General features: G+C 37.8%; 5 protein-coding genes across 9 annotated transcripts; 2 read left to right on the top strand and 3 right to left on the bottom strand.

The window, feature by feature from the left end:
* Positions 1-657: 657 nt before the first annotated feature.
* Positions 658-5,405, top strand: LOC140880605 (peptidyl-prolyl cis-trans isomerase FKBP43-like). 2 transcript variants are annotated; one of them, XM_073285187.1, is made up of 13 exons: positions 658-833; positions 1,113-1,186; positions 1,422-1,660; positions 1,939-2,078; positions 2,405-2,705; positions 2,864-3,079; positions 3,185-3,313; positions 3,466-3,705; positions 4,202-4,424; positions 4,548-4,635; positions 4,740-4,781; positions 4,904-4,952; positions 5,086-5,405. In XM_073285187.1, the coding sequence occupies exons 1-13, from the start codon at positions 821-823 to the stop codon at positions 5,165-5,167; spliced, it is 1,836 nt and encodes a 611-aa protein (XP_073141288.1). In that variant the 5' UTR covers positions 658-820; the 3' UTR covers positions 5,168-5,405. The 2 variants fall into 2 exon arrangements, with proteins under 2 accessions (XP_073141288.1, XP_073141289.1); XM_073285188.1 differs by lacking the exon at positions 2,864-3,079 and having other exon boundaries at positions 659-833; positions 5,086-5,403.
* Positions 5,406-5,436: 31 nt separating this feature from the next.
* Positions 5,437-10,849, bottom strand: LOC140880604 (ATP-dependent DNA helicase 2 subunit KU80). The gene is made up of 12 exons (XM_073285186.1): positions 10,674-10,849; positions 9,944-10,036; positions 9,813-9,864; positions 9,384-9,515; positions 8,725-9,128; positions 7,559-7,845; positions 7,248-7,443; positions 6,889-7,095; positions 6,460-6,627; positions 6,058-6,381; positions 5,799-5,929; positions 5,437-5,678 (listed from the first exon to the last, which is right to left on the bottom strand). The coding sequence occupies exons 1-12, from the start codon at positions 10,686-10,688 to the stop codon at positions 5,609-5,611; spliced, it is 2,079 nt and encodes a 692-aa protein (XP_073141287.1). The 5' UTR covers positions 10,689-10,849; the 3' UTR covers positions 5,437-5,608.
* A 912-nt stretch (positions 10,850-11,761) lies between these two features.
* LOC140884335 (uncharacterized) lies at positions 11,762-14,379 on the top strand. Of its 3 annotated transcripts, none has more exons than XM_073291063.1 (7): positions 11,762-11,927; positions 12,018-12,074; positions 12,496-12,621; positions 13,346-13,424; positions 13,547-13,639; positions 13,827-13,940; positions 14,039-14,379. In XM_073291063.1, the coding sequence occupies exons 1-7, from the start codon at positions 11,779-11,781 to the stop codon at positions 14,090-14,092; spliced, it is 672 nt and encodes a 223-aa protein (XP_073147164.1). In that variant the 5' UTR covers positions 11,762-11,778; the 3' UTR covers positions 14,093-14,379. The 3 variants fall into 3 exon arrangements, with proteins under 3 accessions (XP_073147164.1, XP_073147162.1, XP_073147165.1); XM_073291061.1 differs by having other exon boundaries at positions 14,032-14,379; XM_073291064.1 differs by lacking the exon at positions 12,496-12,621 and having other exon boundaries at positions 14,032-14,379.
* A 268-nt stretch (positions 14,380-14,647) lies between these two features.
* LOC140883110 (65-kDa microtubule-associated protein 3-like) lies at positions 14,648-19,169 on the bottom strand. 2 transcript variants are annotated; one of them, XM_073289442.1, is made up of 13 exons: positions 19,018-19,169; positions 18,420-18,499; positions 18,110-18,316; positions 17,752-17,994; positions 17,233-17,442; positions 16,999-17,154; positions 16,719-16,878; positions 16,485-16,636; positions 16,308-16,395; positions 15,975-16,048; positions 15,770-15,844; positions 15,397-15,667; positions 14,648-15,269 (listed from the first exon to the last, which is right to left on the bottom strand). In XM_073289442.1, exons 2-13 carry the CDS (start codon positions 18,456-18,458, stop codon positions 14,854-14,856), a joined length of 2,091 nt encoding a protein of 696 aa, XP_073145543.1. In that variant the 5' UTR covers positions 18,459-18,499; positions 19,018-19,169; the 3' UTR covers positions 14,648-14,853. The 2 variants fall into 2 exon arrangements, with proteins under 2 accessions (XP_073145543.1, XP_073145544.1); XM_073289443.1 differs by having other exon boundaries at positions 18,906-19,039.
* A 2,725-nt stretch (positions 19,170-21,894) lies between these two features.
* On the bottom strand, positions 21,895-24,374 carry LOC140882545 (uncharacterized). Its single transcript, XM_073288607.1, has one exon. It carries the CDS (start codon positions 24,240-24,242, stop codon positions 22,275-22,277), a length of 1,968 nt encoding a protein of 655 aa, XP_073144708.1. The 5' UTR covers positions 24,243-24,374; the 3' UTR covers positions 21,895-22,274.
* Between the last annotated feature and the right edge of the window lie 36,574 nt (positions 24,375-60,948).

Raw genomic sequence — 60,948 nt, 5'->3', positions numbered from 1 at the left:
TAGAAAACGAATTAAGGCTGTGCTGGGTGTCGTTGAAGGAGCTTGTGCAGAAACCATCTGTTGCGACTGCGTGGTTGGAGTGTGAGGAGCACTTCATAAAACTCGGCAGGTATGACCCGACGACATTTTGGTCAAAGATGTATTTAAATTTATTTCATCTTACGGAAGCATGTTGGACTCTAATTCGGAGTATATCGGCTGAAAACCTTGCGTAACTGATAGTCTTGCATGATCGGGACTAGTTCGATAGGTTAACAATGTCACGTACAAAGAATTAGTTGCTAAATAATATTTAATTCAAAAATGGAGACCACTAGGGAATTGAAATAAAGAAAATTATGGTTAGACAATTAAGATAAAGTTTGAAGGGTTGGTAGGGATTTTTAAATCATTTACCCTTATTTTAAATCTTAAATATTTCAATTTTGTATAATCAATTAATTTTTCGTCATAACTTGTAATGTGACGTTATACATGTTAGCACAAAACTAATATCCCGGATATGTAAAACCAACCTCGAAAAATTCTTTTTTTTAAAAAAAAAAAAATAATCATGATCATGACTTAATGGTGATTTTCCCCCCCCCAAATTTTCTGGTAGAATAAATAAAATGTGAAAAATTATTTATAAATGAAGACCCGCCATGGCCCAAGTATAAATTTTGGCGAGGTTTAAAGATTTTAAACAAAATTATAATACTTTCACTCACTGGGTCTCACACTAGGGTTCAATGGGTGGATGCTGAAGATTGAAGGACTGGCAATCAAGATTACTGTTCCAAACAATCGGAAGTCGGATACCTTCTATTAGATTACCCGAATGGCTTTCTGGGGTGAGCTCTTTTTCTTATGCCAACTTTTTACCGATAGTGTTTATTGTGTAAAATTTCAGCATTTTTATTAAAGTTTTTTGTTACTTACTTGAGGCTGTCAATTGTTTCAAGTTTGATGTTATTTGTTTTTGAGTTAGTAGGAGATGGGCGATGAATAGTTGTTGTTGTTGTTTTTTTTTTTTTTGGATTTTTGTATGTGCTTTTATGGGTTTGGTTGATGTCATTTTTCTGGAAAGGCAAAAAAAAAAAAAACATTTTTAATTTGTTGTTGTGTTTTAGGCATTGAGGTAAAGCCCGGAAAGCCGTTTACTCATTGTTGTGAAAAGTCTAAGGGAAGGCTCCGGATTTCCCAGGTACTAACTCCTATCGAACCAAAAAGAGAAAACAGCAATTCGTTTTGCTTTAGTTTATGCCTGAGCGAGGATAATTTTATGTTTTTTGTTCCATCAGTTTTTTAATCATAAGTCTATCATAGAAGTTATGCATGGTGCACTGTGTATGCATTTATCCTTTATTTTTTTCGTTTGATTTATTTGGTAAAATTTAACGGAACTCATTGTATTGGCTATGCTGTGATTTATTGTTCAGGCAACACTGGCTATTGGCAATTCTACACGGAAAGGTGTTGTACAAGTACAATGTAATGTGGGTAACCGGAGGCCAGTCTTACTCTGTGCTTTGCTGCCCAATAAAACAGAGTCATGCCACTTGGATTTGGAGTTTGAGGAAGCAGACGATGTGTTTTTTTCTGTTAATGGACCACAAAGTGTTTACCTCACTGGCTATTATCTCCAGAAAAATCACAAGTTAAATCATGAAAGTGATACGTATCTTTTTTTAGTTCTCTATTTTTCTTTAATTCTGAGGAGCACTTTCATCAGATGGCGTTTATGTTTACAATTTAGCTATCATTTATTGTCATTTTACAGGTCAATTTGCGATGATTTCAAAGTTCCCTTGAGGCCAAATAGAAATTTTCAAACTTTGGATCATGGTTATGAAGATTTTTCTTGGATAGGAATTCATTGCTCTGTTAGTGTCGAGCTTTAGTTTAGTTAACTTATGTATTCTCACTTCTCAGATTTCCTTTACTTCGACTGAATAGAGAATCAAATGGAGTGGATATAGAACACACTCATACAGAGGGGTCTAGTTTCTGCAGTGATGATGATAAATATGATGATAGTTTTATTGACGACGTTGCATTACAAGTTTCCCATTCGGCCCCTGTTTTAAGCCTTAAAGGTATTTTTTTTTCTTTTATATCTTTAATGCTAGTGGTGGATATATTAACTGCAACAGTTTATATTTTGATATGAATGGGTTTCATTTATCAAGGGACGAGCAATAAATATCCTATCTAGAGAATTTAAATACAATACTTTCACAAATGGGTCCAATATAATAGGTTTATTTTATATTAGATTTTTGCTATACATCTGGGAACACAATATACAAAGCCTTGCTTTGTGTGTGATGGCTATTGTGATGGTTCATCATCAAGTAAGGCTTTAAACATATTTATTATGATGTTTCAACTTACATTTAGAACCGTGTTTTTGTTCAAGCAGTGGATGATTCTGCGCAAAAAAAAAATGCACCAAATGACACAAAGCAGCGCTGTAAACAACTTGGAAAGGGAAACCAAGAAATTCAGACAGATGGTGATGAAACACATAAAACAGAAGATGAGCATGGCTATCTTCTATCTGTGGTAAAGAGTAGAAGATGTTTGGAGACAACTATGTCAGATGATGCTGAAAATATTGCTCAGGTACTTGTAAAACTAGGCGAAAAAGCTGATGACAGTGTTAACTGTGGCAGCAAAGCAACTGAAAAGGTTGATCCTGAAATAAGCGGCAAATCTGGAAGGTAATAAGGCCATAAGTTATGTCAGAAACCAAACATATTACTTTATTCAGTATTCTATGCCTGAAATTGAGAGGAGTGTTAGCACAACACACAAACTAGATCCTTTAAGGACATGCTGATTATGTAAGTTTAGGTCCTTAATTCAAATACTTATGCAGAGAAGCAATGATGGGATTAGATGATAAAGGATGGGTCAATATTGAAAAGAGTGAAGGACCCGAGAAAGTAAATATTCTTGAGAAAATTGTTGATAACTACGAGAAGTGCTTAGCTGATGATAAGGTCGATGGAAGTAAAGGAGAAGCCACAATCATCAACCGATGTCTTCCTATGAGCAATGAGAATGACTATAGTGAATTGCTTGATTTTCACAAGTGTGCTATTTACCTACTCTATGTATTTCTTGTTTTCCGAACTTATACATTCAGCTGACTGGCTATCTGTCTTATTATTGCTGCCTCTCTGGGTCTCGAGATCAGTACAAAACCAAAAAGGAAGAGAAGAAAGCATTCCTTGCAGGAGGAGAAAAATCTTGGATTTGAAATTGGCAATGATCAGTGTGTTCTTGGGGTCAAAAAAGTTCAAGAAGTTGAGTCCTCCATTAATCTGTAAGAACATTGTTTCTTTAATCTGTTTATCATTGGTGCATCTTTATTTTCTTGTGCTGGTGAAAAGCACAAGTTTCTTGTTCACTGGTAATTCTTAATTTCTTATCGTTGGCCCTAATCAGTTTCGTCTCTTCTTATATTGCATACTCAAGCTGTGATATTGATTGTAATTTTCGGGTGCCGTCTCTTGAATTTGGCACTGAAAATGGTCGAGAATCAAAGGATAGAACAGAAGAACTTCTGTTGAAAAAGGCGAGTGCTGAAGAAATTGGTGGGAAATGTGATAATACTCCTAAAGATAATGAATTCGACCATGGCTTGTTATGTGATGGAAATACAGCAAAGATTCTGCTGACCACAAATGGAGAACATCAGGAACAACCGATGGATAAGTTATTATCTCATCTTGAATGCTTTTATTTGTTTAGGATTTCGTTTTACCAAGTAGTCATTCCTCCAGCTGACACATCAAATGCAATATGCGGGTGAGGTAAAAAGTTTATTGTTCTTTTCGAAACTTCAAACAAGGGCATCTTGAGTTTCTGTTTTTTCCCCCATAAATGGATACTGATTCGTTGATAAAGGTAATTGGTTTGAATAACAGATATGTTCAATTTTATTTATTTATTTAAGTAAAATGCAAGGATAAAATTGAGACTGCTTTGAACCAGGAACAAAAATAAATCTTGTCATTCAGGTAGTGCTTTTTTTTTTCTTGGCATTGAATGTCCGCCAGCACATATTCGTGATGAGTGGATCGTTGATTGATGACTGAGTGCCTCAGACAATTCCTGCATTTTCAACATAAATCTTCCATTGCTTAATTACATGAAAATTTTTTCTTCATTTACAAGTATCAGCATATAATGTGTTACTTGTTGCTTACAGTCCACCTAAGAAGAAAATTAAGAAAAAGGGGAAGAAGAAAGCTAAAGGCGAGGGGGACATGGATATGGATATGAAAAGTAATCAGGAAAAATTGGTCATGAAACATGAGGATCAGATGGAAAATGTCATGCAAGTTAAAAAGACGTCCTTATCAAATGGGTTGATCATTGAAGAATTGGCTCAGGGGCCACCAGATGGAAAAACTGCTGCAGTTGGGAAAAAGGTATTGTTGGTATACTTGTTGAAAGGGAGACCTTTAATTACCATGTTTTCATGTATGCCTTCTAGGTTGGATTGATTTTTTTTGTCGTATCACTGACTACGGCTGCAATGAATCTTGGATCAGATAAAAGTTTTCTACACTGCCATGTTAAAAGAGAGTGGGAAAGTGTTCAACTCAAATATGGGAGGCACTGCTTGTAGCTGTCGTCTAGGTAATCTTTTACTGCTTCTACCCGGATTGTTTTCTTCTGATATCCGAAAAAAATGAAATGATGTTTGTTGACGTGCTTAACGTCATTGTTTGATCATGATTTAGGTGATGAAGAATTTATTGATGGATGGAACTTCGGTATTGATGGTAGTTGCTTTGAGAACTAAGTAGTCTACTTCTTACATTACTCTTGAGTTATGAATCTCTTCTTCGCCTTCAACCTCCATGTTCATCTGTTTATCATAACATGTAAATTGTAATGTGCTCAGGTATGCGCATTGGTGATAAGAGGAAACTCATAATCCCACCATCTATGGGGTATGTTTAATGTTCTTTGCCATAGATGATATTCTGCCTTTTTCTCATATATCCCATTTTGTTTCATCTTTTTATTTCAAATGTATGGTGTGCATTTCATATTGTTAAAAAGGTTCTTATACGTGTGATGCAGTTTCGGAAGTCAGGGAGTGGGAGAAATTGTGCCACCTAACTCATGGCTCGTGTATTATATCGAGTTGGTTAATGTACGTTGATGAACTCGTGTTTTTTATCTGCTTTACTTCTCGATTCCTTGTCGTTAGAAAGTGATGGAAGAAATGAGGAAGCAGGGAAGAAGCAGGAAACGGGGTCTGAAGCTGAAGGTCCAATTTAAAATCTCTGCAGGCATTGCCACCTATCAGTTTCTTTTATTGTGTACAAATAAATTTAAGGGCGATAGAAAGACTTGTAGAATACTTCTTCATGATATTGTTCTTCGTGAAAAGTTTTAACGAATTTCAAATGAAATTTTCTTAAATTTTAGATTGTGAAGTAATAAGTGGACATATTCTATATCAAAGACACAAAAGGCAAAATGGCTCGTCACTATCTCTTTTTTTTTTTTTTAATTACAGAGCTTAATCGTTATCTCTCAAAATTCAAAATATGGCTAAACAAAATAACCATTCCCCAGTTCATCCATTACGATTTTTGCCTCAGATTCTTTCCTCAGCTTTTGGCTCCTTCTTCACCATCAAGCTTCTGGCTTCGCTCTCTGAAACATCACTGATTGACAAACAAAAATAACCAGATTAGCAGCTGACATTTTGGTTGTCTTTGACCCAAAAAGGATGACAGCAAGAGGTTATAATAAAGAACAAACAGAAGACAATGATAAGTTCAGACCTCTCAGCTGCTTCAGTGTTGCTTATTAGAACTACTTCATGGACTGCCAAAAATTCAATGAAGCTTTTGAGGTCCCTCTCTTGGCATAATTTGTGGAGATGGCGCAATAAGTCATTGAACTGTTTTGGTTCCTAAAGTTTCAAACATTCTTGACATTGTATCACATTCAACGAATTTTCTCAGTTCTCACAAACCATTTAAGAATTATGTAAAACTAAGAAACATATCCAACACAGAGATGGGGAATCGTAATTCGTACCTGCTCAAGAATGCAACCTCTTCGCAGGGAAACCAAGCACTCGAGTGCTGTCTGATAAGCATCTCCTTCAAAAGAATTCTCGACTAAGTCAATAATCTTATGTTTCATATTCTGAATTGCATGGTTAACCCATTGTGGACCATCTCTGCGAGATATAATGGCCTCAAAATCTTGAACAGGATTGGAACTGCCTATTTTCTCAACCTTGACATCAGATGTATATTCAATGGCGTCCATGGCTTGGCCATCAGTGGTAGCACCTTCTACTTCATGGTTTGATCCAGATGTTTTCTCAGTTAATAATTTTCGAGATGATTTCTTCAACTGCAGCATAGACCAGGTTGAGATTTCTGAGACTTGTCAAGAAACTGGTACGAAAACAAAAATAATTATAAAAATAACCTTTGGATGCTCTTTGAGTTCAAAGGACCTTTGAAATCCATCAGTTACAGCTCTGTTTCGAGAGAGAAGTTCAGGATCAGGTTCTGTTATCTTTCTAAGGGTTTCATCAAGGGGAGGAACGCTTGCATTTTGGTCTTTAGATTTCAATTCAAGACAACGATAATAGCGCTGTAACATTCGTGGAACACTATTATGAGGGATAATATTCCAAAAACAAAAACCCCGAGAAAAAGCATTACGATATCATGCAAAAGACATTTCTCTCTTCATTAAATATATTCTTATCTTCCGCAAGCAGTAGAAACTCAATGTCCAAATGTTGGTCCAAGAAACAAAAAAGAAGTAAGAATATTGACATGGAATCAATTGAAACATTTTCACATTCTTTGATGTACTTATCAAGACAAAACAGATATTATTGTTAACTACCTCTAGAACAGGATTTGGAGTGAAGTTGGGTAGCAAGACTTCCTCACTTCCAGTTGGAGCAAGATCGAGCAGCTGGACAAACTTATCTGCCGCCTCTTGCTGTTGGTCATTTGGCTGCATCGATGGAGGCATCTTGTCAAAAGATGGAAATTGGAACTCCCTGACATCCTCAGCAAACGGAAGAACATTGAAGTAAAACGAATCAGGCTGCAAAAAAATAAGAAAATATGAGGTAGATTGATAAGATAAATTTAAATTCAAAGCAAAAAACCAAAGGCTTGGTAGCTGGTGGTAACCAGACAAGACTTGGTCAAAGTCAAGGTAGCAAGTATAATCCCCCTTTATTCCTGATGACTTACGATATTATTTTTCTCAGACAAATTTGGTGTTAGCACCCCAACAACAACATTGGCCTGCCCTTGTCTCCAAACACAGCGGATAATGGCAACTTTGTTCATTTCCCGCATTGATCTAGCTAGTGCAGAAACTGCAAGAATGGCCCTTGTATTTCCAGGTTCGGCAATGAAGATGTTGACATCTCTCATATAATAGTGTCTTTCAATGTGTATTGATGGAGAAAATTGCCAAAAAAGAAAAAAATAATTTCTGAACATCAATATAGCAACTAACTTAAATCATTTGGGTATAACAAGGAGCCACTTGAATTTACCGCATGATATTTGCTTTGTCGGTAAAACCGAGAAGCTTCACACCTTTCTCCGGTTTGAACTTTACGGCCTCCCACTCAGCAGATGAGATTGGAACAACTTGCGGACCATAGCGGTAACCTTTGATCCTTTGTTCAGGTGGCACAACTCTATCAGGGTCTGCAACACTTTTGTATTCATAATCAACCTTAATTTCATGTGTGGCAAATTTATCTGTCAGAGGTGCTTTATCAGAATACTTTTTTAACGAGGGAAATTTCTCTTCGGAAGTTTTCTTGTAGACCCATACCTAACATCAACCCAAAGCAGAAGGATTATTGTTTTGATAGATAATAATGTCAACGTTAACGTAGCTAAAACAGGTTTGAAGCGGAGAACAATTAAAAATCATATACAAATGCATAAAACAGCATAATTGAAATCGAACGAAATTATGCAACCATGGATCACTGATTAACATGTCCTAGAAATACTGTGTTAAAGAAATTAAAACATTACTTGTTAGCTGCTGCCTCTACTCACTTATAACTTAAACCTGTAGTAGGTCAACAGATATGACAAAAGAAACATGAGGGAAGCCACAAGCATGGGATTCAAAGAATAGTCCTCTAAAAAGGAATGTGTTCTGAAGACTGAGGACCTTATATTTCCACCTTAGCATCTTAAAGTTATCAGTGGTTATCAAAAGCTATGATATCTCACATGATCACATTCAAGTACTGCAAACCATGTAATCATTTGTAAACCGATAACATCTAGATCAAAAAAATCTCTAACATCATAAAGCATTAGATGGAATGGTCATCAAAAGCTATGAGAAATCACAGATCATCAGATACAATTTCTACAACCCATATCTTATCATTTGTAAATGATACACCCACAACATCAAATCTCGAAACAAGATTCGGAAACATTCTCTTTGGAACAGTGAAGTACTTACCAATTGCACGATATGAAATATGATTAAGCAAAACTAGCAAGAAATCATAAAAGATATTTACCTGGTCATTAAAAAATTAATGGCAACGTACATTTTTTCCAGGATGCCATCTTATCCCAAGTGAATAAGCAGGGAAAATTGGAAATCACAATGTACGTTCTCACAAGGAAAGTAAACTGGAGTAGAACAACAGATGAAATTTTTAGCACCATCCGCTGGTCTCACCTTTATTTTCGTTTTAGAGCTCAGCTCAAAATCACCTCGATATGTAGTAACAGGAGAAATATTACGAGTTCTGAGAGCACCTAATAATGAAGTTGGACTCTCAACATACACTTTCCTTGAGCAAGAATTATTTGTAAATATATTTAATAGAGAATCATTCTCTTCCACAATCTTCTCATCTACATTCCACTCTCGTTTTGTCCTAACGACTATGCAGTCCATCTTCATGCCATGTGCCACCATCTGGGAAACAACTGTGTTGACTTGATCCTTCTTTGTTCCCTCATATGAATCTTTGATAGGAGAACCTGCGTCTGTTATGAGACATATGCGTTTCTTTCCCTTGTTAGTTGGTCCATACTTCTTGATTAGCATGTCCATTCCAACAACAAATGCATCAAGAACTATCAATAATGTTAAAGAATGAATTGTTCAGAAATGAAATACAAATGAAAATTAATTCTGACAACCACTGAATTATGTTTTCAAGCACTCGTTAAGAAAGAATTTTAACATCTGAATGAAGAATAACCAATTTTCAGGAAAACTCGCGTAAAACCAACAAAAGAATGGAAAAGAAAACCTATTGATAACTATAACTCTGAAACCGAGTAAGAACATAGATTGCTACACCATAACAAAAACCACAAATTGGATACAATCACCATGTACAGTTCCTCGAGGGAGCTGTTGTAAAGTTGCTACAAAATCTCCGTCAACAACCTTCATGCCTTGCAAAACCATCACATTTTCATATCCACCCACTTCTTCTGTCAAGTCATTTATAGAATCTGAAATTTTCAACCATGAAATAAATAATTTCACTAAACGCATCAAAACAGAAAAATTATCAAAAAAGCACATCATTTTGAGATAAAAGAACAATGATGAAGTGATAGAAATGTTCTAATGTCTTCTGGACTTCATGGCGTAGGCAGAATTTTTAATATCCCCATCATAAAATAACTCATGAAGTTTATGAGCACTTAACACAAGCATAACCACTACAATTTCTGAAGAAAAAATAACTGTGGTTCCAAAAAAATAGAGCCTTCACATATACTGCACTAGCTCAAATACTTAAAAACCTGCTGTTCCAAACACGACAGCTCCCACTTCATCATACTTGTTGAAAATAAGCTGCGTGAATTAAAAGAAGATTAATTAGAACAGTTGGTAAATGCGAAATTAATCCTTCAGTCCATAAAAATTTGTATACCTTCTTTTGTATTAGCATGGAGCAAACTTTTTCTATCTCCGGCAGTATAGAGTGCATTGAGGGACCAACATCAAGCACCAAAACTAGACCTTCCTGTCAAATGAAAAAAATCGGATTTTTGACTATGTTCTTTCAGCATTATCAGCCAGGGTGACCCCAACAATACAATATTATGTGTTTTAGGGCCTGAAACTTGTGTTTTAGAGAAACTAAAAATAAAATTTAAAATCTTTTTTTCTTAAGAGGGGAACATCTTTCCCTGTTCATTGCTTACTACCCTCTTGGTTCACCCCGAGTACTAGGCGTGTTCGAGCAAGTACATGATGTATGCTGATATTCACACTAGCAAGTAAATGATGTATGCTGATATTCACACTCTAAAGTATTATGACACATTCATTTCAAAAGGCGGTGGAACCCAAAATCAATACTTGAAGCGCAAAGATAAGAACTGCACATTTATTTCAAATTTCAGAACATACTAATTTTCTTATTCAAGAAACGCTAAAGAAATGCATCCCCGTAACTGCACGACATAACCTTAACCACAGAAGCCTAACACCGAGCTGATACACCAAACATCACATGAGACGTAAATATGAACAGTAACAAATACAAAATGAAGTCAACACGTTCTGATTTAGGATACAGTTGGAATCAACAGCTCGAACGAAAATCAGTTACATGCCCAGTTACAAATTTTTTTTTTTTTTAAAAAAGATAAGAATACCTTGTTTCGAGCCATTTGCAGGGAGTATCTTGAAGTAGATACCTCGAGCCCCTTTTTCCCCTGAAAAATTGTTACAGAGAATGGGAAGAGTGGTGACGAAGATGATTGCTCTTAGGCGCGGCGATCGATATGAATTGCTTCATATTAAAATTTGACCCAAAACTTGATTAGCTTGCTCGAGAATTTTCCCCATTTGACCCCAAAACTTCTGTTAAGTGTTAAATACTTGTGGGGAAATTACTCAATTAGTCATGTGATGGTCTTAGGTACCATTTGGTACAAGTACAATTAGTACTTGTACAACTTATACTATTTAATTTTGCGTTTTTCTCGTCATATTATTTATTTATTTATTAATTATTTATTTTACATCAATAAAATCATTAATCATTTATCTTACATCAATCAAATCATTGAATTTAAATTATTATATTACCTTTATAAATAATATTATTTATATTTTATTTATTCTCAAAAAAGACAAAATGATAATTTATATTTTTAATATAAAATTCAATAAATCAAATCCAATAAACTATAATCTATCAATCAAATCAATTACTAAATTAACTATCATTTTCTATTTATTTTTTATTATATTATATTACTTATCCAAATATTATTTATCATATTCTCGAACCAAACGATGCCTATTTTTTTCCTATACACTTGTGTTACAAATTTGAAAATACGGAAAGTTAATAGCTGTGAACATTTTTTTTTATGGCAGCGGTGAACATTTTTGAAACTATAAAATTAGTTTATGTAATTTTGAATATATTGATAGTAAAAAGTTATGAGCATTTTCAGCAATCTCTAGACTACCACAATAATGTATATAATTACCCCAAAAAAATTGTTGCCTTTGGTATGTGTATACAATAAATTGTTTCCATTTTTTTCAAAACAAATAAACAAACACTAATTTGGGGACTTTTAAAAATTTGGTTTTTTTTTTTTTTTTTAAAAAAGGTGACTATTTGATTTTCTTTTATTTTTTGACAAGTGAATAAATATTTTACACTTGGTAAAAAGGAGAATATAAAACATGGAAAACATGTTTACAACACACACACACACACAAACGGAAGCCAAGCTCTTTCAAATGGCTTCCATGGCTTCCCCTAACGCCCATTTTTACCCCGAAAGGACCGCGCGTAAACCTTCATTATCGCGTCAAATCAACCTCCGCATTCTATCTCATAAGAATCCGCCGCAGAATCCAAGCACTAGCCAAAGGGGTAGCAGTCGTAGGTATACTGATTGTTGAATTATTTTATTGTTAATACAAACAGTAAATTTTTACCATTCTGATTATTAATTTGGTTACTATTGTGTTTTCAGGGAATTAATATTACGGAGTAGTGAAATTGCTGTTCTCGGAGCCATCTTCCATTTCAGGTTGTTCCTCGAGAAAAAATGAATTCTTAAGCATAATCCACAGTTTCATTATTTTTTAAGAAATTTAATAGTGTTATGCCTAGATATTATTGGATATGCTTATCTTTCTATTTTAGCAGTTTACTTATCCACTTCCTTGTATTTTTTTTATATATTTATATTTATATTTATATTTGGGAAACGAAGGAAGAATTTTGATCAAAATTCCGGGTCATTAGTCATCACAAGTGTTTATGCTGGTAATTTTGATTTCATTGGATACTTAAAAATCTATTTGTTGGGTTTGGAGTTTGAACCTCAGTAAGCTTTGAAATTTGGTGTCAAATTGATTTTTTTTTATTTTTTATTGGATGAAACAAGTTGACTGAATTTGGTTACATGATTGAAGAGAAAATTATTTAATTTATGAAAAACGATGCAGTGGGACAAAGCCAAATTACTTGGGTGTACAGAAAAACCCTCCGTCACTGGCTTTATGCCCTGCCACCAATAATTGTGTTTCAACTTCTGAGAATGTTAGCGATCGTTCGCACTATGCTCCCCCTTGGTTAGTTGCAATATTTTACAAGTTTTATTTATTTTACATTACTCTCTAGTGAATTTGCCCTTTGGACTTGACTCTAAATTGACTTGTTTTTAAATTTTTAATAGCTCATATCTGAATATGTTTATTCTTTTTTATGATAAAAACGGTGGTTGTAAGTGACTGTGATCCATGAATTTGGATTATGATGAGAACCGACCTGGATTACAGTCTTGAAATTCATGCGAGACGCATTACAATCTTGAAGCCAAAATATGAACTTTTTGGAAACATGCAAAGTCGTAAATGAATCAGACAAATGCTAGGAAAGATGATGCCAAATTTAACTCAAGACAGAGGTAGTATGTGCTTTGTACGAATTTCAAGTCAAATTTCTGGTATGAAAGTGATGTACTCAATGAATATGGCTAGGTAGGTGGGATAGAGGGGTTCAAGGTTTACCTTTGATTAATTTTCCACAAAAATTCAGAGCCATGTTTTTCTTTCATACAGTGGGGTGTTGTCCGCTGTTAGATGCATCTGAAAAAGATTAATGTTTGAACGGTTAAGGTCCTGCTGGTGTGCTAATTATATTTGGATATTTCAAGTTCTCATGTGCATTTCTATACAACTTGAAAATTGTAATAAATTTGAACATTTTGTGTGTTTAATTGTGTATATATATATGTATGTATGTGTTAGGAACTTATGAATGGTAAAAACGTGTGTTTTGGTGCAACATTTGTAGGAATTATAACCCGGAGGAGGGACGAGGCAGTAAAAATCCAGCAAGTAAAGAACAAGCGATGAAAGAGCTACTTGACGTGGTAAAAACATAATACTCACCTGTCATATATGATACACAAACACACATATATACGAACCCATATAGATTCTTCAGTCACCAAAATAGATGGAAGTGAAGCTTGTTCTTACTTTCATTCCACAGATAAAATCTACGAAACCGGAAAATTTTTCTCCAAAAATAACAGAGAAAACAGATGATTATGTACGTGTGGAGTATGAAAGCCCAATCATGGGGGTAAGTGTGAAACAGTTCCTCTCCTTTTATATTTTCATAAAGATATTTTAGTAATAAAAGAGCGTTTCATGAATTTGAATTCAAACTATATCGAAACTAGACTTACATGTGCATACTGCAATTAAGTCAACTCATTTAAAACATTTTAAACCTTGTTATTGACTAGTTCGTTGTTTCTTTATCTCAGTTTGTTGATGATGCTGAGTTCTGGTTTCCTCCTGGGAAGAAATCAATAGTGCAGTATCGGTCTGCGTCCCGGTTGGGGAATTTTGACTTTGACGTAAACAGAAAGAGAATCAAGGTGGGACTTTCATTTATTTGGCATACATATATATTCTGTTCAAATCTACTTGTGACAGGAGAAAATAAGTGTTTTTTTAATTTAAAAAAAGTACACAGGCCTTGAGGCTAGCACTAGAGAAGAAGGGATGGACCTCAGAAAACAGCTTTTGATTTCGAGCTCCTCGTCATTATAGCTATGGAGATATACATTTTTGGCATGGATGAACGAATATTGCTCAGATCGTTTCAGGTCAAATGGAAACATTGGTACATTTTGTATGTAACCGGTTATTCATGAGCATATTAGATGAAGTTGGGAGAATAAACTAACCTTAGATGTTATGTAACCTTAGCATGTTCCTTTTGTTTTAAGTAAAAAAAACATCCAAATGGAATCAACCGAACAAATATTGTTGAACATGAATTACAGAATCTTGTTTATGTTAGTGATTTGAATAGTTGAGTTTTTCTGAAGAGGATGGGAATGGCTCACCCCATACGCATCATTTTTTATGAAAGCACTCCAGTCTCACAAACCTTGGCTCATTAACTTGAAAGCTACAGTCCATAAGCTGCAAACATTTCTCGATTTAAGTAGTTTGTTGCATTTTGGCTTGCTGAACAAGTTGTGGTTATTTAGCATGAAGCAAAAGAGTTGAAGCTTTCGTAGAGAGAGAGAGAGAGAACAAAAAAACAGCCAAACATATAGGTTCTTGGTTTCGGTTAACTGACAAATCAGGTAATGTGATTCTTACTTTCTCATCACAAGACAACACAAGAATAGGATAGAAAACATGTCCAGAAGGTCGTCGTATACACAGGAATAGAGGAAAAGTCGAAGTTACAAAAAGCCATGTGGAATTCAATGGAGAAAGGTGAAAAAATTCAAACCCTATCAAACTATGAATGAACCTAGCTGATAGTAAAATGCTTCAAACATGGGTTAGCATGGTAGATTTAGGAACGGTAAAGCCAGCTCGTCTCTCTTCGTAAGAATACTCAACTTCTGTATCACGAATGCACGGTGTGAAAGGGGTGTTGGCAGTTTGCATTGTTGTAGACGCGGTTGGAGGAGTAGCTGGCATTGGAATTTGCATTTTTGTTGGAGTTCTATTCTCATTAACAGAAAAGACATTCTTCTTCGGGGTTGCCAGGGGAGTTGCAGAGAAGCTGCTTGCGACCTGACTTTCTGCGTTCTGATCCTGAAAGTTGAAAGGGATGATATTGGATGATAGGGAAGTTATCGGAGAGAGGGGCTTCCTCAAAGGCGACATTTGACAGTGCTGTGAGTTTGTTGCTGCATTGCTAGAGTGATGTTTTCCATGGCCACTGGGCTTGTGTTTATTGCCTGTATCAACATGTCACGGTTATGAAAACCTTGAAACCTGAAAGCTTTGGAGAAGTCCTTTTGCCTCCAATTCTAAGCGTAGAAATTGTAAGTTCAAGTAAATATAATCGACTTTTTTAATATCTACCAGAAGAGTGAGCCACGAAAACATTGTGGTGATTGCTGCGAGAACCCTGCTTCTGCTTCACAGAGTTATTCTTCAATAGGGAGTGAGAAGAGAGAGCGGATTTCTCTGTGAACATACTCTGTAGCATCGCCCCTCCTACAGAACACCTCTTACTAGCCACACCTCCCGTTGAAGGTCTAAAATTCTTGTTACTACTTCTAGATGGACTTTGTTTTGAACCAAATAGTGCTTCTTGTTCAACCATCAACTGTCCCTGGAGTTTCTTCTGACCCTGAAGTAAAAATAAGCATGAAAGGTGTTACTTTTACATTCATATGTACCCCCCCACCATAAAAATCTTGGCCTTAAGTGGTCAACTTAATTGGAAGCATACCCTCTGCCTTTGACGATCTAGTTCTTTCAACTGGTTTAATTCACGATACTGCTCAATCATGGACAGAAGACTGACCTAGAAATAAGAGGACACAAAATATTGAGTGCAACTGATTAAAATATCAACGCAACCATGTTAAACGAGAACATAGAGCAAGTTTGACAGGCGTTAGATTCTTTTGAAAGAATCTAAGAACAGTGCTTACTCCATCATATAGGAATTCCGCTTTTTTATCCTTCTCCCAGGCATTCACTTTTGTTTTCAATGTCTCCACCATCACTAAATACCAGAAAATAAAGAACACATAAAGAATCCCTTGAACATAATGTTCAACACTTCATAAAAAAAAACACTTGATACTACGAATAATTTGTCTACGTTGAGTTGCCCTTATGTTCTGTATTCTCCAAGTACACTCTTTGTTTCAAAACAAGCAACATTGATCTAATGGTTTTAGCCTCATAATGAAAAACTAGATATAATGAACTATGGAATGTAAAATGCATTGATATTAACCAACAGAAAGTTAGGCATGTACCTGGGATTTTACCGACTAGTGAACGCGCCTTTTCAGCCCGCTTTAGCATAAGATGTGTGCCTCTTCCAGCATTATAACGACTGCCGTCCTACAAATAGACTTGCAACAAGAAAATTAGAAGGATGTAGATAATGAGCTAAGGTTCATTCATAGTAGTAAATATTACAGCCAACCCACCCTGTTATACTCCTCCAACCAGCATTCCTCTTCACATGCAGCCAGCCATTTTTGAACCTTTTCGAGAATCTCTCTTCTGCTAAGTGCTTCCTCTTTAACCTTGGAAATCTGAACCTCCATCTGTTCAAGTAGATAAGATGGATTGATTTCCCCTGCAAGATGGTAATCAAAGTTGGCCTGTGTCTTGGAACAATATTCAGCCGTTTTTAATGTATGAAGGAGTAGGAGCCATACCGGACTCAATAGCTTCCACTGAAAGGTCTGCCATGTGGTTTTCTTCAACGATCATGTGTGATCCACGGCATATTTCCTCTAAAACTAACTTCTTTTTCAAAAGGACCTCCTTCATTTTACTGAATTTCAGTTCTTCCAGTCTAGCAACTTCCACCTCAGCCTGAGCATAGAAAGCATTATGTGTGTAAAGGGTGAATTGCCATGGATCAAGCACCCTTATCATGTAAAAGGCATATAGAGAAACAACTTAGGTAGTAAATACTAAACGGTGATAATATACATTATTGAGGAACTCCAATGACAGAATGTCCGGTTCTGTTATTTCGTTCTCTGAAGCTGCAATAGTTCGTGTGACATTATGGAATTTCTGTTGCTCCTCAAGTGGTGTATCCATCAGATTCCAAAGCTCTACCATGTTCACTGCAAGATCTTGCAACTGAAAATGCACGAATAAGAAAATGAGGATAAGATGATACGAAGAAAGGTAATTGGAAAGTAGTAAAATACCGCATACCTTTTGCATGCGCTGCAGCTTGACATCCTTAAGCCTACATATTGTCTTATGCAAGCTCTCAATTGTGTCTCCACTAATACATTTGGTGATCCGTGAGCCATCCAAACTTGGATGAATATCACAAACTGTTAATTTGAAGTCCATTCCAAGAACCAAACAGAGGTGTTTCAGGACGTTTAACTTTTCTGCTACATGCTTTAGGCGCTCGCTCTGTATGTAAATTCAATCAGTAAGATCACACACTCACAACACGTATATATTGAGTGAGTATGGAACTTTCAAACAGCAAAAAATTGCTAAACCCTCAGGTTTCCTCATGTTGCTTTATTAACACAAAGGTTATCACTTGGTAGATCTTCATGTTTCTTTAGACTAATCACATAAGTATTCAATACTGTGTTGGAAAGAACTTAGTTCTGATATATTCATAGTCCCACTTTTATTTAGATAGACTATTGGTATCAATGTCAATATGAGTGAGGTCAACAAAATGGACAAGTCAAGTAGGAGAAAGAGGACCTTCTCTTTCTGCAGTAAAAGCAACTTATTTTGTAAATCTTCTAATCTTTTAAGTGACAAATCACTGTCATCAATGACCATTGTATCCAATATCTCCTCTGTGGATCCCGAAAATTCCTTGAGGATGCAATTTATTTGCTTCTTCACCTCAGCAAATTGACCCTTCCTCTCGTTTTTTTTCTTCTTCATTTCTTCTAGTTGAGGCATTATGGCCTGAAGTTCTTTCTTCAAAGACCCAGAGATCTGTTTTAACACCAAAAGTACAGCATAACATAATTAAGTACATCACATTAAGAGCTAGAGAGACTGAGGATGGGCATTTCTCTAGGTTTTTCCTCTTCATTTTTACTGTTTTCACCTTCTTTATGTGGACTGGCAGGTCGCCCAGTGCACCACAGATGTCTGCGAGCTGTGCTTCACAGTCAGCAAGTGATTGCCTCAGCTGAACTTGGCAGCGCCTTGCCTGATCCACTTTTCTTCTATATGCATCCAGACACTCTTGCTCAAGTTCAAAAAGCATTTTATCTCTTTCATCGTCAGGTTCTCCAATCTCATCCCATATTGTCTGATTCCAGCAACAATTATTTATCAGTGTGAGGAGCTTGCGACGGGGGCAAAAAAGTTTTGTGAATGCAAATTAGTCAAACAAGGCTGATGAATGGAAAGACCTGAAGCTCGGATAGAAGAGAACCACAACTTGTTTCCATTTGTGAAGGCTGATTGGTGGTGCCTACTCATACGATGCCAACTGAGCCAGACATGTACCACAGCACAAAGAAAACCAAGTTACGTGACATAAAAACCTCGATCCACATATATCATCTCAGTTACAAAGGATACTCGATATTTGTACATGTAGACAGAAATTAACTTTCTTACTTCGTCAAAATAAGGATTAACAGTGGCTTGATGATCTATTAACTTTTGAACCAACATGAATATTTTACCTGCTCTCGCATACAACTTGTAGTCTGTAGATGAATATTTTAAATGAAACCTATATTATTGGAAATGTACAGCATGACAACAAGGAATTCCATTGAATCAGTATCGCACCACCAAACATAACATTCAAGTTGGCACATCTACCTGGGCGGCAATTGGGGGTTTGATATGTTTAATGAGCAGAGAAAAAAAAATGTTGATTTGCTTACTTGTCGGCAAAACATTCAACCAGCCCCCAAAAAATCAACAAGTATCGCTAATAATCCTCTATTTTCGATCCGATAAACGCAAGAAACCGGACCTTCGGTTCATGAAACTCACCGGAGAATGAAATCAAATCGCAGGGCGTCTGTCCCTTATAAAATCAGGAATTAATGAAAGAACCCTAGAAAAGTGTACGTTGCGTAACGTGAGACAACAGTGGGAGGGAAATGATTTCGAAGAAGCAAGAATGCTCCTTTATACTTTGTTAGAGCAAGGGAAAGGGGACCCGCCTGCGCACCCGGGTCAGTTTTTTGAATTTCAAAAAAGATTTTGCATCCTATCCGTTTCAAAAATATTAATGGATCCTTCTCCAAAAAAAAATTAATTAATTAATGGATCACTCCACGAGCAAATTATTTTGAGAGTTCGTATTTTTTAATTAATTTTATTTATATTAAAATAATAGTCATATCTATATTTATTATATATCTATAATATATATATATATATATATATATAGAGTTTTGTTATGCTGTCCACCTCCCGTGCCCACCTATAAATTGGATGATTGTCACCTCATAGGTAGGCACGAGAGGTGGACAGCATAGCAAAACTCTATATATATAATAGTTGAGCACCTCAGAGTGAGGACATCAACTTTTTTTCCAAAACTGTCCTTACACAATATAAATAAGAAAATTTGATTTTTTTTATATATTTCCATATTTGTCTCAACTAACCATTATAGATAGAATAAAATGATAACTAATAACTTTTAAATTTACTTTTATATTAGAAACAAAAAATAAATAAATTTAAAAATTATTGAAAAAAATATATTATTTGTATATAACATATAATACTAAATATATTATATTACGTGTGTGCAGTTATGCTAGTATATTATAATAGTTCAACCCCTTCGACTAATCGATTTTTGTATGTCAAATCACACCAAAAATTCTTCTCATTTTACCTCTAAATTTAACACACATCTCTTTTATATTAGATCTTAAATGACTAAATTATCCTCGATTTTTTCTAGCAGTCTTATCTCCTTTTATCTTTATATTTTTTTTTTCAAATTTCATTATTTATCAATTCCTATTAAATTATTTACAAAATTTTTTTACAACTTCTCTCTAATTTATATATCAAATTATCAAGCACGTAAAAATCATGTGTCACGATAACTAATATATATTATATTGTACACGTAAAGCGTGTGCTGCGGTCACTAGTCATAAAAATTAGTGAGTGGTCTACAATAATTTGTTAATTCGTCATATCATAAAAACAAAAGTTGTCATCCCACGACAATAATTTGTGAACTTGTCCTTCCATCACATCAAGTTGTCAGTTGGATGGCTGGACCAGATAATATCGAACAGATTCATGAAAAATATTGTATAGACTGAGTCGATAAATCTCACATATTTGTTAATGAGTTGATGAATTTGAAATTCACAAATCAGGATTTAGAATTATATTTAAAACCGTCAAAATGGATTGCCCACCATTTGGGCGAATTGGGAAATACTCACCTATTTGAAGCAGTGAAACGGACAAATCCGTCGGACCTAACTATTTTAAGTTATATTAAACAGGTCGAAACGTATTGGCCCCCCAATCTGTCACAATCTACCATTTAATGAAGCGAGGCAGGGTGAAAAAATATCAATTCAACCCGCATAGGCAAGTTAATAGCTCTAATTAAATTTACACGATTTTTTTAGGGGGAAAAAAATGTGAATTTAAGATCCATCCATCATAAAATTCATTAGAAAAAAGTTACATGGATTTCGAGTTCAATATTCTTCCAAAGAACAAAAAATTACTCGATTTAATTGTGATATTCTCATTGTTGTAAGAAAGACCGTAGCTCTCCTAAAATACTTATATTTATTAATAATTAAATTAAATGAGCTTTCATTTAGAAATATTATTTTTATACACACATATGTGTGTGTGTGTGTGTAATAAAATATGCTTTTAATTTGCAAGATGATGGGAGTGCCCCTTCTATGGTAACGTACTAGTAGCTGACGTACATGTGGCCAATTAATCAATATATTTTATAGCTGACAGAATTTCATATCTACATATTTGGCAATTCAAATTGAAAGGCAATAACCCTATTTGATTAAAACAAATTCAATACCAAATCATTAACAGCGTCTGCGGAATCATGAAATTCGATGGAATTGATGAGATTCGAAATTGACAAAATACTATTTAGTGTTTGGAAATTGGATTAGAAGTTTTAACATATACACGTACACTCTTTGATTAATGGCAAAAACTCCTATGAGACGGTCTCAAGTGTCATTTTTATGAGACGGATCCATTGTATGAGTTATCCATTAAAAGGTATTATAATTTATGTCAAAAGTATTATTTATTATTATAAATATGGATAGGGTTGACCCGTCTCACGGATGAGACCGTTTCACAGGAGTGTTACTCTTGATTAATATTTCGTGTACAACGATATTTATAACAAATATATCGTGATATTTTGATATTATATCGCGATATTTTACATTCAATTTATCATGAGATTTTGATAATGAATTTTTTGTATTGAATTTTTTGTGTTGTACAAATTGATATACAAATTTGGTTGTACATATAACATTGCTCTGAGATTTATCCCTAAACAATTTTTCGATGAAAACACACACACATACAACTACGAGATTATTTTTGTTTTTAATCAAACATATAATGCTATTTTCGACATGAAAACGAACTGATATGCTATTTGATAATTGATTGATAACAAATCCACCACTCATCATTGAAAATTTCCGAACAAATAGACCATATAAGTAGAAAAGGGGAGCAAAGTGAGGAACATAAACGGTCTTCGGAGACTAAGGCATATACATCCTCCGGACCACAGGAATAACATTGTGTAGTGAAATCCCAAAGGCAGAAATGCCAAATCGCTGACATTGAATAAAAAGTATTCTGAATGTTGCTTCGAGTTGGAACATGAAGCTTACGAGGGGCTTGGCGGTATATTTCATGTTACAATGGCAAGCAACAAACAGATGCAAACTGTAGCGGCATCGACATATGAGAATGATACAAATAATACCAAATCAGAAACTCCCAAAGTTCTAAATTCAGTAGTTACAAGAAGCTCCACGCAGTCATGCAGAGATACAAAATGGCTAAAACTTTACAAATAACACACGGTATAAAAAGACTGTTACTGTGATTGTGAAAGCCCTTTTAAAGCTCTGTGTACACCAATGTACAACACACTACCGACAGCAAGCTAATACAAATGGCCAGCCAAAAATAAAAATAAAAATAAAAATAAACTGAGAGTTAAGTTAGAGTAGATTCACCAAGAAGAATGATCTCTACACAATCTCCTCATGTCGGAACCCAGAATCGCTACAATCAGCTCTAGGATCCAATCCACAAGGAGAGTCGAACCACTTTGGATTTTCATGGTAGAAGCCATCCACCTGTAAGCTGGTAAGACCCACATCTGGATCCATCTCATCGTGATGACCTGATGGTTTTACAAGCTTCGGATTGCTGCAGCCAAGAATTCCCTTTTCGTCAAACCCTCCACATTTCAACCATTTTTCTTCCTTACATGTCTCACCGAGCAGATCCTTCGCACTCCGGCAGTCGGCCCTCATCTGATCCCAAGAAGCAACCTCCCCAAGAGTTCTCCCAAAGCTGTCCTCATCATCTTCAATAACATCTGCATCCTTGCCATCCCCATAGATCCTTGTATGATGGTCATCACCCCAATCGGGTAAATCATGCTCCACCACCAACACATCATCCATATGCTGCTTCTCCGATAACAACCCAACAGATTTTGATCCTTCATCGGGAATATTTCTTAACTTATTCGCGATGTCAAAGAGATCACGTGACACGGAACCCAACATTTGTGGTGGGATTTTCCCAATCTTACTCTCAAGCAATCCCAATTCATTCCTTAATTCTTGAACCTGCTGAAATACAGAATGCTGCATATCTCCAGAATCCTTTCCTAAGAACCCAAAAACATCATTTTCCCCTTCATCCACCATCCCATACACAGTTTCGTGATCCATCAGAAAACCTCCTTTATAACCAACCATTCGGTGCATAATCCTGGCGTTCCCATCCAATGGCCCTGGCTCATGTCCTGAGTGCACCGCATACAGCTTAAACACAGCTGTCCCTTCTTCCTCATACACAAAAGTTTTGTCCTTCTCGTTATAATTCGAAATGGGAACTATCGCCCTTATACGAAACCCACAACCGCACCTCTTCGAAGTGTATGGCTCCCTCTTCAACATCCTAGATTTTTTCGAGGAAGCTGGCTCCCCTGCCCTATGGCATGCATAATCCTTAACCTCAGCCATAAATGGCTTATACCTGATATATTTCTGCCGTATACACAGCACCACCTTATGCTTTGCAGCCAATTGCTGCAACTTAACAGGCACTTCTTTAGCAGGCACATCAAAAGATTCAGTGTATTCAAACCTACGCCGTTTAGACCTTGGAGCGCACCCTGAAGACTCGTCCGAGCACACAGGGCAGGCAGCAATACAGGTTCTAATATAACTCTCAGGAATACCATAAAATTTGGCACCTACAGTCCATAACTGCTTAATCTTCTCGATAGTTTCTCTCAACCCTAGATGTTTAAGATCCCCGTCACCATGAAATGACATGACTATGTCCTGCCACTGGTCCACATGTGAAACAAATTGATTGGAATTGTTCTTGAAACAAAGGAAACGGATGTTATTACCAGTAATTGCAGCAGCAGGTTCCGACACATGGACGGTGAGCTTATCCTGGATACGCTTCCACGCAGTCAAATACGCAGTATCCTCGTTGCGGTCCTTCCACACAGAACGCCAGCTCGCGAGCACCGGCGACGGCGTGGCGGCTCGGATCTCCTCCGGCGTTGCTAATCGGCCTTCAATCAAGCATTGAACCATTAGGCCATGCGATTCCTTATTAAAGGTATAAAATTGAGTCGAAATGTGTGACTCCGGGCTGATAAGCAGCAGTGGACGATGTATTCGCCTCTCGTGATTGTTGATTAGGGATGAATTCGGTATACTAGGGCTTTGAGACGGAACGGCTCCATCGGAGAGGGGAAGTGGAATTTCGGCGTCGGAAGAGGTGTGGCTGACGTCATCGTCGTCTTCGTCCCGGAAGAGCTCCATTTCGGCGAGAGAGAAGGGGTCTTCATCGATGGAGGGCTGAGATTGAGTGCGGTGAGGATGCATAAACTGTTCATGGTTGGGCGACCGCGGAGCCAGATGATGGAATAGATCCTTCTCGATTTTGCTTGGATTCATTTGCATCGACTAAATTCACGGCGGGGCGGCGGCGAACTTAGCTGTATAATTTAGCATGCGGAAGCTCGGCGGTCAGGGGCTTCTGAGTACAGACGCAGAGAAGGTTTTGAATTTTCTCTCTCTAACTTCGCTTTCTCTCTTCTCGAATATATATACCCAAAACGGAGTCGTTTCGACTTTCGAGTCCGCTGACAAGAACATGACACAAGTGAAACTCACTATACTCTGACTTTCATGTCAAACACCGTATCCATGGTTTTTTCTTCTTTTTTTTTTTTACGAACGTGGATTTGCAATTGTTATCTTTTGGTACTATGTTAGAGTAAATTTTTGAACTACATTTATAGTTTATAAATCACGTTAATCAAATAAATCGTATTAAATAAGTCATATGCGATTAATTAATCAAAAAAATTATTGATAAAAGAAATCGAATTTCTCACTCTGATGATACAAGTATTTTAACGATGGATTTTGTGACATAAATATTTTATTTATAAAAAATGTTATTTTTATATTAAAATCCTTATTTTTCATCAATAATAATTGGATAGAAAATCAAACAGAATAACCTTTCAAAAATTGTTGATCTCGTCTGACAAGTTCAACCAGACCGTTGATACGAAATATTTTTATATTATATATTATATAAAACTAGTCGTGTTACGTGCTTATAAGATTGAATAGTTATCCCTCGATTTAATCTATGCATGAGCCAATAAGCCTCTGACTTATGTGGAATGAGGCCCCCTCCGGGTATACCCTTTTTGAAGATTGAATAATTATCTGAACATGATATTTTTTTAAATTTTTCGAATTAATGATTTTTCATAAATTTTTAAGAGTGATATATTAACCTAAAAATTTAATAAATAAAACATATTTTTTTTTTAATGAGTTAAATATTTTAGCCCTATCATTATCTATATTTTAAAGTTCAATTATCTATATTTTTAAAATTGAAGAACAAATATACTTTATAATCAAATGTTTGAGGGTAATTTTGAAATTAAAAATATTTCACCATAAGTTAGTTAGAGTTTTTTTTATTCATAATTTTAAAATATAAAAAAATAAAAGTAATTACTGCAAAAATCAAAATGCCACCACCAATAGTGGACGGACACACACACGTTTTTCTTTATTTCATAAATGTTAAAAAAAAACTAAATCAAACCAACACATATTTAGATATAAGCAAAAGAATTTTTTAAAAAAATAAAATGATTAAAACTCTTGAAGATATTGTAAAAATAAATATTTTTTGCTAAAAAATAAAGTTTACCGTTAACTACAATTTTGAAATAACAAAAATATCAATGAGGCGGTCTCGCAGATTATTTTTGTTAGACGGTTATTCGAACTGACCCAACCTATGAAAAATTATTATTTTTTGTATTAAATTATTTTTCACTGTAAGTATAAATTTTTTCTCTACCACTTTTACATATAAAGAACCATGAAACGGTCTTACTCTTTGAAAATTATTTGTCCCTCAAATTAGTAAAGTTAGCATGTTTGGTATGTGATCTCAACTCTCAAGTCTCATTTTATTAATAAAATTAAATAAATAAAAATGGCATTGAGTAAAAGGGAAAAAAAAGTAAATTGTTTTTTTTTAAGAAAATAAAAGGGAAGAAAGGTCACTACAAATTTAATTGAAGCGTCCACTATGGCGGCTTTTTTTAAAAAAAAAATTTAATTAATTTTAAATTATTAATAAATATATATATCTATTACTATCTATTACTATTGTTATGTAAGAGACCCTTAGTTGGTCTCTTGATGTGCACAAAAATATAAATAAATATATATAAAAAAAACACACACCATAACCGCTTCTCTCCACTATCTCAATTTCTTTTATTTTTTCATTTAACTATTTCTCTCCTTTTTTCTCCCAATTTATGTATTTTATATATAGTACAATCATTTTATTTAACAATTATAATTGAAATATAATTTTATTATAAAAACATATTGTTTAGCAAGCAATGCGTGCAACAAGGCACTAGTAATAGTTATGTATTAGGATCTCTTCCTTAATTAATACCAGTAGTTGAGGCACACACGTTTTATATGTAATATATGCGCAAATATTATATATGACATGAATGTAATATATTTATATTTAAAATTATTTTCATATCATTAATGTTCAATTTTAAATAACAAATATCACAATATATTATATTTCAAAAAAATTATTGTGAGTTGGTTTCATATGTAAATTTAATTTTGTGAGACAGATGTCCTAATTGGGTCAACCATGATAAAATATTATTTTTATGATATTATTATTATTATTTATTATAAATATGAGCAGAAAGATCTGCGAAACCGTCTCACATTATTATGATATTTTTTATTAATGGGATATTATCATTTAAAAATTCAAAAATATAAATAAAATCAACGAATATTTTATTAGATATGATAGACATAGATTAAAAAAAAATCAATCATATTGTTGAGTTAAGCTTGCATGAGAATTGAGAAAGAGTAGTACTATGATGAGTGACATCCTGGGAAGCTCTATTGCACTAAGTTTTTAATGTTATGCTGTTTGATATGGTTGGCTAGGTGCAGAGACGGATGTACATTAGGCAATAGGTCTATACTGGGCTCTAGCCCAGCCCAAAGTTTTTTTTTTTTTACTACCTATTTAATGTTTTAAATAGCACATCCGAAGCCCCCTTTTCAGCCCAACCCAACCCACTATCTACCTCATCACATGGCCTTTTCCTATTGCCCTTTTTTATTTTACGCTTACATGTGATGTGAGCACATATACAATATCATGAATTCTATCATAAGCATAAATCAATTCAATTTCACCCAAAATTTATATATATATATATATATATATATATATATATATTGACCTAATTAATGTGCTATTTAAAAAAAAAATCAATTAATTTTGTTTTAAATAATTATATATATTATATATATATATATATATATATATATATGAAAGTTGAGATTTTTTTATTTGTTATTTCAAACATCACGAGACTCATAAACCAATTGTATATGGAAGTTGCATCAAAGTCGAAGTGTATTATAAAATTCAGTTATTTTAAGTATTATTTATTAATATAATTACTAAACAGTATGAAAATTAGATTGCATTATATATAATTATATGTTTCAAAATCCCATAAGCACAATCTACTAGAAAAATATCGTATAAGAGTAGGTATTTTATAAAATGATTTCACAGATCTATATCCGAGAGACGAGTCAACTCGGTCTATATTTACGGAAAAAAATACCACTTTTGACCTAAAATATAATACTTTATGTAATACCCGAAAATTTTAAAACATAAATCCGCATGCATAATTAGGAGAAAATTAATTATTAATTTTTAAAAATAAGGGTTAAATGTATTTATGTGGTATTATGTGATTTATATGCATGATTTAATTTATTTTAGCATTTAACCCGCAATATTAGGATTTTTAGATTTTTGAGAATTTTATGGAGTTAATCGCGTTGGCGGGGCCGTGGACGGACGAGATACCAAAATTCTTAGCCAAAAATATTTTATGAATTTTATGAGCCTTAAAATAATATTTTAAGGTATTTTATCATGAAAATTTTAGTATTTAATTATATATTTATTTAAGGGTTGATTTTTAGTCAAAATTAGTCCCTTTATTGACTTTTATTAAATTTTAAAATTAGCCTATATTAATATTTCGAGATTTGAGATATTTTATCAGATTTTTATTATTATTTGAGAGTTTAAAATATTTTTGTTTAAGGTATAATATCTTTATATTGAGTAATATCTATTATTATTCAATTATCTACCAATAATTTAAACCTAAATCACTCCCTAATCTATTCCCAAACCCCATCAGCCGGCACTCATCACTCTCACCCCCATCCCAAGCCTTTCAGCAGAAAACTCATCCTCCATAGCCGATCCAACCTAGATTTTTGGAGATTTTGGTCCGTTCGTCGTCCCGGAGCCCCCGTATACGCGATATTCTTCGTCATTAAATTAAAAGGCATGTCTAAAACTTTTATTTGACCACCATATAATCTATTATGAATGAATGATATTTTTGTTTCAGAATTTATTAGCCATGGTTCGAATTTATTGCAAGTATGAATGAATTGTTGCATGTTTTGGTGCATTCATGATCATAACTCGCTTTTGGCCTTGCATGGTTCGGTCCAGAGGCTAGGGCTCGAGTTAGAGGTGGGCTAGGGTCCTAAGAAGCGATCCATGATCAGATTATAGGGGCTGGAGTCGGCTAGGTTCAGGTCTAGGGCCGAGTTGGTCAAAGAGCTGCAGTTTAGGGTTTATGAGAAGAAGCCTTCGAATTCTTGGCTTGGACCATGGCTTGGGCTGAGCCATGGTGGGTTGGGACCACCCAGACGTGGGCCACGTCTGGGCGGTGGTACTCCGGCCAGGGGAGGCCGGAGTAGGGTGGCAGCAGCCCTTGTTTGGCTGCTGCCCGCCGCCGAGGGGAAGGGAAAGAGGGGGGTTCGGGTTTTGGTTGCTGGGTCGGGTTCCGGGTCAGGGTTGGGTTCTGGGTCGGGTCAGGTAGTCAGGGGTCGGTTCAGGTCAGTCCGGGTCTGGGTTAGGTGGACTGGGCTCGAGTATTTTTAATTTTTAAATATATTATGTTTTAATTGGGTTTTGGGCCAATTAATTAGAAATAAAATTATTTGGGCTTTCAAAATTATTTTTAAGTTAGTCCAATGATTTTTATGGGCTCGTGGGCCCATAGGAATTTTTGGGCCAGTCAGTGATTTTATGGGTCAGCCTAATGAATTTTTAGGAATTAATTAGTTAATGGACCTAAATATTTTTATTTAAGCCCAATAATAATTAAGTATTTTATTTTAGTAAAAATTATAATTTTTAAAATTAGTTATTTAGTTATGGGCTTTAAGTTATTTAATGGGCTTTAAGTCAGTTAAGGGGCTTAGTAGAGAGACCAACAGTGTGGACCAAACCATGGAAAATAATTAAGCCCGGAATATATATATTTAATTATTTTATGCATGAAGTTTATATTTTAAGTATAAGTATATTTATTATGAAAAATCAATTAAATATATATTACGGACAAATTTTCAGTGCATGCATTCATGAAATTTTATATGTTATGATTATGATTATGTATGAGTTGAGCAAAAATATTTTCTTGATGGAATTTGAAGTAGTGTGACATAAGGGTGGTTATCCACCATATGATATATGATTTATGCGGTAGTTTACTACCATAGGAGGTGATTTATCACCGCCACATACGTTGGTTTATGAGACTGATCAGTCGGCACAGATAAGCGTCACACTTACGGATATGACCATAGATTGTTTCAAAAATACCATGCTCAATTATGTTATGTATGATGAAGAAAGATGATGGTTATGATTAAGATTTATGTTTCAGTATTTATGTTATGAAAAATATTTTCATGCATGTTCATGTATCATGTATATGTATTAGTATGATTATGTGATGCATTATCTTAAACTTTGATATTCAAGTTTAGACATGTTGAGCCCCTAGGCTCACTACGCTTATATGGTGCAGGTGAGACAGATGACTTTTATGTAGCTCCTACCGGTGGTGAGGACGTATGAGCTCACGGAATAGTGGCCCCGTGACCGTTGCATGACTTAGGATTATTTCAGATATATTTTATTATGTTATTGATTTTTAAGCAAATTATACTTTTACTTTAATATTTTCGCACTTGTTTTTTTGGAGCATGCAAAACTTATTTTTATTTCATGCTGATATTATTTATCTTTTATTTTGAATTACATATATGTATGGGCGTATATGTATTGTTATTATTTAAAAAAAAAAAATTCCGCATTTAAGTTTAAAGAGTCTTAGATGTTTCACTTTATCACGAGTCATATTGGGTCGAGTGATTGACATTGGACCCGCTTAAAAAATTGATCTGTTAAAAGTTAAAACATCTCATATGAATAATATTTATTAATTAATTTCAAGCCCCCCTCAACTTCAATTTCTGGATCCGTCCCTGGCTAGGTGGGCTGTAAAAGAGAGATGTCAGATCTTAACGGGTAATACTGTATCTACTGGAGACAGAGTCAATGGTAGAAAAATGATAAGACTTATCTCAAAGAGATATGAGATAACACAATCAGGAAGACACACCCCTCTTTAGACTGATCACGAGCTTAACAACCCGACTCATGTGCACTGTCACAAATACAAATAAATAAAGTTGCTAGCAACCTCAAAGATTTCATTTACGATTGTGCTAACACAAAGTCACGGTGGTATTTTTTTTAAGAACATAAAAATTGATTATCTAAACTCCAAGTTAGTCTGAGAGACAAACCTTTACGATCCTAAAATATGTCTGTGAGGACAACATATAATAGACAAATCATGAGAGCTCATGAAGCTAACTTCCCAAATGGCATTAACGAGGTCAGCCTCCATTGCTAATGGAGACGACAATTGAATGACCTGACTGTGGTTTTGGCATCAATGTCCACAATCATGCAGCTAAGTCAACCACCCAACAAAAAAAGTCGACAAAAGAGCCCTCTCTTGAAGCGAGCTAGAAGGGCCAAATATCAGTAAGTTATAGTGCGTATGCACCTTCCGAGCCCGTACATGCCACATGATGTCTTTATTGGTGCATTTTGTATTATTTTGACAGTAAAATTTGTAATATTATTAAGAAGAGTTTAAATCTTCTAATACAAGATCTACTAATCAAAACGGTAACATCCCTGACTCCCAAACAAACGAGGAGGGGGAAGAAATTGTAAAAGAAGCTAGTCTATGGGCTATGATATTAGCCGATCGACGACAATGATTTAGCTTAATAATGTGACGAGAAGTCAATAGATCTTTCACATCCTTTGCAAGAGCGCCGATATAATTATAATCCTCTTCTGATTTAGTGACTGCTTGTACCGCAAAAAAAAAAATCCGAATAGATATCATGAATTTCCAATCCTTTTCCTAGCACCAATCGCAAACCCTCCATAATCGATGTGAGCTCTCCATAAACAACCGAGTGAGGCTTTGATATCTTCTTTCCAAACGCCAATAGAACCTTGCCCCCATGGTCTCTCAATACTCATCCCACTACAAAGCTATTTACCTGTTCCTGAAATGCAGCATCTACATCCATCCTCAAGTGGTTAAGCCTTGGTTTTGTCCATCTAACCTGTGGGAATAAGCTTCAATCTACGCACGAGATATTCAATAATTCTCGAGCTTGCTGAAACTCCATTAGCATCGAATCACAACATTCAAATCTCTTTTAGTCGTAAACCTATTACTGTCATGGCCTATGCGCATACGATCCTGCCAAATAGCCCATGTCCTCATCGCAAAAGATTCAAAATCCTTAGTACACAACACCTTCAACATCCATATAAATACATCCATAATACCAAGATTTTTTAATTTTTTAAGAAAAGGTTCAAACACAACACCTTTCCAACATGGCTGCGTGAAAAGGGCACTAAAAGAGTGCATGTAGTAGCCCGATTTTATTTTACAAGATTAAGTGATTTTAAACATGTTAGAAAATGACATATAATTTTAAAAGTGTCAGAACATGTTTAAGGAGTCCTTATTTGGTGAAAATAAGTGGAAAATCAGATCTGAAACGTCCGAAAATGGTAGGGTAGGTCCCGGGGTCAAAAAATGACTTTGGAAGGACCAAAACATTTCGGAGCACACGGACCACTTCGAGCCCTCCGAACCCGAGTTCGGCCCTCCGAACTCAGTACAGAACATGTGTCAAAAGTGGCTCGGACAAGTGGCAGTTTGGACCCTCCGAACCCAGTTCGGACCGTCTGAACTCTTGCCAGATTGAGGTGTCAAAAATGCACTCTACACGTGGGAATCATGCCCGGTTCGGAGCCTCCGAACCCAGGCCTATAAAAAGGGGTCCGAGGCTCTCATTTTGGAATATCAATTTCCTCTCCTCTCCCGGTAATGGCTCTATTTTAAGGGCTTCGGGACTCTTTCTTTAAGAGTTGGAGTAGGAAATAGTATTTTTATAGCGGACACAGTAGCAGCCAGGCGGCGGAGCTCTGGCGAGGCGTCTAGGGGTCATAGCCAGGCTATGCCCAGGCTCTGGGGCATGCGTTATCAGCGGGCTGACGACGGACGAAGGTATGGCTTAGGTTCCCTATAGTAAATAGGGAGTAGGCTATAGTTTAATTAAGGCTTTTAGAGCCTAGTAGGTGATGTTTGGCATGCTAAGTAATGCACGGTTATTTTTGTTGTAGTGTTGCATGGTAGGCTTGGACCTAGATTGGAGCTTCTAAGATCTGCCTTAGAAAGGTACGGAAGTATTATTCGAGATATCCAGATTGAGTATGCATGTATTATGTGTTTGCATGTTTTATATGCCTTTATATACAGCATGCCACGACTGTATGTTTCATACATGAGCATATTAAGCCTGTATCCTTGTAATATCCAGTATTGGGATATTTACCTTGTCAGTAGATGGTTGGACACATAGGCTCGTGTCAGGTCACCAATATTAGTTTGACACATGAGCTCGTGTCAGGTCACTGATATTTGGTTGGACATGTGGACTTGTGTTAGGTCACCATCAGGGCATCTAGGTATGTCTGTCATCTCCTGTAGCGATAGCTCAGTGTGGTACATACCAAGGCCCAAGTTATTCTCTATCAGATATTCTTGACCTCTTGTCTTGATACCCAGTTCATTTGCATTCATGCGCATATAATAGTGTATACTCATACTTTCGTACTGAGCATGTTAGGCTCACTTCCGATTATTTTTTGTTGGCTGGATGCCCTATTCCATGGGGCAGATGCAGGTAGTTCTCCCGGAGACAGGGAGGTTAGGTGGTGACCAGGGCTGGATGGCGGGGTTGACCACTAGGTTTTGCTTACCTGGTATTTGACTTACTTTAATTTCGCAGTTACTCTGATTTAGGGTTATTTTATTGATTAATTGTGTGACACCCGGAGCCAACTAGTCCTAAGGCGGTACATGGTCCGCAATATGGGTGGTTAATACCTGAAATATGGAAACCCCACCAAAGAATGGGCGACGGGTGACATGAATGAACCGATCCCACACCGGAATGAGAGGTACAAAAGAATTTGATATGTACAACTCATATCAAAAAGGTGCATCTTCTTTTCGGAAGCTCATCACATAAGAACTACAAAGTTAAGCGTGCTTGACTTGAGACAATTATAGGATGGGTGACCCCCTGGAAAGTTTTTCAGGATGCGTATGAGTGAGGAGATAAGTACGCTGAAAAGACCCGTCTTGATACAGTGGGGCGTTACAAATGGTATCAGAGACTGGCCTCTCCCAATATGGTGTGGTTCGGGGACGAACCAAGCGGAAGCTGGTGGGCATGTGACACCCGAAGCCAAAAAGTCCTAGGGCGGTACATGGTCCGTAATATGGGTGGTTAATACCTGAAAGATGGAAACTCCACCAAAGAATGGGCGACGGGTGACATGAATGAACCGATCCCACACCGAAATGAGAGGTACAAAAAGATTTGATATGTACAACTCATATCAAGAAGGTGCATCTTCTTTTCGGAAGCTCATCACATAAGAACTCCAAAGTTAAGCGTGCTTGACTTGGGACAATTATAGTGTAAGGCCCGGGATTAATTAATATTAATCCGAATTTATTTAATTTTAATCCGAGTATATTTAATTTGAGAATATTTAGAGTTTCTTTAAATTCTAATATTTTTAAATTATTTAGGATTGAAATTGAATTAAAATAAGGGCCGAGGGCCAAATTGCAAATATTGAAGACTTGAGGGGCTAAATTGCAATTTTGGTTGAAAGTTATCAGATTTTAATTCTAACACTCAGCATGAAACGTGTATTTGCCTTAGACAATTCAGAAAGTAAGAACAGAGAGCCGTTCTTCTTCATTTTCCTTTGAAACGTTGAGATTCAATTTGCCGTAACTTTTGAACCGGTTGTCCGATTTCGATTCCGTAAAGTGTTCTGGAATCCTTACAATGAGGGCTTCGATCTCGTGTAAGTTTTATGTTGTGTTATATGGATTTCGAAATCAATAAAGGGCAGATATCAGATTTTGAATCATTGATCATGTTTTTGAGTTTGTATCATTTCTATTTTCGAAACCGGATGAAGAGCTTATGTTATTATGTTGAATCTTGATGCTAGCATGTTTTATGATTGTTATGGCTGTTTGTGCTGAGGTTTTGAAGATTATATCAGCTGGTTTTCTTGATTGAGAGCACGTACACATGGTTTGAATAAAAGAAATGATTTCGGGATTACGTCGGTTACTGATTTTCAATCGCTACGTTTAATCGAGTTTTTGGACTGTTTTGATATTCGATAGCTAAGCTGAAACACTTATCTTGATGATGTGAATGTTATGGAATTTTATTCTTCTGTTTCAATCGAGTTTGGAAGGCCAACGACTCGAGACAACGACTTTGAACCGAAGAAAGTGAATTGAGGTTTGAAATGCGATTGATTGACGATCTTATGATGTTTTCGACTTGTTTTTGATAAAATAGATTGAAATGAAGTTTGATATATGTGTTATGATTGTATCTTTCAGATTTGAAGAGTTCAGAATCGAGATAAACGAAGGTATAATGACGACATCGCGAAGTAGGAACTTTGAAACTCAAGAACGACTAATCTTGAGTTGGCCCGCAAAAACCACATACTTGTTTATGTTTTTGATTTGATTGTGATGTTGTCGATCCATCTCAGGTAGTGGATCTTTATATTCGAGTTGATATGATGCTATATTGAATTGATTCTATGCCAAGGTTGCTGTTAACCTTATTTGCGAGTCGGTTACAAACTCGTTAGATGGATATCCATTTCAAGATCAGTTATGAATCTTGATGGCTTTGAAGTTATGTGAATCAATTCGTATGTAAAGCGTTTACGTACTCTATTTGTTGAGTCGAGTTTAAATAGAGTCAAAATGATTTATTTAACGCTTTTTATATGTTGGTTATACTGAGAATGTTTTCTCACCGGAGTTTATCCGGCTGTTTTCTTGTTTTGTATGTGTGCATGACAACAGATGGGGCAGGAGCTGGTCATCGACTTAATTGACAGCTGGGAGAGAGTCTAGCACGTGAGGACTCGGGTTGTAGATGATGTCTTGATGTAGCGACCCAGCCCGGATCCACAACCTAATCAGAGTTTAGGAGCATAATTAAACATGCATTAAATAAATCATTGCGGAAGACTTAAGTTAAAACAGACCAGCAGAATACAACCAGATAAATAAATTCGATTATACAACCCAATCGAAATAAATAACCCTAAAGGCAAAACCTTCAGCTAAATTCTGCTGTCTTCACTGGTCACTGGCTACTCCAAGCTCCTGGTGCCCAACCATGCACCTACAACTGCCCCGTCGAATGGGGTGTCCAGACATACAGAAACACTGAACGTGAGCTCTAAGCTCAATACGAAAGCAATGATATATATTTTATATGCAACACATAAGTGACTTCAAAAATCAGGGTTAAATCACTTTCTCTGAGCGCCTGGAATACACAGTACCGGGCTAGAGAGCGACTCCGCGTGGTACTCGTATATTCCCAAGACACGAATCCTCAGGAAGAATCGCCTCGACTGATGGAAACTGTCATGACTCACATCATCCCGATGCAGTCTCCGTAAAAACATATGCATGTGCTAAAGCCGTAAAACATGGTAAAACATATAGCACATACTCATGCAACACATATAATATATATCATGCTGGCCATCTCAGTCAGTACTTACGTACCTTACTATAGGCAAATCCTAGCAGTCCCACTCTAGGTTCCAAGCCTATCATCAACTCTACAATGCAAATATCCATGCATCATTCAATAAGCTCTAAAAGCCTTAACTAAGCTATTGCATACTTCTAAATAATTTAAGGAGATCATAGCTATACCTGCGTCCGTCGTCAGCCCACTGATGGCGACTATCCCGAAACTAGGGGCACACCCCTGCTGCAGCTCCACAGCTTCGAGCACTACTCCGCTACACGAGCACTGCCCCGCTACTATGTCAGACACGGTCTGATTATACTAAAATATATTTCCTACTCCAACTCTAAAATAAGAGTACCCAAAGCCCAAAATAGAGCTACTAGGGCAAAGGAGAGGAATTCGGAATTGGCAAGAAATGAGGAGCTCGGACCCTATATTTATAGACGTCGATCGGAAGCTCCGTTCCTCGATCGGACGTTCCGTTCCGACAGATCGGAAGCTCCGTTCCCCGATCGGATTCTCCGTTTGCCACGTGTCAATTCGGTCCACATGCAACCACACACCTGTCACCGACAGCCATCGGAAGCTCCGTTCTTGATCGGACGTTCCGATCGTCGATCGGACGCTCCGATCCTAGATCGTTGCTTCCGATCCCACTCGAGTTTTGGAACCCTCTAAACCAATTTCGAGTGTCCTGGATCCATTTTTGGGCTCCGTTAATCCTCCTAGAATTTCCTTAATCATGTTTTACTTAACCCAAACATGATTACATGATTAATTACTCATTAATCGTTAATCACGGATATGGGTCACTACATTCTCCCCCCCTTAAAAGATTTCGTCCTCGAAATCTAAGGTAAAACCTCGAGAACATGTAAAAGACCCTTGCTTGAGTGCCTGGTCAAAATAGCTTCCGACATACTCAGACTCTTGTCGAACTATATGCAAACTGCATAAATGCTAAATCACAATAGCAATCTCCGAGCTGGAAACCACTGCATTACTTGATGACAATTAACCTCGCTTGACCCTAACGTGCCATAGCACTGATACGTCCTTCGTCACAATCACGATCTTACTGATCACGAAGCATACAACAATCCACTGGTCACCAAAAGTCCTCAGTGCCCAACACCTCTAGTGAGGAAACACTAATCTCAACACTGTGCTGACACAACAAAGCTCTAATCCTCTTTAAGAGAATCTAAATGACACAGGGTTATATTGCAATATAACTGCTTAACATGATTTCATAGACTGATTATCCTCCCCATGCCTCACCGAAGCAAAACAGCTTCCCAAGGGCAACACTGGGAACTATCCAGTATAATACCAATCACCGTTCATGTTTCTTAGTATACCTCAGCACCCTGCTATGATGAAAACATCACCACTCACCAATAATGACGCTACGTCATTTCTAGCCTCTGATGATTAACATCATCTCAATCATAGGTTATTCACCCATGAATTCCATCGATGGACATCCCCCGATAGTTATACATACTCACACTCACTGTATACAAATCAAGACTAAGGCAAGCTCTCACCAATATGCTCGACTGGGACATTCCACAGTACACAGACGTATGGAAACGCTTCCTATACCGTCTCGAAACTCGACAGTTGTAAGTGCCTGATATAACTCAACTCGGAGTCTTTGATGATACCATCATCGCATACCAACCTCCCAAGGTTAATCACACTGATCCTGGGACTAAATCCCAACGGATTCTCAATAGTCAAATAGCTTCCCTTGCTGAACTCATCAGTCTCAGCAAATGAAAAGACTAATTCGTCGATTCCCTAGCCGATCCTGGGAAACACTTGTGCTTAGAGTAGTGTGTCACATATAACACCTCCGACTATTGTCTACTGCTGTAACGTAATATCTTCGACAAACAGTCTGCACGGATGTGAGTTACTAACTTGAAAAAACAAAGTCGCTGCATCGCTGTCTTGCGAAGTCTTCAATTCCCACAACAATCTTGTTGACCACTAAGTCGATCAACGACTGCTTCGATTGTCTCAATAATCTTACGCACCATATGCTAAAAATTAGTGACACCCCCTGCTGGATCTCGAGAACTAAGTCCCAGCTAATGTCACACCTCGCGATCATACAACTGATGTCCATATGAGTATCCAATCCTCGTTGGATCCCAAACTCCAATGGTACACTTAAGACATCATCACAAAAGCACTATCCTGGAAGTTACCAATTCCTTCACTTGTGTCTCCTGTCAAGTTAACCCTTAACTTGACCCTTCAAGTCAATTGAAACTCTTTGGTGAATTCATCTCCGGCCACCTAGAGATTTCAAAGCACCACCTGCTCCGAGACTGTACCAAGTACTCATCTCTTAAGCATTTCTCGATTTCTACATCCAATTCATCGCTGATTGGACTTACTCATCGACCTCGTCGATTTGCTGATTGATACTCACACTTATCAAATCAGATAACCACTGATCGTCAACACCTAAGTGGCTCGATCAATTACTCTTGACTCGACTGATCCAAGTTTATTATTCCAAACATTGGATTACACAAAAACTCTCTGGTTACAACAAACCCGCGCTTGGTAACCGAAACATAGCTATTAGTAATCTAATGACACAATCTCGTGTCTTATTACTGACAGTTATCTCGTACACTGACTTAATCAATCTAACTCTGACAAAGTTAATCATTAACCACTAGTAGTCATTGGCACAAATCCTGTGCCGTCTCAGCACTACTACTCGTTTGTCTTGTTCACTCGAGATGATCATCAAGACAAACCAAGTTCAAGATCTTCTCGCGATCTTATCAACTTAGACCATTTCCATCTCAGGGAAAATCCTACGCTCAACCTCCGAAATATCAGACAGTTCTTGGCGCAATCACTGGACTCATTATTCTTGCCTCGTTCTTTCAAGATGAACATCACGATTCGTCAAGTCCAAGAAGCATAACTAACGAATACCAAATATCTTCACAATCTTCGAACATGCTCCGGATCAGATCCCTTGCTAAGACTGTACGACAATTCAAGACTTAGGGTAGCTTACCTCGATAACCCACCTGGACAACCACCAAGGCTTCACGGGTATAGGCCATGCTTCCCTCAGATCTCAATAATCCTTGTACAATACTTATCATATGATCCGACACTTGATGAAATCAATCATCATGAAGTAATTCTTGTATTCGAGTCGAAGTCTCGAAACTGCATCCCATCCTGGATCTCGGATAATTCCTATCTCAAGGAAACTTTATCCACAACTCTGATGACAACCACAAGTCATTGTTGGTAGAATTTCATCCACCTACTAGATCCACACATCTAGCAGTAATCATCGGTCAAAAATTAAATCTATCTGCTCAGAGCACACGCTTGTCAAGGAAATCCCTCCAAGACTGGTTCCCACAACAGAACACTATCACTGATATCTCTGATACATCAGACGATATCGAACCATCAATATCAAACCTGTGATATCTAATCCAAGGTCATACCCTGTTGTGACTACTGCCAAATCCCTAGACTGAGTAGCCTTTCCACCGCCATCTCCTGAAGCACAAAAGGCTCCCAGGTAATCCTCTGAAGTGCAAAGACTCCCAGAGTAACACTGGCATAGCCGCATAGGGTCGCGCCCCATCACGTCTATTCATGATCATAGTCCACAACTCTTGGTATATACTGGACCTGGCATCCTGATGAAAACCCATCATCACAAGTCTCAATCTAACGAAGGTCAGACAGCCTAATGTTCCAAGAAACAATCTAGAACAAAGCCCAAATGTTCTAAACCGAACAATATGCCTAATGCCTCTAGATGAGTCCACCCATCGCTGGCACTATCTTAGTCCACTGACTAACTAGGTCAATCCTAGGAAAACACCTAGTGTAACACCCGATATTTTTAATTACATAAATCCGCCTGCATAATTAGGATATTTAATTATTTAAATTTATGATTTATGGGTTAAATAATTATGTGAATTATTTATGCATGATTTAATTTATTTTTAAGCATTTAACCCATAATTAGTGATTTTTATGATTTTTAGTATTCTTATTATTTAATCGCGTAGACGGGACCGTGGACGGACGAGATGACAATTTTCTAGCCAAATTATTTTATGAGCCTTTTTGGAGCCTTAAATTATTGTTTTGAGTTTTATTATCTCAAAATTTTAAGTATTTAATTTTATTTAATTTTAGGGGTCATTTTTATCCAAAATTAGTCAAAATATTGACTTTTTAATATTTTTAAAATTTCCCTAAATTAATATTTCGAGATTTTTATTTAGGTTATCAGATTTTAAGAGTTAAGTTGTGTTTTTTTTAATTATTTTGAAAATCTTTTTATTTTATTAATTAACCTATTTTCTAATTAACCAAAAATTTAAACCTATCCTACCCAAACCCTACCTTAGCCGATTGTTTCCCTCTTCCTAGCATCAGCCGTCACCTCCATCTCCATCTTCTTCCTCACGAAACCAAGCTCCAAGAACACCATAGCCATCTTCGAAGGTTCCAAGCAAGCCAAGGCACCCCGTCGTCGTCCCGTCGTCCCGAAGTCCGTCGTATACGCTTCTAAACTCCACAAATCGGTGAAAGGCATGTTTCTTTCCACTTTTTTAAACCTATATCAGTGTATGTATGCGTGTGAGTGTGTATCATCCGAGTTTATATTTTTTTGACAGCAAGTTTCGACTTTTCTTCCTCTCATGCTTCCGTTTTTGACATGTATGGTTCATGCTCACGCCTTTTGGCTACCCATGGCTTGGACGGCTGCTGGCTTAGGTCCTATGGGGTCCCTAGGAGGTCTAGATGAGTCGGCCATGGTTGGGTTGGGGGCTAGAAACCAAGGACGAAAGGTTTTCAGAAGAGGGTTCAAGAGGCTGCGCAGGCTAGGGTTGTGGGAGAAGGGGTTCGGCTTGGTCTTTACAGGGTGCATGGGGTCGGGGGCTGGGTATGGTTCGGTCCGGCAGGACCCTGGGGAGGTCCTGCCGGCGGGGCTCCGGCCACGGTGGCCGGAGCTGGGCTGCAGCAGGCCGGGAAGGCCTGCTGCTCACGCAGCCGTGGCGCCGAGAGAAGAGAGGTAAGGTAGTGATCGGGTTTAGGGTTTCTGATTGGGTCCGGGTCGGGTCTTGGGTCCGGGTCGGGTCTAAAATAATATGGGTTAAGTTAAGTGGGTCCGGGTCCGGGTTATTTTAATTGGGCTCGGGTATTTTTATTTTTAAGTTTTTAAGTTAATTAGGGATTAAATGGACTAATTAAATTCCCAAAAATTTAATTAGTACCATTTAATTTAATTTGGGTTATTTTATTATTTTTAGACTTTTAATAATTTTTATTAAATTTTTAAGTTGGCCAGAAATTTTTATGGGCTTGGGAGCCCATGAAATTTATTGGGCCTGCAAATGGGCTTTTGGGCCCATTGGGCCAGGGACAGCGTTATTGGACCTAAGTTAGTCTTAATAGGCTTTGGTTGATTTATGGGCCAAGTCTTAAGTTAATGGGCTTGAGTGTAGGGCCAGCAGTCCAGAACCATCCATGAGAAAATTGCATGTGTCCTGATTATATATTTAATTATTTTTATGCATTTAAGTTATTTTAATATTTATATGTTAGTAAGAAAATTAAATTAAATATATATGAAGGACACACGATTTATTTAAGTACATGCATTCACGAAATCAATTTTTTTATGCTATGATTTAATTTCTATGGTTGAGCAAATAAAATATTTTAGGTGGAAATTGAAGTAGTGTGGCCATTTATGGGCAGTTTTCTGCCATTTATGTATGGGCAGTTTCTGCCATTTATGTATGGGTGGTTCGCCACCAGCCTCGTACGATGGTTTCTTAGACTGATCAGTCGCACTATAAGTATGGGTCACACTTACGGATAGGACCATTCGATGTTAAGAAAATAAGTGCTCAACAACTCGAGTATGTATGTTATGTATTATGTATTTATGTTTATTTAAGTAAGTTATGTTATGTAATTTTTTTAGCATGCTCATTCATGTATACGTATGTATTAGTAGTAAATTGATTTAAATTATTTTAAACCCTTGTTAGTATGCATGTTGGGCCTCTAGGCTCACTACACTGATATGGTGCAGGTGAGTACGTAGAGGAGCAGGTTACTCCTACCGGTGGTGAGGATCTATGAGCTGTGCTGCAGTAGCCCCGTGACCGTGACAGCTTCTGAGTCACCGTGCATGATGTCATGTGAAACATTTTATTATATTTTTAGTGGTTGAGTTTTATGGGAATATTTTATTAAATATTTTAGTGCATGCACACTTTTTATTTATTTTAATTATGCAGTATATTTTTAAATTATAGGGTTGACTCAGATATTTATTTAATTCATAGAATGCATTTTTCTTAAGTATTTAATTATTTATTTATTTAGTCTTGTATTTATTTGAAATATTTTATTCTGTGCATACATGTATGGGCATATATGTACATGTTTTATCTAGTAGTAAAAAAAAAAAAAAAAATTTCCGCATATTTATTTATTATAGAGTTAGGGTCGTTTCAGTTGGTATCAGAGCACGGTCCTTGGAGGGGTCACTACTGCTTTGCGAGCTCAGAAATCCACGCTACCGGTCTGTAAGTTTTCATGTTTATAGTATGATTTAATTTCTAGAATTTAAAGTTAGCCTTAATTTTAAACACTTAGTTATGCAAGGCGATTTATGTAAATAAATATGTGGTGGTGCAGAATGCCTCCCAGACCAGTGAACCGACGTGGGGGACCTCCACCTCCACCTCCACCGCCACCTCAGCAGCACCCCATGACAGCACTGGAGCAGGCCAGTGCCACGATGATGGCGGGTATTACTGCCTTGCTGGAGCAGCAGGCTGCCCATCCCAGACTGTCCCACGAGGAGGACGTCGCAGAGAGGTTCCAGAAGAAGGGGCCTAAGGAGTTTGTGGGGACCACCGATCCGTTGGTGGCTGAGGGATGGATTCGCTCTCTTGAGTCCATCTTCGATTATATGGGGATCACAGACACCGACAGGGTGAGCTGTGCGACGTACATGATGCGAGGCGATGCAGCCCTTTGGTGGGAGGGTGCAGTCAGAGGAGTCCATCTACCTACACTGACGTGGGCTGAGTTCAGGCGTATCTTCTACGCCAAGTACTTCACCGAGGATGTGCGCAGTCGCATGATCCGTGAGTTCATGAGTCTCCGTCAGGGGGACAGGTCGGTTGTAGAGTATGTGAGCCAGTTTGAGAGGGGCTGTCATTTTGTGCCCATGATTGCTGATAGTCCGCAGGAGAAGCTGCGACAGTTTGTGGAGGGCCTGAAGGCTGAGATCAGGCATGATGTGCGGATGGCAGACGTCTTTACATATGAGTCTGCAGTCAGCAGGGCCTTGCGTTCCGAGGAGGGACGGAGAGAGATACAGAGAGAGCAGCAGGGTAAGAGGCAGTTTGTGCAGACAGGGTATCAGCGACCATCTTCGCAGCCACCTGCGAAGAAACAGTCTACAGGGCCATCTAAGGGCCCGAATCAGCAGAGGCCTCAGGGGAAGCCACAGCAGCAGACTAGGGCGGGGCCCCTACTCCAGGGAGATATCCAGTGTGTCCGAAGTGCCAGAAGATGCATTCCGGGCAGTGTCTTATGGGAGCAGGAGTCTGCTATCGTTGCAAGGAGCCAGGGCATCAGATTGCCAACTGCCCGAAGAGGCAGAATGTCAGTGGGCGAGTTTATGTGATGCAGGCTGAGGAGGCAGACCCAGATACCTCCTTGATCACCGGTATACCTAACCCCTAGAACTTTTTCAATTCTTTGTTTTTGTTTAATTGCAATTATATCTGAATGCCTGTTACATGAGTTTAATTATCAGCATGCTAGAATAAGAATTTTGTTTCTTTGTGATTAGAATTAAGGATTTTAGTGTTTTAACCTTGGGGGCATAGTGGTGTGAATTGTTGGGAATCTTCTGCGTGCAGGGAGAATTCTAGTTGGAGGCAACTCCACGTTTGCGTTGCTAGATTCAGGAGCCACGCATTCGTTTATCTCCCGAGATTTTATCAGACGGATAGGCATTTCACCGGAGGTTGTAGACAGTGGTTACGATGTTACCATGCCATCCGGACAGATTATCACTACCACTAGTGTCATCAGGGATCTGGCATTGGAGTTGCAGGGACACTCCATTCGAGCAGATCTAGTGGTTCTTCCATTGACTGGGTTTGACTTGATTTTGGGTATGGACTGGCTATCAGTTAATGGAGCTTCGATTGATTTCCGACGTAGGACAGTGTCAGTGAAGCCAGCAGGAGGTGAGATGTTTACTTTCTTTGCATCTCAGTCTAGCAGTATTCCTCAGATGATATCACTTGTTCGTGCGAGGAAACTGTTGCGCAATGGATGTCAGGGTTTCCTTGCTAGTGTGGTCACTACCACAGACGTTTCTAGCAGATCTTTATCAGATATAGAGGTGGTACGTGACTATCCAGATGTTTTTCCTGACGATGTTTCAGGAGTTCCACCAGTGAGGGAGGTGGAGTTCAGTATTGAGTTGTTGCCGGATACTGTGCCTATCTCTAAGGCACCGTATCGACTTGCTCCTACAGAGATGAGAGAGTTGAAGGAGCAGATTCAGGAGCTGTTGGAGAAGGGCTTTGTTCGTCCTAGCTTTTCTCCATGGGGAGCTCCAGTGTTGTTTGTGAAGAAGAAGGACGGCAGCATGAGATTGTGCATTGACTACCGAGAGCTCAACAGAGTCACAGTGAAGAATAAGTATCCGCTACCGAGGATAGAGGATTTATTCGATCAGTTACAGGGAGCTTCGGTATTCTCCAAGATCGATCTGCGATCTGGTTACCATCAGCTGAGAGTCAGAGATTCAGACGTGTCTAAGACTGCCTTTAGGACACGATATGGGCACTATGAGTTCTTGGTGATGCCCTTTGGGTTGACCAATACTCCAGCAGTTTTTATGGATCTCATGCATCGTGTCTTCCAGCCGTATCTAGATCAGTTTGTCATTGTATTCATTGATGACATATTGATCTACTCGAGGAGCATTGAGGAGCATTCACAGCATTTGCATACAGCCTTGCAGACTTTGAGGGAGCATCGACTGTTTGCAAAGTTCAGTAAGTGTGAGTTTTGGTTGGAGCAGGTGGCGTTTCTAGGCCACATTATTTCTAGGGATGGGATTGCAGTGGATCAGTCCAAGGTGCAGGCAGTGAGGGATTGGGGGATTCCAAAGAATGCTTCGGAGATTCGTAGCTTCTTGGGTTTAGCAGGATACTATAGGAAGTTCATCAAGGGTTTTTCCTCTATTGCAGTACCCTTGACTTCCTTGACCAAGAAGAACGCGAAGTATAGTTGGAGTCCAGATTGTCAGAGGAGCTTTGATCAGCTGAAGGATGCACTTACTTCAGCACCGGTGTTAGCTATGACAGTGCCACATGAGGAGTTAGTGGTGTACACCGACGCGTCCAAGCTTGGTTTGGGCGCGGTACTTATGCAGAGTGGCAGAGTTATCGCATATGCGTCGCGACAGTTGAAGATTCATGAGCAGAACTATCCGACGCATGATTTGGAGCTTGCAGCAGTGGTATTTGCGTTGAAAATCTGGAGGCACTATCTTTACGGCGAGAAGTGCAAGATTTTCACAGACCACAAGAGCCTCAAGTACTTCTTCACCCAGAAGGAGTTGAACATGAGGCAGCGCAGATGGCTTGAGCTTGTTAAGGACTATGACTGTGACATTAGCTACCATCCGGGTAAGGCTAATGTAGTAGCAGATGCTTTGAGTCGGAAGTCGTCAGTGGTATCATGTTTGACTGTACAGTTACCACTACAGACCGAGATTCAGAGATTTGGTTTGGAGTGCTATCCGAGCGGCCATGCACCGAGCTTGTCAGTGTTGACAGTGCAGCCAGTTCTGCGAGATCGGATTAGAGAGGGACAGTCTACTGATGAGGAGCTACAGCGATGGAGACAGAGAGATGAGGCCAGAGGTAATCTCTTGTATACAGTGGAGGATGGCATCGTTCAGTACCGTGGGAGGATGTGGGTACCGAACGTTGATCAGTTGAGAGCCGAGATTCTAGCAGAGGCTCATGCATCTCCGTACTCCATTCACCCCGGAAGTACGAAGATGTACCGAGATTTGCAGTTATTGTATTGGTGGCCTGGGATGAAGAGTGACATCGGGAGAGTGGTGTCAGAGTGCTTGACTTGTCAGCAAGTCAAAGCAGAGCATCAGCGTCCAGCAGGACTTCTTAGACCTCTTCCTATTCCGGAATGGAAGTGGGAGAATATTACGATGAACTTTGTGGTTGGCTTGCCGAGGAGCGCCAGAGGTTGCACAGCGATTTGGGTGATTGTGGATAGACTCACCAAGTCAGCTCATTTCTTGCCGGTGAGGACTAACTATACTTTGACACAGTATGCAGAGCTTTACATTAGGGAGATTGTTAGACTGCATGGCATACCAGTGTCTATTGTGTCAGACAGAGATCCGAGATTCACATCTGCGTTTTGGAAGAGTCTGCACACGGCTATGGGGACTAGGCTTCTGTTCAGTACAGCATTTCATCCCCAGACAGATGGTCAGTCTGAGAGAGTGATCCAGGTTCTCGAGGATCTTCTGAGAGCTTGTGTCATTGATTTTCGGGGCTCTTGGGAGACTAGACTGCCATTAGTGGAGTTTACCTATAACAACAGTTTTCAGTCGTCTATAGGTATGGCTCCATATGCAGCACTTTATGGGAGAAGATGCAGATCTCCGGTGCATTGGGATGAGGTTGGTGAGAGGATTTTGTTGGGTCCAGAGATTGTGCAGCAGACAGCTGACATCGTGACGCAGATTCGAGATAGGATGAGGACTGCGCAGAGTCGGCAGAAGAGTTATGCAGATGCCAGACGACGCGATTTGGAGTTCGCAGTAGGTGATCACGTATTCTTGAAGGTGTCACCTATGAAGGGAGTAGCGCGTTTTGGACGGAGAGGCAAGCTTAATCCGAGATATATAGGGCCATTCGAGATCTTGGAGCGAGTTGGCACGTTGGCCTATCGTTTAGCTCTACCTCCAGGGCTAGCGGCAGTGCACAATGTTTTCCATGTATCCATGCTTCGGAGATATGTCTCCAACCCGTCGCATGTGTTGGATTTCGAGCCCTTACAGTTGCCACCAGATCTTGTATACGAGGAGAGACCAGTGCGGATCTTGGCTAGAGAGGAGAGGAGGCTTAGGACGCGGGTCATACCGATGGTCAGAGTCCAGTGGCTGAATCACTCGGAGGAGGAAGCTACTTGGGAGTCCGAGGAGGATATGAGGACTCGCTACCCGGAGATGTTCGGGTAAGTACTTTAATTTCGAGGACGAAATTTAATTTAAGGGGGGGAGAATTGTAACACCCGATATTTTTAATTACATAAATCCGCCTGCATAATTAGGATATTTAATTATTTAAATTTATGATTTATGGGTTAAATAATTATGTGAATTATTTATGCATGATTTAATTTATTTTTAAGCATTTAACCCATAATTAGTGATTTTTATGATTTTTAGTATTCTTATTATTTAATCGCGTAGACGGGACCGTGGACGGACGAGATGACAATTTTCTAGCCAAATTATTTTATGAGCCTTTTTGGAGCCTTAAATTATTGTTTTGAGTTTTATTATCTCAAAATTTTAAGTATTTAATTTTATTTAATTTTAGGGGTCATTTTTATCCAAAATTAGTCAAAATATTGACTTTTTAATATTTTTAAAATTTCCCTAAATTAATATTTCGAGATTTTTATTTAGGTTATCAGATTTTAAGGGTTAAGTTGTGTTTTTTTTTAATTATTTTGAAAATCTTTTTATTTTATTAATTAACCTATTTTCTAATTAACCAAAAATTTAAACCTATCCTACCCAAACCCTACCTTAGCCGATTGTTTCCCTCTTCCTAGCATCAGCCGTCACCTCCATCTCCATCTTCTTCCTCACGAAACCAAGCTCCAAGAACACCATAGCCATCTTCGAAGGTTCCAAGCAAGCCAAGGCACCCCGTCGTCGTCCCGTCGTCCCGAAGTCCGTCGTATACGCTTCTAAACTCCACAAATCGGTGAAAGGCATGTTTCTTTCCACTTTTTTAAACCTATATCAGTGTATGTATGCGTGTGAGTGTGTATCATCCGAGTTTATATTTTTTTGACAGCAAGTTTCAACTTTTCTTCCTCTCATGCTTCCGTTTTTGACATGTATGGTTCATGCTCACGCCTTTTGGCTACCCATGGCTTGGACGGCTGCTGGCTTAGGTCCTATGGGGTCCCTAGGAGGTCTAGATGAGTCGGCCATGGTTGGGTTGGGGGCTAGAAACCAAGGACGAAAGGTTTTCAGAAGAGGGTTCAAGAGGCTGCGCAGGCTAGGGTTGTGGGAGAAGGGGTTCGGCTTGGTCTTTACAGGGTGCATGGGGTCGGGGGCTGGGTATGGTTCGGTCCGGCAGGACCCTGGGGAGGTCCTGCCGGCGGGGCTCCGGCCACGGTGGCCGGAGCTGGGCTGCAGCAGGCCGGGAAGGCCTGCTGCTCACGCAGCCGTGCGGCCGAGAGAAGAGAGGTAAGGTAGTGATCGGGTTTAGGGTTTCTGATTGGGTCCGGGTCGGGTCTTGGGTCCGGGTCGGGTCTAAAATAATATGGGTTAAGTTAAGTGGGTCCGGGTCCGGGTTATTTTAATTGGGCTCGGGTATTTTTATTTTTAAGTTTTTAAGTTAATTAGGGATTAAATGGACTAATTAAATTCCCAAAAATTTAATTAGTACCATTTAATTTAATTTGGGTTATTTTATTATTTTTAGACTTTTAATAATTTTTATTAAATTTTTAAGTTGGCCAGAAATTTTTATGGGCTTGGGAGCCCATGAAATTTATTGGGCCTGTAAATGGGCTTTTGGGCCCATTGGGCCAGGGACAGCGTTATTGGACCTAAGTTAGTCTTAATGGGCTTTGGTTGATTTATGGGCCAAGTCTTAAGTTAATGGGCTTGAGTGTAGGGCCAGCAGTCCAGAACCATCCATGAGAAAATTGCATGTGTCCTGATTATATATTTAATTATTTTTATGCATTTAAGTTATTTTAATATTTATATGTTAGTAAGAAAATTAAATTAAATATATATGAAGGACACACGATTTATTTAAGTACATGCATTCACGAAATCAATTTTTTTATGCTATGATTTAATTTCTATGGTTGAGCAAATAAAATATTTTAGGTGGAAATTGAAGTAGTGTGGCCATTTATGGGCAGTTTTCTGCCATTTATGATGGGCAGTTTCTGCCATTTATGTATGGGTGGTTCGCCACCAGCCTCGTACGATGGTTTCTTAGACTGATCAGTCGCACTATAAGTATGGGTCACACTTACGGATAGGACCATTCGATGTTAAGAAAATAAGTGCTCAACAACTCGAGTATGTATGTTATGTATTATGTATTTATGTTTATTTAAGTAAGTTATGTTATGTAATTTTTTTAGCATGCTCATTCATGTATACGTATGTATTAGTAGTAAATTGATTTAAATTATTTTAAACCCTTGTTAGTATGCATGTTGGGCCTCTAGGCTCACTACACTGATATGGTGCAGGTGAGTACGTAGAGGAGCAGGTTACTCCTACCGGTGGTGAGGATCTATGAGCTGTGCTGCAGTAGCCCCGTGACCGTGACAGCTTCTGAGTCACCGTGCATGATGTCATGTGAAACATTTTATTATATTTTTAGTGGTTGAGTTTTATGGGAATATTTTATTAAATATTTTAGTGCATGCACACTTTTTATTTATTTTAATTATGCAGTATATTTTTAAATTATAGGGTTGACTCAGATATTTATTTAATTCATAGAATGCATTTTTCTTAAGTATTTAATTATTTATTTATTTAGTCTTGTATTTATTTGAAATATTTTATTCTGTGCATACATGTATGGGCATATATGTACATGTTTTATCTAGTAGTAAAAAAAAAAAAAAAAATTTCCGCATATTTATTTATTATAGAGTTAGGGTCGTTTTACCTAGACTAACCGCAAGTCAACAATCACCGTTGGCCCTACTCAAATCCCATGAGTCACTACAGTTGAACACTAATCAACTAGGATCAATGCTAAACTTAGCAAAAACACGCAATCATCCACGAATTGCTAGATTAATAAAACATGTATCATTGCTTCAAGTTATGTACAATTTCTTGATTACAATCCCTATGTAATACAATTACAGTATTCCGAAAATACAAAATGTACAATCAATAACTTGAATGATACAACCGAGTCTGATGATTTATTACAACTAAAACACTATTTACAACTACAACAATACATTATTTAAATTATCGTACTAGTCTTCGTTCCTTGAGCATGAAGCTTCTAATCGACACACGCATCGATACAAGCATACTCCCGTCCAATTCTCTCTACATGTCCTCCCGCAAAGAACTCCGGAGAAATGGCACGTGTTAGCTAACCAGCTATGCTCTGCGTCAGTGCATGTCAATCGACCTCTTATGCTCACGATCTACCGTCAGATTTCTTCTTGTAACTAAATCATGCTTTTGAACATGAAGTTTCCCGTACGCGTACCAAAAGCATCGATACACGCACACCGGCAAAACCATGTTTTGCATGAGTTTAAATGACAATCTCTCCAACTACGAGTGGAGAATCTCTTCGGACTGAAACCACATGGGTTATTACACACCATTCGTTCCAAAAAGCCCTCAGAGATATCTGACGTGATATTCTCTTTCTTCTCTCCCAGTCTTTTCCTGCTGGAATCCATATGTTCTTCGATCAGCATCCCAATGCATCAAATGATGAACTGTAGTCAGCATATTCATGCTACTACCGGTGTTCTCATCACTGTTGCCTTCCTTATAATGAAAACTCCTGCCGCAGACCTTGGCAATGAAGAAAACTATCCTTAGGTCTCACCAATCCCACAAGGATAACCCAAAGTCTTAGTACTATATCCCAAGTATCTTGCATGTATATGCTCTGATACCAATGAATGTAGCGACCCAGCCCGGATCCACTACCTAATCAGAGTTTAGGAGCATAATTAAACATGCATTAAATAAATCGCTGCGGAAGACTTAATTTAAAACAGACCGGTAGAATACAAACGGATAAATAAATTCGATTATACAACCCAATCGAAATAAATAACCCTAAAGGCAAAACCTTCAGCTAAATCCTGCTGTCTTCACTGGTCACTGGCTACTCCAAGCTCCTGGTGCCCAACCATGCACCTACAACTGCCCCGTCGAATGGGGTGTCCAGACATACAGAAACACTGGACGTGAGCTCTAAGCTCAATACGAAAGCAATGATATATATTTTATATGCAACACATAAGTGACTTCAAAAATCAGGGTTAAATCACTTTCTCTGGGCGCCTGGAATACACAGTACCGGGCTAGAGAGCGACTCCGCGTGGTACTCGTATATTCCCAAGACACGAATCCTCAGGAAGAATCGCCTCGACTGATGGAAACTGTCATGACTCACATCATCCCGATGCAGTCTCCGTAAAAACATATGCATGTGCTAAAGCCGTAAAACATGGTAAAACATATAGCACATACTCATGCAACACATATAATATATATCATGCTGGCCATCTCAGTCAGTACTTACGTACCTTACTACAGGCAAATCCTAGCAGTCCCACTCTAGGTTCCAAGCCTATCATCAACTCTACAATGCAAATATCCATGCATCATTCAATAAGCTCTAAAAGCCTTAACTAAGCTATTGCATACTCCTAAATAATTTAAGGAGACCATAACTATACCTGCGTCCGTCGTCAGCCCACTGATGGCGACTATCCCGCAACTAGGGGCATACCCCTGCTGCAGCTCCACAGCTTCGAGCACTGCTCCGCTACATGAGCACTGCACCGCTACTATGTCAGACACTGTCTGACTATACTAAAATATATTTCCTACTCCAACTCTAAAATAAGAGTACCCAAAGCCCAAAATAGAGCTACTAGGGCGAAGTAGAGGAATTCGGAATTGGCAAAAAATGAGAAGCTCGGACCCTATATTTATAGACGTCGATCGGAAGCTCCATTCATCGATCGGACGTTCTGTTCCGGCAGATCGGAAGCTCCATTCCCCGATCGAATGCTCCGTTTGCCACGTGTCAATTCGGTCCACATGCAACCACACACCTGTCACCGACAGCCATCGGAAGCTCCTTTCTTGATCGGACGTTCCGATCGTCGATCGGACGCTCCGATCCTAGATCGTTGCTTCCGATCCCACTCGAGTCTTGGAACCCTCTAAACCAATTTCGAGTGTCCTGGATCCATTTTTGGGCTCCGTTAATCCTCCTAGAATTTCCTTAATCATGTTTTACTTAACCCAAACATGATTACATGATTAATTACTCATCAATCGTTAATCACGGATACGGGTCACTACACTTGAACTTTAGAAGCATGAAACTTTAGTCTAGTTGGTTTTGAATTACATGTATGAAACTTGAGATAGTTTATGTCGTTTATCGTTCTTTAGCGACTTGTTCGATGTAATAAATGCATGTATAGATGCTTGAGACCTTGGTTATGTTTATATGCATGATTTGGAATTGATATATCATGTATTGGACCATGTTTTGATGATTTAGAATGAAAGGAATCGGGTTGACAGCAAAATGAATTGCTGGTTTTGCTGGAAACAGAGGGCACGCTCGATCCTGTGAAAATCCAGGATCGAGCGCGGCCATCTGTAAGGACCCGATTTTAATATGTTAATTAATTTGTGTGTTAAAAATATGTATGAATAAATATCGGTTTATAGACGATATTAAATTGCATATTTGATTTATAAATCACACATAAGTTGAAATAATTCAAATCAGGTCAAGTTTTAACCGCGAATGAATAAATAAGACACACATTAAACTAATACATATCCATAAATATATATATGAAATATATATTATCCTCTCCATCGTATTCTCTCTCCTCGGTATTCATCTTCTCTGCCGATCTTTGTTATTTTCTTTTCAAAATTTTTTCCATCACTTTAAATGGTCGTATCTCCTTCGTTTTTGGCCGGATTTCAAAAGTAAATATAGTTTTGGAATCCTCATGACGTAAGCTTTAATTTGATACCGATATCGTAAGTTTTCTCGCGACCTGTTCGAACGCGATTCCAGCAGCCGTGATCTCCGTCGCTCGTTTTCGCCGGAATTCGGGAAGAAACCTTGGTTTAGGTTGTTTAGAGCTTAAACTCGAAGCTTTGCACAAGATTCGAAATTTTCAGAGGTAGATTTCGAGATTAGGGTTCGAATTTTGGGGATTTTTGGTTAATTTGAATTCTAGTGATTTATATTTGTTTAATTCTTGATTGTAGGTGTTATATTTCAGTTGAATTGAGGTATGGTTATTTTTCAGAATTTAATTGGGAATTATTTCGAATTTCCAGATTATTTTACTTGGGATTTTTGAAGTTTAGAGTTATGTAAATTGCAGTTTAGATGTTTAGATGCGTTAGACTTGTCCTATAATAATTTTAGGATTTGTTAGTAAATTTCAGAAAATGTCAGATTCTGAAACATTTAGTTCATTCGATGTATAGCGTCGTATATTCGATACTTGGACATTGATAGGATGTTTTGATATTAAAAATACATTTTTGGAAATGTTAGTTTGATTTTTAGACTTAATTTCAGTAATTCTTAGATTATATAAATGGAAATAGGAATTAATATGGAATAAATGGTTTCCACAGGATTGGACTCTTCGAGAAATACTTGAGATATTCTGTGGTAAATTAAGTGTTGGTTGAGGTACGTATGAGCTGTTTATATTACGACGCCTATAATGGCATGTAATGATATTAAGTATTTTGTAATGAGTGATAACGTGTTTTATGTGCTTATGTGGATTATATGATTGCATTCACTCATTTTACTAATTTTTCATAGCACGTTGAGCCTTGACTCCTTTGATTGCTATTGATATTGATCTCTTGAGATGTATTGAGTCATCGATGGAGCGAGTGACATTATTTAGTGCACTCCTGAGTTAGCACGAGACCGAGCGGGTAGCAACCGTGCTCTCGATTCTACGTACGACACTCCTGATGACAGCATGAGGCTGGACGGGTCGCTCCTGTCACCCTCCGATGCTACGTGTATGAATTAGCAGTGATGATTCGAGGTCTGCTGCATTCCTGACACGGGTGACCATTGAGTTTATTGTGATACGATTATTTGGACTCCTTTTGGTATCCCTTATTTCATTGATACCTGTCACGCATTACATTGCATTTCATTGCATTGTACTTGATTTTATTCATTTCAGTTATATTTGTCGTAATTTTTATAGTTCATCGTACTGGGGTCCGACCCCTGTTTTCTTTTTATGTTGTGGTTGTTTGTGATTCCATAGCAGGTTATCCAGGGGGATTTGACGCATCTGGTGGAGCGTCATCTAGTGGTACCCAGTGAGGCGAGCGTGGAGTCGAGTTCCCAGATATATGTATATATATCAGTCTAGCGAGTTTTATATTTGCCGGGGTGATGCCCTGTGTATCTGTATAAATAGTTTTGGACCTTGTTTTGAATTGTTATTTGTGTGATCGAGCCTTGCCGGCTCTGCATGTGTTTAGTCCTAGCCAGTGCGGCTATAGGTTTGTAAATTGGAGTTGTGACTCTATTTTCGAGTATATATTGCTGGTTGTGTTGTACAGGTTTTTGAGATGTCCTATTTACGAATAGGTCATGCCGAAATTTTTGTAGGCCCAAACGCAAATTTTTAACTCGTTTTTGCTGTTTATATTAATTAATCCTGGTTGTTTGATCATTAAATATTAAATCAGGACACGGGCCCTTTCATTTGGTATCAGAGCGTATACTGGGATATGCTCGAATTAGAGTCTAGGACACTCGAGTTTAGACACTAACAAAATGGTTGCGTATGTGTGTGACTACTTGTTCTTACGTGACTTACTTGTTGTGTTTATTTTTGAACGTATCTGTTAGAACCAGTAGTTCTCGGCTTTAGAATTAGTTTATGAATTCTATTAGAACTCTGAGTTTCTATCATAGTTTTCTGTTCGTTAAGATATTTTTGCCTGTATTTAAATCCTTGTGTCTTGTAGAATGGCACCAGGAGGAAGAGGTAGAAAAGGGAAGGAAGTTGTAGAAGAGTCTGCAACGGAAAATGTTAGAAATCTTGATGATATTGTCAGGGGAAGACGTGGTCGACCAGCTGTTCAGCCTCCGAAAGATGTGGAATTAGAGGTGGAACAACAACCACGGGTAAATCCTGACAAGGGAAAAGCTGTTCAGGCTGAGGCTGATCCAGTAGCCCAATTTACTGAGAAAATGGGAGGAATACGATTAATAATTTCTCAATTTCAGGAGTTGCGTCCGCAAAAGTTCTTTGGCAATGAAGGAAGTGAGAAAGCTGCTAGTTGGTTGAAAAGTCTCAACAATATGTTTAATGGATTAGAATATCCTGATGACATTCGACTGAAGTTAGTTCCTTTTCAGCTGAAAGACCGAGCGCAACTTTGGTGGGAAATGACAGCAGAAACACTTTTTGATTCTGGTAAAAAGATTACATGGGAAGTATTTCGTACTCAATTTGCACAGGAATATGCACCACCATCATACTATTCTGCTAAAGAATATGAATTTAATCTGTTGGTGCAAGGCAATAAATCTGTTGCTCAATATGCTTCTCAGTTTTCTGCTCTTCTGCCTTATGTCCCACACATTGCAAAGAATGATCGGTCAAAGCTTTCACATTTTCTGAAGGGGCTTACACAAACTATCCACACATTGGTAACTACTGGAACTCCATCAACTTATATGAAAGCCATAGAAAAGGCAAAAAAGATTGAAGCAAGTCTACTCAGGGGTGAACCACAATCAATCCCAGCAGCTAGTCCTCAAGGAGCTGGAAGTAGTTCACAGACACCAATGGGTTTACCTTCATATCAGCCTATTCAATATTCTCAGCAAGCGAAAAGGCCTTGGTTTAAAGCTAAGGGGAAACCATTTAAAAAGAAACAGCAGTCTAGTTCATCCAGTTCCAGTGGTAGTCGTGCAGAAAGTTCAGTTGGATCGTCTGGTAGGGTGTACCGTGACAGATGTGGTGGTAAGCATTTGAGTGCACATTGTACAGGATTTCCAGGAACTTGTTATACTTGTGGGCAGGCTGGACATTCGTCTCGAGTATGTCCAAATGCTGGAAGACAGCAATTTCAGCCACAACAGTTTGGTCAGTTTCCTGGACGACCATCATTCAGACCATATGCTCCTGTACCACAGTTTGCTCCTACACAGTCTTATATTCCAGTACAGTCCACTCAGCAGCCTAGGTATCCATCTCCTCAGAGTCAGCAGCGTTTTCCAGGTCCACAGCAGGCTCAAGTCCATGCTATGACTCAGGATCAGGCACAAGATGCACCTGGGGGAGTTATTGCAGGTATTTTTTTATATTTTTGAGTATCCTGCACATATCTTGATAGACACAAGAGTATCTCATTCATTTTTATCTGTTACATTTGCTGATGAGCATGAGATTGCTTTTACTCCGTTATTGGATACTGTATCTGTTGCTACTCCTGCTGATGTTTTCTTGATGTCTAATGAGATAGTTTTGAATTGTGTGTTTAGATTTAAGGATAAGATAATGATAACCAATCTAATCAAACTAACTATGTCTGATTTTGACTGTATCTTGGGTATGGATACACTGATGAATTATAGAGCTACAGTTGATTGTTTCCATGGCATTGTGAGATTTAGACCGTATTATGGCAATAAGTGGAATTTTTATGGTAGTGATTCACAATCTCGCATTCCATTAGTATCGGCAATGGAAATGTTTAGATTATTGTCGATAGGAAATGAAGGATTTATGATTTATGCTCTTGATGCGACGAAGGAAGAGAAATTGAAAGTTTCAGATATTCCTGTCGTTAAGGATTTTCCTGATGTATTTTCTGGTGAGATTTCGGGTTTTCCGCCTCAAAGGAAAATAGATCTTAGCATTGAATTAATGCCAGGGACAAGTCCTATTTTCCGAGCTCCATATCGATTAGCTCCAGCAGAATTGAAAGAACTCAAGACGCAATTGCAAGATTTGCTGGAAAAAGGTTATATTAGACCAAGTGTATCACCTTGGGGTGCTCCAGCCTTGTTTGTGAAGAAGAAAGACGGAACGATGAGAATGTGCATCGATTATCGGCAATTGAATCAGGCTACTGTGAAGAATAAGTATCATTTGCCACGAATTGATGACTTGTTTGATCAGTTGCAGGGTACATCTGTATATTCTAAAATTGATCTTCGTTCCGGATATCATCAACTTCGAGTTCGAGAGGAAGATGTTTCCAAGACAGCATTTTGAACGCGTTACGGACATTATGAATTCTTAGTTGTGCCTTTCGGGTTGACTAATGCTCCAGCGGTTTTTATGGATTTAATGAATCGTGTGTTTCGGGAGTTTATAGATCGATTTGTTATCGTGTTTATTGATGACATTTTGATTTATTCTAAATCGAGGAAGGAGCATAAAGAACATTTGACCTTAGTACTTCAGAAACTCAGAACATCACAATTATATGCTAAGTTTTCTAAGTGCGAATTTTGGTTGGACAGAGTATTATTTCTAGGACATGTGATATCAGCACAAGGGGTATCTGTCGATCCTAGTAAAATTGAAGTTGTTCTTAATTGGTCCAGACCAACCAATGTCTCTGAGATTCGTAGCTTTTTGGGTTTGGCTGGATATTATAGGCGTTTCATCAAGGGATTTTCTGAAATAGCTAGGCCTATGACTATATTGACGCAAAAAGATTGACATTTTGTGTGGACTGAAGAATGTGAAGCTAGTTTTCAGACTTTGAAAGAGAAATTGACTACGGCTCCAGTACTAGCATTACCTTCAGGTTCAGGTGGATTTGTTGTCTGTATAGATGCTTCTTTGAATGGACTGGGTTGTGTTTTGATGCAAAATGGACGCGTGATTGCGTATGCATCTCGTCAATTGAAAGCACATGAGACTCGTTATCCAGTTCATGATTTAGAATTGGCTGCCATTGTGCATGCATTGAAAATATGGCATCATTATCTGTACGGTGAACAGTTTGTGATTTATTCCGATCATAAGAGTCTGAAATATTTATTCACACAGTCTGATTTGAATATGAGACAACGTCGATGGTTGGAATTACTTAAGGATTTTGACTGTGATATTCAATATCTGCTTTGAGCAGAAAAGTTCATACTAAGATGTTGGCATCTTTAACTATTTCTAAAGTTCATGAGCATTTGAGAACTTCAGGATGGACTTATCGAGCTAAAGGTAATCATTTCTTAGTTTCATCTATTCAAGTTGAACCACGAATAATTTCAAAAATCAAAGCAGCACAAAAGACTGATCCATATATTCATCATTTGAAAGAATTAACTCCAGCTGGTCAGTCAGGGAAATTTCTTGTTGCTTCTGATGGATGTTTGCGTTATAATGATAGACTTGTGGTTCCGAATTTGATAGATTTGAAAGACGATATACTACGAGAAGCTCATTGTAGTCGACATAGTGTACATCCTGGAATTAGAAAGATGTATCATATCTTGAAAGCCCATTACTGGTGGGAAGGTATGAAGAATGATATTTCTGATTTTGTGGCTAAGTGTTTGACGTGTCAACAAGTTAAGGCTGAAAGAATGAGACCAGGTGGTATGTTACTTAGTCTTGAAGTACCACAGTGGAATTGGGAACACATTACTATGGATTTCGTGACACACCTACCTCGATCTAATCGTGGTTATGATGCCATTTGGGTTATTGTGGATAGATTGTCTAAATCTGCCTATTTTATTCCATATGATCGTACTTGGACATATACAAAAATGGCGAAAATGTACATTGATCAGATAGTGCGATTGCATGGTGTGCCAGTTACTATAGTATCAGACCGTGATCCCAGATTTACTTCTAAGTTTTGATCTAGTTTGCAATCAGCTTTGGATTCTAAATTGGTCATGAGTACTGCCTATCATCCACAGACAGATGGTCAATCTGAAAGGACTATTCAGATGCTTGAAGATTTATTACGAGCTGTTGTGATGGATTTTAGTGGTGGTTGGAAAGAATCTTTAGCTTTGGTGGAATTCTTTTACAATAACAGTTACCAAGTATCTATCGGGATGGCACCATTTGAAGTCTTGTATGGCAGAAAATGTAGATCTCCGATCTGTTGGGAAGAAGTAGGAGAACGACAGTTGTCAGGACCAGAGTTTATTCAAGAGATGAAAGAAAAAGTTGAACTGATCAGGAAAAGAATGAAAGCAGCCCAGGATCGTCAAGCCAGCTATGCTAATAACAGATGTAGACCTTTAGAATTTCAGGTTGGCAATTTTGTTTTCTTGAAAGTATCACCATTTCGTGGTACTATGAGATTTGGGCGTAAAGGGAAATTAGCTCCTCGTTATATCGGTCCATACGAGATTGTTGAGAAGATTGGTATTTTAGCGTATCGTTTGAACTTGCCGCAGAGTTTGTCTGCGATACATGATGTATTTCACGTATCTATGCTGCGGAAGTATGAACCAGATCCTTCTCATATCTCGAGGGCTGATGATGTGGAGTTGGATAGTTTCCTTAGCTATGTTGAGTATCCAGTGCAGATTCTTGATCGTAAAGAAAAGCAACTGAGGAACAAGACGATTCCTTTGGTTATGGTGGAATGGAGTAGACATGGAAGAGAAGAAGCTACATGGGAATTGGAGTCTCGAATGCGTCAAGATTGGCCTCATTTGTTTGACAATGTCATGAATTATGCCATGTACTCTGATTTTCCTATGTACTATCAGTCATAGATGCTTGACTATGTGTATAAATTTGATGTGTGTTTGATTTCGAGGACGAAATCTTCTTTTTAGAGGGGGAGAAATGTAAGGACCCGATTTTAATATGTTAATTAATTTGTGTGTTAAAAATATGTATGAATAAATATCGGTTTATAGACGATATTAAATTGCATATTTGATTTATAAATCACACATAAGTTGAAATAATTCAAATCAGGTCAAGTTTTAACCCCGAATGAATAAATAAGACACACATTAAACTAATACATATCCATAAATATATATATGAAATATATATTATCCTCTCCATCGTATTCTCTCTCCTCGGTATTCATCTTCTCTGCCGATCTTTGTTATTTTCTTTTCAAAATTTTTTCCGTCACTTTAAATGGTCGTATCTCCTTCGTTTTTGGCCGGATTTCAAAAGTAAATATAGTTTTGGAATCCTCGCGACGTAAGCTTTAATTTGATACCGATATCGTAAGTTTTCTCGCGACCTGTTCGAACGCAATTCCGGCAGCCGTGACCTCCGTCGCTCGTTTTCGCCGAAATTCGGGAAGAAACCTTGGTTTAGGTTTTTTAGAGCTTAAACTCGAAGCTTTGCACAAGATTCGAAATTTCCAGAGGTAGATTTCGAGATTAGGGTTCGAATTTTGGGGATTTTTGGTTAATTTGAATTCCAGTGATTTATATTTGTTTAATTCTTGATTGTAGGTGTTATATTTCAGTTGAATTGAGGTATGGTTATTTTTCAGAATTTAATTGGGAATTATTTCGAATTTCCAGATTATTTTACTTGGGATTTTTGAAGTTTAGAGTTATGTAAATTGCAGTTTAGATGTTTAGATGCGTTAGACTTGTCCTATAATAATTTTAGGATTTGTTAGTAAATTTCAGAAAATGTAAGATTCTGAAACATTTAGTTCATTCGATGTATAGCGTCGTATATTCGATACTTGGACATTGATAGGATGTTTTGATATTAAAAATACATTTTTGGAAATGTTAGTTTGATTTTTAGACTTAGTTTCAGTAATTCTTAGATTATATAAATGGAAATAGGAATTAATATGGAATAAATG

The sequence above is a fragment of the Henckelia pumila genome, chromosome 2, assembly GCF_033568475.1.
Source record: "Henckelia pumila isolate YLH828 chromosome 2, ASM3356847v2, whole genome shotgun sequence".
Classification (NCBI taxonomy): Eukaryota; Viridiplantae; Streptophyta; class Magnoliopsida; order Lamiales; family Gesneriaceae; genus Henckelia; species Henckelia pumila.
This window is presented reverse-complemented; position numbering and strand designations above follow the sequence as displayed.

Excerpts from the sequence above, each read along its gene's own strand:
- LOC140883110 (XM_073289442.1), bottom strand. The coding sequence starts at position 18,458 with ATGGAAACAAGTTGTGGTTCTCTTCTATCCGAGCTTCAG. Across the intron at positions 17,155-17,232 it reads AGCTGCAGCGCATGCAAAAG|TTGCAAGATCTTGCAGTGAA; the intron begins GTATGCGGTATT and ends GTGCATTTTCAG. Across the intron at positions 16,396-16,484 it reads GGTTGGAGGAGTATAACAGG|GACGGCAGTCGTTATAATGC; the intron begins GTGGGTTGGCTG and ends GTCTATTTGTAG.
- LOC140884335 (XM_073291061.1), top strand. The coding sequence starts at position 11,779 with ATGGCTTCCATGGCTTCCCCTAACGCCCATTTTTACCCCGAAAGGACC. Across the intron at positions 12,075-12,495 it reads GGAGCCATCTTCCATTTCAG|TGGGACAAAGCCAAATTACT; the intron begins GTTGTTCCTCGA and ends AAAACGATGCAG. Across the intron at positions 13,941-14,031 it reads TAAACAGAAAGAGAATCAAG|TACACAGGCCTTGAGGCTAG; the intron begins GTGGGACTTTCA and ends ATTTAAAAAAAG.
- LOC140882545 (XM_073288607.1), bottom strand. The coding sequence starts at position 24,242 with ATGCAAATGAATCCAAGCAAAATCGAGAAGGATCTATTCCATCATCTG.
- LOC140880604 (XM_073285186.1), bottom strand. Across the intron at positions 9,129-9,383 it reads AGGAACTGTACATGGTGATT|TTCTTGATGCATTTGTTGTT; the intron begins GTATCCAATTTG and ends CATTATTGATAG. Across the intron at positions 7,096-7,247 it reads TGTCTGAGAAAAATAATATC|CCTGATTCGTTTTACTTCAA; the intron begins GTAAGTCATCAG and ends ATTTTTTTGCAG.
- LOC140880605 (XM_073285187.1), top strand. Across the intron at positions 3,080-3,184 it reads GAATTGCTTGATTTTCACAA|TACAAAACCAAAAAGGAAGA; the intron begins GTGTGCTATTTA and ends TCTCGAGATCAG. Across the intron at positions 4,636-4,739 it reads TGCTTGTAGCTGTCGTCTAG|GTGATGAAGAATTTATTGAT; the intron begins GTAATCTTTTAC and ends ATCATGATTTAG.